Source organism: Urtica dioica, chromosome 9, assembly GCF_054948205.1.
Source record: "Urtica dioica subsp. dioica isolate 48M chromosome 9, U.dioica_male_clone48M_v1_H2, whole genome shotgun sequence".
Classification (NCBI taxonomy): Eukaryota; Viridiplantae; Streptophyta; class Magnoliopsida; order Rosales; family Urticaceae; genus Urtica; species Urtica dioica.
In genome coordinates this window covers 14,425,215-14,496,598 of record NC_142764.1, presented here as the reverse complement: position 1 = coordinate 14,496,598, position 71,384 = coordinate 14,425,215, and the positions used below count along the sequence as shown (strand labels likewise).

The window sequence follows — 71,384 nt, the reverse complement described above, 5'->3', positions numbered from 1 at the left end:
GAGGCAGGAATGAATGAAACGATATTGTACTGTGTGAATAATTCAAAAATACTGACTGACACATACACATGTCGTTTTGTTATTGGACTATACTTTAGACAACACTTATATATAAGCGTTGTCTAAAGTCTCTGACTGACACATACACGTGTGGTGTTGTTATTGGACCAAACTTTAGACGGCAGCTATATATAAAGAAAAAATTTCGGTTAAAAAAAGAATTTTGATTTAAATTTTAATCGAAATTGTTCAGTTAAAATTAACCGTACGGTTAATTTTAATTGAATTTTCGGTTAAAATTAACCGTACGGTTAATTTTAACCGAATAAAAACCAATTAACCTAGGTTAATAGACACACACAGTGACACACACAACCACACACACACTGACACACACACACACAGCCACACTCCACACACGCTGACACACACAGCCACAGCTACCACACACAATTGCCCACTTTTCGGTTAAAACAATTAATTGCAATTAATTGTCCACTTTTCTATTTCGGTTAACAATTAACCGTGAGAAACAAAAATCGGTTAAAGGTTAATTGAAGTTAACCGAATTTTCAACTTTAGCTATATATAAGCCCCGTCTAAAGTCTCTGATACGCCCACGTGGTTGTTTCTGGTTGGGCGAAAAGTAATGACTGCGTTTGCAATGAAACGCCTTCTTTTATTTACCACGATGCTTCTCATCGAGCTCCACCTGGATTGTTTCTATTCGTCGGTTTGAAAAAAACACTTTTAACTATGCTTTTTTCATCAAACGCCGTTAAAAATAGTGTCGTTTAAAGCACATTTTGTAGTAGTGAAACCATCATGAGAGATTGTAGGGAATATATTATTTTCTTTATTTAATAGTGAGAGAATATCTCAATCATATTATTCTCTCTCATCATTATAATCATAGATTTTCTTCACAAATCTAGGAATCAATAAAAGAGAAAAGATCTGGGAATAAATCCCAAAGTAGGTACCCAACATACAATATATATAAGCCTAAGAATTTCGAATTTTACGGTGTCCAAAGTGCCCTACTTAAAATTTATTTTAATTAATTAATTAATTACTTGATTTAATAACAACTAATTTTACAGGGAATTGATTAATTGTTATTAGATCAAGTAATTAATTCCACGATAAATAATTGATTCGGCAAAAAATAATTTTTGAATATATGTTGCTAGACAATTTACAACTATGAGATAGTAATCAATAAATCTAATTATTACTAGAGAGTTCTTATTCAACTTAATTAGAGCCGACTCGGGGACTATGGACCTAGTAACATAAGGTCTCACAAATCCGAATAAATAGACGAAAAATATTTTCTCTTATTTAAACGATTCGTCAATCTCGGCGTCGCTCCACAATATGAGCTGAGATTGCACTCTTCTTATTACTAAAAATATGATTTACTCGTCAGTGTCCATTGATATAATCAGTTCATGAGCTTAATCCTCCAGGTTCAACTCGTATCGAGAAAAGTCAATTATTTCATTATACCTGTCTTGATATATGTGAGCCCTTATCATCGTTGTTTCCCCAACAAAAGATTCTTTAGTACGCACTTACTACGAAAATACGCGCAATCAATTGGTTCTACAATCAACTCTTAGGTGAGTTAGCATTAGCATTCTTTCAGGAAGGTTAGATTATGTATATGTGAGTCACTTTCCGCCTAGATCATATCCCAAGCTCACAAGACATAAGTATTTAGGGGTCTGAGTAGCTAGTAACGAATGAGTCAAAGAACCCAGTCATGCAACCTAGAAGTCCGTGACCACTTCAGGATTTAGATAAAGTCTAACTGTGACCATCATAGCGATCATAATTTGTGTGCCGTTACGTTGCTTAAACGACACATTAACAACTAAAGTCTCTCCAGGCCGTACACAGACAAACTGTGTAGAATGCTCCCCCCAAGTGATCAACCTTCACTTACGTTTCACATTTGTGATTTTAGATCCAACTATCCAAACTTGGATTAATCACCGACCAAATTTTAGCTCACCACCCGAACTTAGATACCTAGCATGTAACTCAGTTTAATACGAAGGTGGCTAAAGATAAGACTAACGTCGATAAATCTATAATAGAAATAAATCTTTCGATTAACATAGATAAAAATGTCATAACTCAATTTCATTGATAATTTTAGCGTCTCAAAGATTACAAATAAATCTTCTCGTGAGCAATAATCTCTAACAGATTGCAGGGTCCTTTTGATGGATTTGCTGAACCGGTAGATACTCTGGAGGGTAATGGTAGGAAGATGTTAACACGGCCCTTTTATATGGTCACACCATTGACGACTTTCATTTTTGCAACTCGTGGAGGTGCAATTGGGCCTTGATTGGGCCTTTCATGGGGACAACGAAATTACCTTCCACTAAAACAATCATTAAAAATTGATAATTTTTTAAATTTTCCCTAATAACAAAGAGTAGAAGTACAAAAACCTAGTGAGTTGTCTATATACACGATGTTTCATTGTCATGGTCTATGTCGTCTTGTCAATGTGGGAGAAAATGAACAAAGGGGTCTCCAATAATACACTGCGGGGTCGTTGAAGACAAAGAAGAAATCAAGCTCAGTTGGCCCGAAATCATCACATAAGCCAAGCTAAATGCGATGCTGTACATCCCCTAAATCTCAATACCAATATCCATATTTAATTTTTTTCGCAAAATAACATAAATAATAAACCGCAAGATATGCACAAAAAGTAATACAATATCCCGTTTCAACATAGAAGATTGTTGGTCTAGTAAGCATTTGTATATTCAACATAAACAGAGGTGTCTACGAACTCTCCATTGAACAACAAACGCTACACTACACTTTACACCAACTAATACCACTTTTCGCTAGCGCACTCTTTGAGTCTTGACCAAAATCAATCAATCTTGTTTTGAGGATGTTTCCGACGATGAGACATGATGTCGATCGTCATCATCGTCATCGTCGGGGATACAGGACGACCAATAAAGCGGCAAAAGCGTGAGAACCGCCTGAACGAGAAGCCCTTTCGGCAACCCAGAGAAGTCATCGCCAGAGTCAACTCCGATGGCCGCTGCGAGCGCCACACCGAGGTAGCCGCTCACGATGAGCGAAAGCGCCACCGCAGAGTTCACCACAGCCATCACAGAGCCCTCGCAGCCCGGCGGGCAAAGCCTGGCCATGGCCACGCTGAACGGCAATATCTTCGCGGAGAAGAGAACCTCCGACAGACCCGACACCACCACCACATAAGCCGAGTCGGGAACCCCAAACTTCCGGTAAAAACCCTTCACGAACAGCGCGTCCGACACCATCAGCGCCGACATCACCGCCTGAACTCCGACGATCACTCTCCTCGACGGGACCCGCCTCAGCCACCGATCGTACCCCACGCTCCACGCCACCATCGCCACCTGTCCCACCACCTTCGAAACCCCCAGCGCCGAGCAGCCGATCCCGAGGAACCGCGTCTGGTAGAAGAACACGGTCCCCGTCAGCGCCGGGATCACGGCCGTCGACGCGGCGAACCAAACGATGGAGCGAGAAACGGACGGCTGTCTCAGCGCCAGCTGGAGCTTCGAGAGCCGTTTCGGGAACCCCTCGACCCTCGAGGAGGAGCTCGTCCTCCCGCGGAGCGCCGTTGCTGCGGCAATCGAGGATTGGAGCGACGCGAGGATCGAGAAGAGGAGGAAGATTTTCTGCGGAGAGACGCGGTTGATAATGAGTCCCCCGAGGAGGTTTCCGAGGACCCCGCCGGCCGAGGAAGCCGTCCACACGAAGGACTGAAGCTCTCCTTTGCTTGCCTCCGCGACGATGGCGTCGTTGGCTACCTCGGCTATCGATGCGCCGACGTTGCTGACGAGGAGACACGTGGCTATGGTGGCCAGTGAGAGGCTCGAATACTCGGGGATCGCTATCGCCGACCATGACACTGCCTGTAACAAAGCTGCATCATTTATTTGGATCAAACAATTTAGTCTGCAAATTTTTATGCTATTGAAGTTGGTTAAAATCGATTTTTCATTGGCCTATGTTTCCATTTTACGGAAATTTAGATTGCCGAGGGATATATTATTTACAGATGAAAGAGTAAATTACCGACTAAAATGTCGACAGCAATTGATATAAAAAATATTAAATAATGATTTATTCAATGTAGTTGATTAATGCACACGCCAAAATACTTAACTACTCGATCATGATTGAATTTAATTTATTATTGAAAAATTTACCAGAATTTTCACATCCATGATGATCATACTTCAAATTATATTTGTAAAAATATGTTTGGACCAAGTATTATATCCGGTAACTAAACATAATATATAGTTTGATTAAAAGAAAAGAAAAAATTCTATACCATAAATCAGAAATTATTTTCTAACGATGTCGACTCCCAATGAAAAAGTTGAGTCCTAAATTTTGACAACCCGAATTCACTTCAAATCAAAATAAATCTTTAAGATGCCTAATTTTCGATCATCAATTATTCCTTCCATTTTTTTTTCTCTCTGCATTCAGGAGATTAACTAATATAATGCATACTACATGATAACTACTGTGTCGCGTCACAAAGAAAATCAACAGAAAGGTTAGAAAGATGGTAGAGAAAGTGAGGACAGACGTACGAAGAAAAAAAGAAAGATTCCAAGTGCGCGCTTTCTTTACAAAAAGTTAAAGAATATGTTAGAACTACTTTTGCAAACTAGAGTAATATAGAAGCATAATTGGGCGACGAGTCCAAATGAGAATATCGCGTAGCTAGGTAAAGTAAAAGATTAAGCTAAGAAAATGAAGATACATAAGGAGAGTGATTGAATTACGTACCGGCGAAAGAGATGAAGAGGAGACGAGAATTGAGATTGGAAGCCGAGAGAAGAGCAAAGAGAGGCTTAGCGAGCATTGGAAGGTTGGCTGAGTTGAGAAGAAGCTGGAGAGTTGAGGGGTCCACTGCCAGCGTGTCTTTCAGGAAGAAACTCACTCCCATCCATGGAAGACACCTCATTCCTTGAACCCAATAACCCATCCCCAACATCCACTTCTCTCTCTCACTCTTCCCCATTCTTGCTTCTTCTAATCAACTACGATATTAATTCTGTCTCTGTGTTTTTGTTTATACTTTTATTATAGTATATATATATAGCGATCGTCGACACGCGTTTTTGTCTTCTTTTTTTTAACCTCCCTCTCTCCCTGCCACGTGTCTTCTTTATGACGATGTTCAACATTGCTAATACAAAACAGATTATGTCGTTTTCACGACATTAATTAAATTTTAAACCTCATTATTTTAACCCAACTGAGCTCAATAATCATGAGTCCCAAGTTCATAAACACGCTTTGACCTTTGATTCGCGCGCGCTATAAATATCTTATTAATTCTGTGCAAAAGAAAAAATCTTATTAAAATATCGCCATTTCATTTTTCCTCTGTTAGCTTTCCTTCGATTTATTCTTTAAAAAAAAAAAACACTCGGAAATTACTTAGTTTTGGTAATGAGAGTGACCTTCAAACAAACAATACATTAGTAATGGATAAAAGCTGCAGAAAATTGTCGTTGGCAATGGCAAAAGCATTCATCATAACATCTCAAATCTCATGGCAACAAACACTAGGTAAAATAAAAAGTATATCTATATAACAGCTTGAAAAAAGATGTGCGCCTGAGGAGTTAAATGTGACGTCTCTTGACCTTGCCCTTGCCTTTTCCCTTCCCACGCTTCCTCTTGCCCACCTTGAACTGCCTTTTAGACTGTTTTCCAACACCACCGAGAGCGCTCTTGTCTCCACCAACTGCCTCAACATCTATCACAACAAGTCATTCAAGCACCATAAGTTTATCAAGTTGTCAATCAACCCAAGTACAAGAAAATTGCACAGAAAAAAGCTACAAACACTTGGGATCCTGTACTAACAACAATGAACTCCACAGGAGAAACAAACGTGTGATATATTTTCTGGCCGTAGCAGTAGAAACAAACAGCTGTATAGGAATATATATTTTGCCTTAAAATCTTATACCCCACGGGAATCTGAAAGAACCTGACGTGTTACTTCTATCAAACTTACCACACATTCACTTCAAAGCGGTTCTATGAAAAGAACAATTTTTTTTTTCAAGCCAGGTGATGAAAAAGGTTTACTAACCGGCTTCTCGCTACTATATGTTTTTCAAAGGAACGTAAATTTGCATTCTAAACATCTTAGTTCTAGGCAAGCTAGTGGGCTATTTCAAGACCAATAGCCTACTGCAATGTTGTGGTTATAACGTCCAAACAAAAGAGCGTTTGTAAAGGGCAGCTAGTTCTATCATAGAAAACCTTGGTTTCTTTCCTTTACGCAACAATCTAAGGGCAAGTATAAGACCTGAGCCTATTGCTCATTCACCACACTGAGTGGTAGACATTTTGTGAAAAGGAAAAAAAAAATCCCACTGTAGCTAGTTTCTGTTGTAACATTGATGACAAGATATACTATATACAGATATATACACAAAGACTGGATTCAGAATATGAGCTAGACAGCAATGTGAAAACTCCAAAGGGTTGAACTCAAAACAGAACATTGCCCAAGCCAAGGTAATTAAAAAAAAAAATCAAGGGGCAACGGGACAACCCATGTCGATGGTATCAATCAAAGCTAAGTTTAGTTATAGGAGAAATTGATTATTTTCTAACTCAATATTAGTTTACAAAAAAAAATTATTCAAGGGACGAAAATACATTCCAAGATTATCAGCAGTGCCAAATGCATAGCTAGCCTATGTTAAAGTACGGAAAAAATAATTATCTATAAAAGATAAGAGCAAATACCACCAAATTATTTTCACTTGAAACAAAACGCCCAAATTCTAGTATAATTTTCTCTAGTTTTTCGAATCAAGTCGTATCATTTTTTTTATCTACTTTGGAAAACCTGTTATAGCTTCAGAAATCTATACACATAACAACGTCAGCTGTAACTCGAGCACTGATTTGCTACTTAACTCAGAAATCTTCCTATAGAATCTTAAAAACCTAAAAAACTAGCACCGATAGTTAGAGATAAACATATGTAAAATCAGAATCAGAACAACAACAAAAAACAGAAAACAAAACTTAAGAATTCGAGTTAAACAATACCCATAGCACTCGCGTTCGCTACCGGAATGGTGACGTCCATAGCGGAGTCAGGCGAAGGCTTGACGGCAAGCTTAGGTGCGTTCATGGCGGCTTCCTGGGCAACGAGCTTGGCGGCATCTTTATTCTCGTAATAAGGCTCAATCATCTCTCTCCTAATAGCTCTCAGCCGTTTCAATTTCTTCGATCTCATTGATTTCGCCATTTTTCCTTTGACGAGCTCGAGTTTCCGTGGAGGTTTTGGCGGTTGCGAGGAATTAGGGTTTTTCTACGAGATAAAGAAAAGAGGGGTCTCGAAGGTTTAAAATTATGTATTTATATTAATAAAATAAAATAAAATAAAATAAATTAAATTAAATTAAAATATGAAGTTTACGACTAGTATCGGTCTCTTCGTTATAATCAAGAAATCAAATGCCGGGGAATTTCCACGATTTTCACCAAAAAATTCGTTTCCGGTGAGTCAAACGGCCGTCGAAAGCTGAATATGTCGTTTCGTCGTCGTTTTTCGCCGATTTTTGTTTTTGTCGTTTTTTGTCGTTTTCACTGTCGTTTTTTTTGTTGTCATTTTTAATGTGTCTTTTTTTTTTTTTTTTAAGAAACAAATTATAAAAAATATTATATACAATGTATCAAGTATTACATACAAAATATTATTATATATTTTAGTCTTCAAATATTTTGTGAAATATTTTGTGAAGATTCTATTTTATTTGAAAATATTACATACAAAATATTATATAAAAAACATTACATACAAAATAGGACAAATTTATAAAATATTTATAAAATATTATATATATATATACAATTTTCTATTAAAAAAATTATATACATAATGTATTTAAAAATTGAAAAATATATGTAATTACATGTATATATTTTAAATATATTTTGCCACATTTTTTCCGTTCAGTTTTCCATCGGCTAGTCGGTTTTCCATGCAAAACGGCAAATCAAATGCCCTTTTTTCACAATTTTTTCCGTTCGGTTTTCCATCGGCTTGTCGATTTTCCGTAAATCAGAAGGCTCGAAACGGCAACGAAAACGGCATTTTTTTCCTTGGTTATAATTAAACTAGATTTGTAAATAAATTAAATATTTCCAGCAATACTCCAACTTTTTTTTTAGGGAAAAACCGAGAATTCCATTAGAAAGAAGTGATTACAATCACTAATGCAGATTTTGAAAGTCCCAATACAGAGATACACATGATCTCGGACTGAATCGAACCCATCGATATGAACATATGAAAGCGATCATGGGGTTTAAATGTGGCTTGGAATCCAACAATGGAAAACCAACAATGCACACAACTAATCGAGCACAACATCAGCTCTTTGACAAAAACCTCTATGGTTGATAGGCAAACCCGAACAAACAAGAGCAAAAGACCTCGAAAGAGAGTCTCATAACACACCAAAATTAAACACATAACACACCACCCAATGAACCAATCGTAACCAAGACCCTAACAACCTGTTACTCGGCAAGCTTCAACGGCTCGAACCCACGGCGCGGAGCACCTCCAGTAAGCGACGACGATGGAAACGCGGGGAGCCGGGAAGATGTGGGGATGAAGCAGAGGATCTTGACGGACGAGTAGACGCAGCCAAGGAACCAAGGCGACGGCGTATCTGGATGCAGATCTAATGGCGGGAGAGCTGCGAGACCACATCGGAGGCCGGCGTGAGAGAAAGAAACCAACGCGAAGGAAATGAGATAAGGAGAGGGTCGCTGGGGGAAAGGTCCACGACGGAGACGATGACGACGCCGACCGAAGAGAATGGGAGACACCGAAAGAGCGGAGGCACGCAGAGAGTGTATCGTCCTCCCCTCCGGGTCGGAGCCGAGCCGCAAGATTGCTCCAGCGCCGACAACCGAAGTCCAAAGGGGCGGCGGCAAAAAAAACTTTAGGGTTCTCTGGGAGAGAGCGTTTTGCTAGAGAGGATCTCTTAATACTCCAACTTATTAATTTGGATAAATTTTATTTTTGTCCCTGAACTATAGCACATGTAACAAACTCTATTTTACTTTTTTTTCCCTTACAATCGTTCTCTTCGAATTATACAAATATTTTAACTTTACTCTTTCTGTCTATTATTTTAACAGAGTTATATACGTGTCAGCATATAAATGAGTTTGAAATAAAATATACCAATATACTCTTAATATATGTTATTAATACCTTTTTGTTAATCAAAATACTATAATATATATCTATATATATTAATAAAAATTTAAAACATCATCTCTCTCTTTTGAACATGCAAAGAAAAATTTATTAATAAGTAGCCACTTAACATGGAAGCAATTAAAATAATAGCCAAAGTATCATTTTTGTTAAGAAAATAGCCCAAAATATTTTAGGTTCCAAAATTACCCTTCTATTAAAAATAAATAGTTCAACATCAATCGCCATTCTTTTCTCTCCGATTCTTCGTCGTCGTTGAACGCCGCCAGAGAAAATCTCGCCGATCTGATTTTCCTTCCCACCTCTAGACCGTCTATCTCTTCTCCATCAACTCCTCATACGAGAGCGCGGTTAGGTCCACAATGGCGCGTCTCGCGGCGTGTTCTGAAATCAGCCTCTCGTTGCTTGTTCTCAGAAAGCTTTCGTCGATCGCCTCGAAGTAAACCCTAAATCACCTTACACACACTCGTAATCCAGTGACAAAGGACTCTCTGTCGCCGGAGAAGTCCAGATCCCCTCTTCCTCGGCGATAGTGACGATCCTCGTCCCTAGACTCCAGATCGAGCGAAGAAAATTGCTTCTCCGGTCGCCGACGTCAGAGATGGAGTGAAGCGAGTTGATCAGGTTGATCGTGAGGGCTTCATCTTCCAGGAAAGGGAGATCGGCCGGATCTAAATCAGATAGGTCGCTGGAGTGGGTGAATCTCCGCGAGGACACGGATGAGGGAGAGAGGGATGACCTAGCATCGTCTCCGATCGTGCTCGATGTCGATGGAGAGCGTCCAGGCGGAGCCGCCATGGATGGATCTATTGGGAAATAATGTGGTATCAGACACGAACAATCTCTTTAATACCAATTGTTGGGGAGCCTAAGGTTGTTAGTATCGGACACGAACGATCGCTCCATTGCCATTTGATGGGTAAATTACTTCTCTAGGTTATTTGCGGTTCCCATGTATTGAACACGATCAATCGTTTCAATACTTCTTATCGGGTAACCAATCTCTTAACCCTAACAATATGTTTACTGGTGCGGAATAGAAGAATACATGAACAATCGCTAATCTTTAACGTAAACATTAATTACCAGGATACTCAAAATTATTCAATGACAATAGATGTAATGTTGAAGCAACATAATCAACAAAAACCATAAGAGGATTTAGTTATATACATTACGGCTCAGCTACAGATCCTCTACGCTCCTAGCTTTTGGATCTCCTTGTTTCTTGTGTAAAGCTTCCAGGGATCTTCAGATCTCGGATGCTCCTTGCTCCTTTGATCTTTAGATCTCCAAGCCTTTGGATTCCTTGGCAGCTCCTTGGATCTTCGGATCTTCAAGCATTCGGATTCCTCAGTGACTCATTGCTCCTTGGATCTTCGGGTCTTCAATCTTGTGTTGATCGATACCGTAGTGTCACGACCCGCGAGCGACAGCTCGCCCACGAACCGCGACTGATCAACTCAAATCTATACATAACTCATAATATAAACACATTAATTAAGCATAATATCTCATAAGATTATATAATAAAATAGTTTGCGAAAATTCGGGGAAATTTTTCGCTTTTATAACTTAGAGTCTTATAGCGACTCCTATACAAATATGTTTCGGAACGTTTCAACAGAAGACAATAACCCCCGATTAAGAAACCCCATAGCCCATAGGTCAAGGCAATACGCGCTCGGTCTCGGTCTTCAATCTCGTGTCCCGCTTACCAGCTTTTCCCTTATCTACATTACCAAGGGTCATAAAACTATGAGTCGATTGACTCAGTAAGTGGGAGTCTATCTATAAAGTAAAACGACTAATGCCATGTGACGTGCAAACAAATATACAAGAATGCAGAATGCAGATACATATGATTCAAGAGCATGCCTAACGCGGGGCCTCGCTCTACGCTATCACTTGCCATTCCACAAGGTTATAAAACATCCCCTGCTACAACCCTTGGAATGACAAGAAGCCAACCTCAGACTTCGAGCAGTAGTCATCAGTAGCTTAAGTGTTTTAAGACTGTCTGGGATCCACTAGTGGTACCATCTTCATTTGGGCGCCGGCGCTACGTGTCGTCATGACACAGCAAATGGGCTCGCCGGGGCGACCTTTCCCATTGCTAGAACGGGGTGCTCTCAGCAGCTCCCGTGGAGTACTCAGCGCCATCAGGACCGTCTTAGTCCTCAACACGAGTCGGAACTCATGGGTACCACCGACAACATTATTTATTGTTTGGATACTCTAGCTTATAGAGTATACAACTAATTACAAACATGAGAGCGTCTCGGGATAAATCCCGAAAGAATTATGGTTTCCCTTTCATGCTCGTTAAGTGTTTTAGATTGAAGACTCAGGACGTGACTCCCGGTACTTCTACCCTCGGCTCGAATCCGAGAGTCTAACATGCTCTCCTGTCACCTCCGATCTAGCCAAACTCTATGGTTAGCAGAGGGATCTATCAACAACAAAGCAACAACAAAGCTGGTTCAAGTTAGCATTTGAACCTAACGGGCGTACCCGAACTAAGTTTTCAAGCAAGAGTGGCCGAAGCCTTAACTTTTAAGTTTATTCATTTTAGGGCTTTCACCTACTCTTGTTTACTAGCAAACAAATGCACAAACAAACAGGGTTATTCCCTTGGTAAGTAGTTGACTTAGGTCTCCTCACTTACCTGGAAAAGATCGTCTGAAAATTGGTTGACTTCTGGAGTTTCCTCGCTTTTCACGCTTCCTGAGACTCTACACATCCTGGAGCGTTATCACGTTCTGAGGCGTCGAGAAACTAAAACCCAAAGTTGAAAACTCATTAGTCAATGATCCGAAAGGTGATGACAAGCTTAAGGTTCGTTATCGAGATTCACTGCGAGTCGGTTCAGGGGTTCGAGAATTTAATTCACTTATTTCCCGGCTTTTCGGAATTTAAACTTATTCAAAACTCGTACGAATTCGTACCAGAGAATGAGTACGAAATAAAATCCAAATCATTATTTAACGAGTCTTAAATAAATTAAATGAATAATCCGAAAATAGTACAAACCGAGAATTCTAAATGAATTAACCAAAAATTAAATTCTCGAACATCTCTTAATAAATAATTAATAATCCTTGAGTACAAATCTCAAATCCAAAATTAAGACTCGAGTCTAACGCTATAAAGCGATAAACGACTCACGAGTGAGATCGAGCTTTAAAAATCTGTTCTGAATTCACTACTTTTCCGGCTTCAACGTGTTCAATTCCGCCGGCTCTCGCTCGATTCTCTCTGATCTGTAACTGAGCTGTGAAATAAAAACGAATATCGAGTCAATTTACAAACCCAAACTCCCGACTCGACTTAGAATCCGAAATCAAACCACTAATAACATCACTTGTCACAAAACCCAAACTTGTCAATAAATTCACATTTCAATCTCACAACGAGCTAACCAAACTCGAAACGAACCAACTCATCTCAAAACACAAACGACGATTTCAAATTCACATAACTTCACAACCCGAGAACTAACTCAACCAACAATCAAACCGAGCATTAACCACAAAATAAATCCCCGAGACTCAGATTTTATCTTCACAAAGAATCAAAAGGACTCACAACTGAAACAAGTCCCTCGGCCAAGTAAACTCACGGCCACAACAAAGAACCACACGGCTAAAATCAAATAACCCAGCCAAGACTCGTTTAAATTCATACCAAATCCTTAATCACTTGATAAATTCAAGTCTTAATCATCAAAACACGAGCTCAAAAAAACAACCATCTTCAATCAATTCCTCTAAACACCCCCGGAATTACAAAATCCCCAAATCAATCTCATGAAACCCTAATCTTGAATTTCAATTTGGGTAAAAGGAATTTCACCTCGTTTCTGGAGGAATTGAACCCTCCGGTGACCACCCTCTCACTCTCTGGCGTCTCCTCGTGGCCGGCGTAATCGGCGACTCGCGGCGGTCGCGCGCGGCGATGCTCGGTCTCGGCTGGATGGTGCGCGCGCGGCTCGGAGCTTCTCGGTGAGGACGCGCGATGAAGGAGAAGGTAGAAGGAGAGGGAGAGAAGATGGCGGTGAGGTAGCGCTCGGTGGCGACGATGCTTTGGAGCTAACGAATTTTTTTTTTCTCGTTGTTATCCTCTGCAGGTCACGCGGGTGAAGAGAAGAAGAAAGAAAAAGAAGAAGGTCACGTGAAGAAGGGAAGAAGAAGAGTAGAAGATAGAAGAAGATAAGAGAAGAAAAAAGAATCCCTTATTTGCTCATAGATCCCTCCCATATCCTCCTCTCTAAACCGACCCCAAACTCAAAAATTCTTATAAATGGGTCCCGAACTTTCATTACAATCACGTCCGTTGTAATGTAATTATTTAATTAAATCCGTGACTGATCGGATTTTAATTAAATAACTAAACCGAGAATTTCCTCGTTCGTTCTCGATTAATTTAAATATATTTAAGGTTTCTCGGAAATAATTCTCGTCCTTGATAATTTATTTTCTTAAATTAGCTTCCGGAATATTTCCTCGGAAAATAATTTATTATTCCAGACGAACTCGATAAATCCTTTATTTATTCCGAGATTTTCCATTACCTTAAAATAATTTAAATTAACTCTCTAAACTTCAACGTCCATAATTCATTCAAGAACTTACTTGTAACACACGAAAGCTCATTTATTAATCGTAAATTACAAACGGCGAGATTCAAAAGTTTATCCTTTACACGTAGTCTTCCAAGATGTAATCTCCGGAAAGAAAGAGACCAGAGTGTGGCCAACTCTTTTCTCACTAATTACTCCAATAAGGTGTCGAAATAATTCTTTCTTTCTTTGAGAGATGGTATGAACGAATTTTCCAACTCGGAGAGAGAGGAAAAACGTCCAAGCCAATAGGTGAGGGGCTGCCGAAAATTCCAAGTAAGGAACAAGGTTGTTGGGCGAATTTTCCTCTACCTCAAGCCCTCTATTTATAGATTTCTAGCTTATCCAAAATAGAATATGCACTTACTTGATTTCATTTGATCTTATTCTAATTAATGTGAGAGATTTATTCTATGCATAGAACAAATCAAATATCTTTAAGATACTTTAATAAATAAAATATCCAGTTTAAATCTGATATTTATTTACTTCTCACTTTAGAATATATTGATCAGTTAACTGATTAATATGGAATATCTCCATGATATTATCAATAAATAACGTCATTAATATTTATTTATTTCTCACAATAAAAGATACTATTCTATAAATAAGATAGTAGAGAATATATCCATGATACTCTCAATAAATAACATAATTAATATATTATTTGTTTCTCACAGTAGGATATACTATTCCATAAAAGGAAAAGTAAAGAATATCTCTATGATACTCTCATAAATAATTTACTACATTAAATAATCACCAAATCGGATAATATTTAATATATAATATTTATTTCCTATTTGAGAAGAGCTTCATTCCTATTGGGCTTTGATCAAACAAATTCAAGCCCCATGTACATCTATGTACACACCTACCACAATTCTTATTGAGCTTTGTGGGCTGATTTAAATTGATCTTTTATAAGCTCATATTCCGAAGTTACGTAAACAATTAATAACTTATTCGTAAAATACTTTATTACGAATGCGAAAGATATTGCAACCAAGTTGCAGTAGTGGGAGTGTAGTCAATTATCTAATTATTACGAGCATCTCTATCCATCTTATCAGAGCCACTTTAGGGACTATGGACCTAGTAACTGAAGCTCCTACGAATCCGAACAAAATAAACGAAATCTATGTTTTCTCTTATTCATTCGATTTGTCAATCTCGGCGTCACTCCACAAGATGAGCCGAGACTGCACTCTTCTTTATTACTAGAATTATATTTTACTCGATGTATATGAGCTCCATTAATATAGTCAGTACATTAGCTCAATCCTCCAAGTTCAACTCGTATCGAGAAATGTCAATTATTCCGTTATATCTTTTTTGATATATATGGGCCCCTAAGCATCGTTGCTTCCTTAGCGACATATTCTTTCGTACGTACTAACTATGAAAGAACGCGCAATTAATCGGTTTTGGAATCAATCCTTAGGTGAGTGAACAGTGATCTTCTTTCCGGATGGCTGGATTCCGTAACTGTGATTCACTTTCTGCTCAGATCTTATCCCGAATTCTCAACACATAAGTATTTAGGCATCTATCTGTAGCCATTAACAAATAAGTCAAAGAACCTGGTAATATGACCTAGAAGTCTGTTACCACTTCAGGATTTAGATTAAGTCTCACTATGACTATCATAGCGACCCCGATTAGTGTGTCGTAACGGTGCTTAAACGACACATTAAAAACCAAAGTCTTCCGGGTCGTACACATACCAAATGTGCAAAATGTTCCCCCCCAATTGATCAACATTTCACTTGTGTTCCACATATGTAATATTAGATCAAGCTATCCAGGCATGGATCAATCATCGACCATGTATTAGCTCATCGCCCAAACTTAGATGCACATCATGTAATTCAGTTAAATATGGAGGCTATGGATGATAGTTGTTATTGATTCTAACTAGAAAACAACCCACTAATCAATAATGCTATTAAAGTAAACATTCTATTATATTAATTAATCATTCACGTTTATTTTATTATCTTCAGTGGCAATATTCCTAACAGGATCTATGTTTTCTGACTCTTCACTTCTGCAAGTCCAGTTTGGCGATATTTAATCCGATTAACTGTCACAGTTAATACGATTAACTATTACAAACCTTTTCTGAAAATGATCTCGAACAGCGACGAGTTTTGTGGTTGCGCCGATCCGACTGTTCGAATGTCGCAAGTCCAGTTTTGCATATTAATTGTGATAGTTAATCGTATTAACTGTGACGATCCTCTTCCGGAAATGATCTCGAACATCGGCGAGTCCCGCGATTGCGCCGATCCAACCGTTCGAAAGTTACAAGTCTAGTTCTGAGTGTAAATGTGGCAGTTAATTCGATTAACCGTGAATGGTAATCGGATTAACTGTGTGTGGTTACTCTGATCGTTGCTCTGTCTCGGTGACAAAAAAAGGACTCATCTTTGCTCTAGCGAGTTAGATCAAGCTCGGCGTGGGTTCGGAGTAAGATGTTCATGAAGCTTAGGGTTTCGAGCTTCCGTACAATGGTGAAACCAAATCCGACGGCGTCAGAGTCAATCTTGATGTCGTTCAAGTCTTCGAAGGCCAAGAGAGACAATGATGAAACTTTGGAGTCGCAGATTTCTATTTGACGGAATTTTTAGGGTTGATGACGATGAAGACGTTGTTGTAGAAGAGTATAATTGGTATATTGTATTGTTGTTTGAGTTTGGACTATTTATCCAATTAAACTCATAATTTTACTATTATTTTAAAAGAGAGGCTTAATATGGGCTAGATAGCTAGCCAAACTTGTATAAGAAAAAAAAAATCAAACGCCCTAACACTTCGAATTAATGACTCTATTTTTTTTCTTCTTTTTATTTGTTCAATTATCTTTAAAAAAAATTATAATATCGTCTTTTTTTTTAAAGAGAGAGTAAATTATGTTAAATATTTATTTTTAATATAAAAATTATTTAAAAAATAATAAAATATGATTTAAATATTAATAATGATTAAAAAATGAAAATATGATTTTACCTTTAAATTCTATTAAATATTTGACGGAGTACTTGTTTTGAAAGAAACAAAAATGTTCCAAGAGAACGGTTGTAAAAAAAAGGTAGGATATATGTTGTTACATGTGCTATAGTTCAGGAGGCAACTATGAAATTTATCCAGTGCACGAAAATTATAATAGAAATATGATATAATACTATTTGATACAAGAGAGAAACATATAACCAGAGCCGGCTCAAGGAATTTGAGGGCCTTGGGCGAGAGGTAAAACATTTATTTAAATTAATTTTAAAAAATTATATAATATAAATTTATCATTAAACAAAAATATTAAATATGAAATAAAAAACATGTCGAATTAATAATAATAAAAAATATTACAAAATAGAAAGCAAGAATTTGCTTGAATTTACTTGATCATCTTTATTACATAAAACAAAATTTTTGCTCCTTCATGTGATTTGACAAAGTTTTCTAATTTCCTTTTTTCCCCAAAACTTGTTGGATATTTCTAAGTCAACATATCTAACACTTGCTAATTTGTTGACAAAAATTTGAAGAGAAAAAACTGCACAAATAAAAATTATTTGACACTAATTACCAATATTTTAACAAGAAAAAAAAAACACATACACACAAAAACTAAAACTAACAATACAAATAGAAAGTAAAGAAAATTAAGTATTTATATCTTTCTTTTAACTTTAATCACTTTTTTTTGCTATTTGAATATTATAAAATAAATATAATCAAGAATGTATAAATAGGAGAACAAAATAAAACTTTAATGTTGTAAAAAACGTTTTGGTTTCTTAGTATTTTGTTAACGTTAAAAAGCTATTGTGCTAGTTTGGTATTGTTGTGCTTTTAAAAAAAAAGTGATTTTATATTCAAATAATTGGCTGCGTAAGCCACTCAATGTCTAGCAATTTAAAATTGGCCAACGTTTTGTTAATAATCCGTAAATAGCCTAGATGATGACGTGGCAGCTCATTTAATAAGGTTTTTTTTTTACTTATTTGCCCTTGTTTGACCGATTTTGGAAGTTTTTTTTTAGGCAGTTTTTTTGTTTGAATTTTGAAAAAAATTTCGGCAAGTTTTAATTATTCAATATTCAAAATGGCAAGTTTTAATTTCAGCAAGGTTTAATTATTCAATATTCAAAATTTCGGCAAGTTTTTAGGAAGTTTTTTTGTTTGAATTTTGAAAAAAATTTCGGCAAGTTTTAATTATTCAATATTCAAAAATGGCGAAATTATTGAAGAAGTGGATGCAGTTCAATATTCATATTTTCCAGAATTTTCGTGCTCAAAATATTTCCAGAATTTTTATTTCAGTTCAAATATACTGTAAATATACTGTAAATAAGCTTCTTATTTACAATGAATATACTGTAAATATGCTTTGTTTTTACAATGAATATACTGTAAATATGCTTCTTATTTACACGAATATACTGTAAATATGTTTTCTATGAACAGCAACCACAAAAAAAAAATGTTCTTCTTATTTAATCATGTCTGTCTCTTCCTACGCGGACCTCGGAGGTCACCGGCAGCGATGGTGACGTGACCGCCATCAAAATGGACCGGCGTTGGTGACTTGCTCGCGGCTTGGATCTTGGATCGGCTCGTGGTCGCTCAACAACGCTCGTGGACGCTCGGATCTGCGCTTCACAGCCATCGCCGGCGCGCGTCGCTCGCGGCTTGGATCTTGGATCGGCTCGTGGTTGCTCAACAACGCTCCTGGACGCTCGGATCTGCGCTTCCCAGCCATCGTCGGTCGCGATCTCCTTCGCGCGCGCTCTCCGACGGTCCGACGCGACTCGATCTCCGCCGTCGTCGGTCGCGGCGTCCCTCGCGTGCGTCGCCAGCCACTGCAGCTTGACCCGGTTGAGAGGATATTATCGTTTGGCCTCGTTTTTCTTCTTTTTTTTATGGAAATTAATGTGGGCGGTTGTGTGTGAACGCATATATACGGTTTTAATTACTTACTAGATTTTCGCCAGCATTAATAACGAATTTTTGTGCTGATTAGTAACGAAACTGGGCGGGAAAATGAAAAGGGTAATCTAGTCAAATTTTGGCTGTTAATAAATCATCCGGGCTATTTACCACTTATTTACAGAACGTTGGCTAAAAATAAATTGGCTATTTTCAGGAGGCTACTTAGCTTAATTACCCTTTTATATTTTGTTTTAAGAAAAAAATTATTGTTGCGAAAAGCAGTAAAGTGTTTGGTAAATTGTTTTTAAAATAGTTGTTGATGTAAGCAGAAGCAGATTTAGTGTTTAGTAAAAGTGGTATGATTATAGAAAATTACTAATATGGACATGTTATTTTATAATTAATTATATATATAATTGATTTATATATTTATAAATAAAATATCTAATAATTGTTAAACAAAATATGACAATTATTATAGAAAACTTCATGATATGATCACAAATATAATACTAAATTATAACGTGGAAAAAATAATTATATTAATTTAAATGAATGATGTGAAAATTAACTATTCATTTATCATCTCTACTAAACTTGAGACAATATCATCCCTCAAGTTATCCATTATTTGAGATGTACTACTCGTAGAAGTTTGAAACTCTTCTTCTTGATCTTCACTTATGTTGTCTTCACCATTTTGCTCATCGTCCGTCTCTTCAAACATCTCATCATATATCGCATGACTCCTAATGTAGTTATGTAGTGTCATAGTTACGATAACTATTTTAACTTATTTTTTTAATGGATAAGTTGGCATGTCTTTAAGAATTCTCCATCTCTTCTTTCATACTCCAAAACTGTATTGATGATACTTCTAAGGGAAGAACGTGCGCAATTGAAAATTTCCTTGGGACTAGTTGGTTGTGTTATTCTCACGCAGAATTGTTCAAGATGGTACATTTGCCCCTTATACAGCCTAAGTTACAATTATACAATTTATTTTAAAATTAAATGACACACATACTTTAATACCTTATGGGGGGCTTTGGAAAATGAAGGGTAGTATCACGAAGAGTAGCGTAAAATACTCGTGTATCATGTGAACTGTCTTTCCAATCAGCATATGCATACGTGAACTGCATATTGAAATCACAGACTGCTATTATGTTTTGAGTCAGAATCTTTTTCCGACCAAGAAATGATACTTAGATGTTCTGGCGGCAACGAAGCTGGAAGATGAACACCATCTGTAGCACCAATGCAATCCTTAAGAAAATAAAAATAGGTCAATTTTCTTATATATATCTAATTAAAAACTATTATGAAAACAATGAACACAAAATTTAATAATAATATACCTTAAAATGTGTCATATATCTTAAATCTCTTGTTATTTTTTCTGGTATATCTTTAAATTCCGGATAAGATGGTTTGATAACATCTACCACCATGAGACATAATGCTAGCGTCGATGTAAAATATCGACTGATGGTCTCGCCTGAATGTTGAAACATCTCTTACACTAATCGATTCACCGATCCAAGTCCTAGAATGCTCAGAGTCATTCCTAAAATCTACAACGCACATATTCTTCTTGATCCTTTAAATCCATAACTTTTTTCCAAGTCGTTGCATAAATTTAAGAGTACATGTTTCTCCATTCGAAATACGCTTTGACACCGACTTTCATTTCCTCTTAATATTTCTTGCAACCTTATGTGTCCCGCGTGATTAGAATCCATACAAGGAACTTAGTGTATATTTAATTTGTAATATCGTTCAATCATATGAACAGTGCTGCATACGATGTCATTGAAGTCATCGTCATTCTTTTTTACAATGACTTCCAACTCTTCGTCTTCAATCACATCCATATATTCGTGGAAATAAATATTATTATTAATAAATAAAACTTATTACATCATTTACTTCATTGATTATTTGACATATAAAACAAAGCAATTTATAAAAAAAAAAAAAAAAAAATTAGTACCCTCCGGGCCTATGTTTATACTTATAATTAAGCCAACAAAATCTAAGTCTATCTTCTTTTATGGTCGCAAACATTTCCCTCTTCTCTTTATTTAGAAACAGTAGAGTAGCATAGTGCCACAGCTCATCTCCAACTTCTATTTTGGGTAACGATTCAACAATTTCCATCACTTCAACAATACTAGTAACATGCATCTCTATGCGCACTACATATGTCTTGTCACTTATCGCTGCAATTGTACTTAAGACGATCAATTTGAGTTGATAATTTGGCTGCACTACCAACTTTGTTCCTTCCGTCGACTTTTTTGAATTTCCGACTCTTGGTAGTGTTCATGATATTTTTGTTTTTGCCGTTTGTAGTATTTCTGAGATTTGGCTTAGGTGAAGACTCGTATGCTTCGTCGCTACTTTCGTGGAGGGTTTGAACATTAACAAATGTATCAGCTGTCTTGTACTGAATATGGTCTGATGCTGGTGAGAAAACATGTACTCCAATTGAACATTATATCCAATTTATCTTCCATTTCAAGAAAAATACCCTCTTTGCGAAATTTTATAGATTTGGGTATGCCTACAAGGAAATTAGTATTAATGTACTACTAATTGGCTTTATATAAGTTTTATTTATTTGTTATGGTGAGACAAACCTGTATTTAACTTTTCCACCACTTATCAGATGCATCAACCGTATTTTTATACTCACTCCAACCGAGACCGATTTCCTTTCCGATAAGTTGCTTCTTTTTTCCAATAAACTTTTAGGGAATCCCATTTGTTCTTCGGCTGGGCCTTTATGTATACTTTTTTAGTTTTATGATTAAATTTTGTCACCAAATTCTCCCATGCTTTGGAAAAGTGTGTTCCCGGACAATTTCCAGCTTCTACCTCTTCAATATAGATGTCCCAGAATAGATGAAGAATGCCTTGATGTCATATCTCTTTTAGTCGCGACCTGCTATTACTACTTTCCGTCATCTATATGTATGAAATACGTGTACGTCATTTCGTTAAGTAAAATGCGTGTATATAATATTGCGTAGGAAATTTAAAAATATATCTGAATGGTTAAGGAAATAGTATGAAAAAAGAGACCAATGCATGTATAAATTTTAATATTAAAGAATGAATAATATTTTAATATTAAAGAATGAATAATATACTAGATGTACACATTTATGTAGGAAGTGGGTATATTAAATATATTATTAGTAACTTCAAGAAAAAAGAATATAATATTATTAGCTACCACGACTTTTTTTTTTGTCAAAAATTTTCTAACCACTATTAGTATAGGACCTACATTAGGCGATCGGGAAGAGGAAAAAATTTGGGAATCAACCAAAAGTAGCTACCGTAGGCAATTATATTTATATCTGACATGTTGATAATATTGTAATGAATATTCTAGAGGTACATTGGATATATTATTATGAATTAATAATATAGGACTTTTGATATTTTTTAGGGTGGAGAAAGATGAACCTAGAGAGCAAATGGGAAGCAAAAGATAATAAGTATTGAATTGAGAATTGTCAAAAAAATAAGTACTTGCTGTAGAGGTATCTGACATTTCGGTAACTTAAACATTTGATAATATTATTATTACATAATATTATTATGTAATAATTATGATAGAATATTACATAGTTATTAGGAGATCATTACGTAGTTATTAGACATAATTATAGAATATTTTGTAAACAATTATGTTACTATATATGTGTATAAATACCCATAATCGTAAATGAGAAATCTTAACTTTTCTTCTCCAAAACTTTTCTGATAACATGGTATCAGAGCAAATAGAAATCCGAAATTAGCCACCCCTTTTTAGGGTTCAAAACCTTCAGAAATTTGCCTCTTTTTCCATAAATTCGAAATTCCTTTTACCAAATTTCTAGGGTTCCAAAATCCACTTCAAAACTCATTGTTCTCAAGCATTTAAGTCTCACCACCCATCCAGAAACATCGAAAACAAATTTTTGACCAAGTCTGTGTCGCTTCCCGACCCATACCTCCAGCCACGCGCCGACGCCTTTCGCCGCGCGTGCAGGCCACGCGCCACCTTCCGCTCTCCATTTTTCGGTTCTTTGCCTCCAACTCCTTCGTCATCCTCTGCCCGTCCATTTCAGTCTGGTCCGAGCATCGTTGGTCAGAAGTTTGATATGTGTTTGCCTTGCTTCCAATCTCTTTGAAGTTTCATATATTCTCTGTGTATTCTCTTAAATTTTCGTGCTCTTTGACGTGTTTGTATTGTTACTGAATTTTAAAAAAAAGCTCTCTATTACTACTTTGCTAAAAAAAAAATGGCTGAACCAAAAGCCATCGCTGTATCGGAGGTGGTGCCGGTACTCTCGAAGATTACGGACCACAAGCTAAATGGCTCGAATTACCTCGATTGGAGCAGGACCATTCGCTTGTTCCTCCGAAGCATCGACAAGGATAATCACTTGACTGACACTACTTCGAGTGACGATATGCGACAAACATGGCTTCGTGAGGACGCTTGTCTTTTTCTGCAAATCCGAAACTCAATCGGTGATGAGGTAATTGGTCTAGTCAACTACTGTGAGTTTGTCAAAGAATGAATGGATTACTTGGACTTCCTGTACTCTAGAAAAGGAAATCCATCTCGCATGTTCAATGTGTGCAAGGCCTTTTATAGGGCTGAGAAGTAGGACCAATCACTCACCACCTAGTTCATGGAGTTCAAGAAAACATATGAAGAGCTCAACATACTTTTACCTTTCAGCGCCGATGTGAAAGTTCAACAACAACAACGAGAGCAAATGACCATTATGAGTTTTTTTGCGGGACTGCCTTCGACCTTTGACATTGGGTCCCAGATCATCTCTGGCTCCGACATTTCCTCTCTCCAAGAGTTGTTCAATCGCGTCCTTCGCACGGAGGGAACCCCGTCTAATCCTGTCAGCAGAGCCCTACTATCGCGAAACACATATGGCTCAAGTCATCCTGCTACCTATAAACCTAGAGGCCCAAGAAATCCTGAATCTCGTCCTAAAGATATTTCCGCAATCACTTGTAACTATTGCAAGAAACCGGGTCACACCATACAAGAGTGCATAAAACTTCAGTACAAAAGTTAGAAGAACCAGTCGGCTCATGTTGCATCCTCTTCTGACACCTCAGTTCGTATCCCTGCTGATGAGTATGCCAAATTTTTCGAGTACTAGGAATCACTAAAGACTTCAAAACCATCTGTCACTGCCATTACTGAATCAGGTAATCCGAATGCGTGTCTTCTTTCCTCATCCTCCAAATGGGTCATTGATTCTGGTGCCACAGATCATATGACGGGTAATTCAAAACTCTTATCTACCCTTACACATCATGCTCCTGGTTCTACGGTTACTTTAGCCAATGGATCTCCTTCCAATGTTATTGGTTCTGGCACTATCACACATACTCCTTCTTTGTGATTATCCCATGTCTTGCATTTACCTGACTTATCTTTTAACCTCTTGTCTGTTAGCCCACTCAAAAAAACATTAAATTGCTCAATCTCATTTTTTCCCGACTCTTGTATTTTTCAGGATCTCATGACGAAATAGACTATTGGTAAAGAACACAAATATGGAGGTCTCTACATCCTCGACACATCCAAATCCATTGCTTGCCCGAGCGTCACATCTGCCCTTGAAGAACATTGTCATTTCGGCCACCCTTCGCTTCCTCTATCTCATATAATCTTTTGTCATCATCTTCATATGCCTTTGTTTCATCCCTCGACTTTATCACCATTCCTATAACTATTCAAGAGGCATTAGATCATCCAGATTGGCAGAAAGCAATGACAGAGGAAATGAATGCCTTAGATGACAATGGTACTTGGGAGTTGGTTACTCTTCCTTCAGGGAAACGAGCAATTGGATGTTAATTGAATTGATCATCAAGCTTAAGTCAAAGTCATTTTTTTAAAATTATTACGATTGAATATTTTGGGTCAAAACAGTGTAGGTTTTGTGAACGCCCTCTAGCCTCAATTATAACACTTTATTTAACATGACAATATTTTCGGTTTACGTGTTGGGAAATGGTCTCAAGTAGCAGTGGCTTTAATATTTTGGAAAAAAATAAACCAAACTATGTTTTTGGACACTTTTAGTAGTATGTCTAGTGTGCAATGTCTATTTTACCCTTAAATTTAATTTTTTTTTTTACATTTTTTTTCCTTTTTCTTTATTTCCCTCTATTTTTTTTTTCTTGTTTCTATTTTTTTATTTTTTCTCTATGTCCTCTTTCCCTTTCTCTCCAATCAAATGAGAGAGAGAGAGAGAGACCTTGGGAAAGAGAGCGAGAGAATGGACGAGCATGATGTAGAGCGAGGACAGAGTTAAGTCGGCGGCGACGGAAATTGATGTTATCGCCGTTGCGGCGGAAATCACGATGTGCTCACTACCTACTAGAGACAAGGCGTCGCTCCCTGTCAGCCTCTCCGTGTTGACGTGCGGTGGGTCTGAAAGCGCCCCGCCGTGAGCCCCGGCGCCGCCCTCTAGCTCCAAGTCCACCACCGCCTCCTCTTTCTACGCCGCGTTCTTCAGATCCACGTTGCTCGTGAACAATTTTGTCAGCAGGTCGTTCATCTTTGTAGAGCATCATATTTTCTTCTCTTCATCGTTGAAAAGATTTCATCGCTATAAATAAAAGAACCACCAAAACAGATTGTTATGCTTAAACTATTGATAATCAATTGAGTAATCTTCAAAAACCATTTTTAAAATTCAAGCTATCAATGAAAACTCGTAGGAGAGGTAGAGAAAATCACAAGCGATGAACTCTTTTCAACGCTATAAATAAAAGAACCACCAAAACAGATTGTTATGCTTAAACTATTGATAATTAATTGAGTAATCTTCAAAAACCATTTTTAAAATTTAAGAACCACCAAAGAATCGCTCTCTAAGAATTGCTCGCTCGCTAGGGCTTAGATCGCTCACTCGCTAGGGCTTAGAATCGCTCTCTCTCTCTCTCTCTCTCTAAAAAATGTCGATGATGATAAGTCCACCGAGTCACAGACCCACTGAATGAAGCAAAGGGTATATCCTTATTTTTTTTTATTGGGAGAGTGAGAATACTAGCCCAATCAACCCATCAATATTAGAATAATAGCCTAAGTTTGAATAAATTAAGTGAATAGCTCAATTAATATTTCACTACCTGAATTACCCTCATATATAAGAGCAAAACTCAATTTTCCCAAAACCTAAACCTAAACTCGTTCTCATCTTCGTCCATTTCACGACACCGATCCACTTCACGCCGTTGATCGCCGCCGATCCATTTCACGCCGCCGCGTCGTCACCAATCGTCGTCCATCCTCGTTGCTGATCCCTAACGTCGCCGGCGAGATCCGCCATAGACGCCATCAAGATCCGCCATAGACGGCGTCGATTCCGTCGAGCTCCGGCGGCGGCGATTCTCGGAGAATTGACGGCTCAGATTGACTCGAAAATCGGTGGGGGAGAGGAATCGGCGGCGGAGAGGAAATCGGCGGCGATGGAGGGGATTGAGGAGAGGCACTTTGTAAATTCGCGAATCGGTTAATTTAATTAACCTACTGGAGTGAGTTAGGTTAATTAATTAACTGATTCGTGAAGGATTTGAAATTCACAAAAAATTTACAAAAATCATAACTTAAGTCAATTGATATTCAAAGCATTCAATTAATTAACCTAATTCCGAATTCAATCATTTAGTAAATTAACTTTACTCACAAAAAATCAAAACCTAAACTAATATTCAAGCAATAAGTTAATTAATTAACCTAACTCACTCCAGTAGGTTAATTAAATTAACCTATTCGCGAATTTACCAAGGCCGTTATGGTCTGAGCCGAAAATATGAGCTATTTGCTTAATAAAATGAAACTTGGGCTATTCCCCCAATAAAAATGACAAACTTGGCTAGTTACAACAAATTTCACAATTCAAGCAAAATAAATGTATATCCTTATAATTATCAGAATAGGTATGGACAACTTTTGATAAAACATTTAAATGAAACTTATTTTCAAATACGTATTGATTTTTATTGAGCTTTTGATAGTTTTCTCAACGCTTTTTTTTTTTAAATAAAATATTATAAAAATTGAAACTCTCTTAATTAAATATTTACTATATTTATATGTTATATAGTAAAAATAATTCATTTTTAAATATTATTTTATTATTATAGTAAAAATTTATATAAATTAAATGTATACTTGTAGATGCCTGAAAATCAAGAACCACGTCCTCGAACAAAAGCAGTCTGGTATAATGATGCGGTTGAAATTTTATGCGACGTATGTATTGCGGAGATTGAAGCTGGAAATCGACCGGGAACAAGCTTCACCAAAATAGGATGGGAGAATATGGTGTAAAATATTTCCGAGAAAACACAAAGAGGATACGATAAAGCTCAGTTGAAAAATAAGCTGGAGTTATTGAAAGGTGAATGGAAACTTTGGAAGCAATTAATCGGAAAAGAAACTAGCCTTGGATGGAATGGTAACAATAATACCGTTGACGCAAGTGAAGAGTCGTGGCGTAGTAAAATAAAGGTTTGAATTGAAAATCAAATAAATTTACAAACTTAAAATTTAAATTATAACTAAGATAACCATTTTTTTTTGTAGGAGAATAAAAAATTCGGGAAATTTCACAAAGAAGACATTTCTCCTAATTTCGAAGATAAACTAGATACGATGTTCAAGGATATAGTTGCAACTGGAGTATATGCATTTTCATCTACAACTAACCCTTGTCATTACGATGGTACTGAGACATTTCCTAGTGCTGACATCTCAGAAGAAAGAAGTGATGAATCAGAGGATCCTGTATCTCAGCCAAATACTCAAAAGAATGTGAATAGCAACAACAAAAATCCCCTAGACCTCAATAATTTTCCAAAGTTCAAAAAGACTGGTGGAAGGAGCAAAGTTAGTGGAACGGCTAAATTATCTTCTCAAATCGAACGTCTTGTGAAGGCGACGAAAGAGCGAAGCGACACCATATACGTAGTACGTAAAGACTTGCCTGGTTCTAGTATCGCTGAACTAATGGAAGTTGTTTTGTCACTGCCTGGTATTGATGTCGGACATCCAATGTGGCTTTTTGTGACCGGACTATTTCAGAGTCGCGAGAAGAGAAAGATGTTTGCAATGATGACAGATCCACATACTAAAAAATATTGGCTCACTTACGAGTATAATCCAGTTTATGGCTCTATTCTAGGAGGAGATCCAAATGTCTCGAGATTTTGAATTTTTAATCCATTGTATTTAATAAGCGTTCCTATATGAGAACTACATTCATTGTTTTGCATTTGTTGTTTATTTTGTTTTACTATAATAATCAAACAGTACTAGAACGCTAGTCTCGTTTATTCCTTGGTTGCTTATTTTTTTTTACACATTAAGTTACGTGTTTAGTACTAATAATGATTCCATCGAATGTTACTTAGTCTTACGATATTATATATTTGTTTTCAGGAACAAATGGATATCACATCAGATGATGAGTTCGAAATAATTGCCAAAAAAGAAAATAACGAACGAATTGTTCTTATATGGAAAACTGCTCATTTGATGCAAATTTATTATGATACATACATACATAAAGTTCCTTGTATGGATTAAAAAAAACGGGGTATATTTTCCTTCAAGAGCTGTTGAGGGGAAACAGAATTCGGTGCCAAAGAATGTTCAGAATGGAAAAAGAGGTTTTCATAAGTTTGTGCAATAACTTGGAAACAAGTTACGGATTCAAAGGTTCAAGACATATGACTGCTTTGGAGATTTTAGGAATGACTCTACTGATTTTAGGACATGATCTAGGAAACCGGTTAGTGCAAGAGATGTTTCCACATTCTGGTGAGACGATAAGTCGATATTTTTCGGAGACGTTGGATATATTATGTCTCATGGGAGTCGATGTCATAAAACCTGCTGATCCAGAATTTAAGAGTACTCCCAAAGAAATAGCAAACGATCCAAGATATATGCCACATTTTAAGATATTATAATCATATTTTTTATTTATTTATTTTCATCAATACTTTGTATAAATTAATTGATAAATTTGTTTTTTTAAAGGATTGCATTGGTGCTATAGATGGTGTTCACGTTCCAGCTTCATTACCTCAAGCAGATCAAGTACCGTTTATCGGTAGAAAGAAGATTGCTACTCAAAATGTTATGTCTGTATGTGATTTCAATATGAAATTCACTTTTGTGTATGCTGGTTGGGAAGGTAGCGCGCATGATTCAAGGGTATTCTCTGCCGCTCTTCGTGATACTGAGATTAACTTTCCAAAACCTTCAGAAGGTATGACTTTAATTTTTTTGTAGCTTTGTCTTGTATGACTTCAACTTGATATGTCACAGGAAAGTATTATCTGGTTGACGCTGGTTATCCTAATTTGCCTGGATATCTTGGTCCGTATAAAGGTCAAATATACTATCTTGAGCATTTTTCGTGTTAGAAGAACTCAACCTACTACAAGCAAAGAAATCTTCAATCGCACGCATTCTTCTCTAAGAAGTGTCATCGAGCGGAGCTTTGGAGTATGGAAAAAAAGATGGAGAATCCTGAATGTCATGCCGAGTTATCCATTCAAAAATAAAGTAAAAATAGTTATCGCAACTATGACACTGCATAACTATATTCGAATGCATGCAAGACAAGAGATGGATTTTAAAATATTCGGCGAGACGGAGGGCGATGGCAAGGGGGATGAAAACGACACAACTGAAGATCACGATGAAGATTGTCAGACTTCTTCGAGTAGTATGGAGAAGTTAAGAGATGAGATTGCTGCAAGTTTAGTAGAAACGATAAATTTGTAGTTTAAATTTTTTTCAATAATTAAAAAACTTTATATTAAAAATAAAATAAATTTTTGTTGTCCATATTTTTCTAGTTTGTAATTATAATTCATATATATGCATATAAATAAACATATTAATAATTATTATTTAATTTTTAAGAACATATCTATTTTAGTCTTTTGACCATAATATATTTATTTTACCAAACGATAAATCAGCTTTTGTTACTAGCAACAACTGTTTTATAAACAGTTTATCAAACACCTGTCAGTTTAAAAAAAAAAAAAAAAAACTTAAATTAAAAGCATTTTTAAAAAAAACAAAGCTATGCCAAACGGACCCATTATCTCTATACCTTATTCATGTACATAGTAATGGATTTTAGCGTACAAATCTTTTTTTTTTAAATTTTTTTTTTATAATTATTATGATTGAATATTTTGAGTCAAAATAGTGTAGATTTTGTGAATGGCCTCTACCCCCAAAACACTCTATTTAACGTGACAACATTTTCGGATTATGTCTTAGTCCTATACGAAAGTTGGTTAACTCCAAATTAATATTACCCGCCAACCAAATTTACCAGGAAATGTTCAAAGAAACCGGCAGACTAACACATTTCAACAATTTTATTTGTATTTCCTCTCTTGCTTCCATCGGCATTTTCAATTTCCAGCTCACAGAGTAATCATCTTTGAAGCATCAACAAACCAATCCAACGACGAAGCTAACAAATGTCAACCAATTTTGTCATCGACAGAGTGAGAAACTGAGCTCTGAAAGTTGTCTTTATTGTTTCAGGTCACGCAAGTCGAGCACACACCGTCCACACAAAGTAAACAGCTTATTCTCTGTCGACGGTGATGAGAGGTTAACTCCGAGCTCGAAAGCCGCCCCTTTGTTTCTGAAGAGTCTCACAAACTGTCCACACAAACAAGTTATTGTGATTCTCTTTTTTTTCTTTGTTAAAAGATGGAGAGATTTGTTTCTTGGTTAGGTGCCATTACCAGTTCTAACGTTCAGATTGGAATCTTATACTACAATCAATCTCGTATCTCTGTTTTGAAATCCATTTAATTTTGGCCTTCAGATTCTTATCTAGCGTCTGAATAAAGCAGTTGCAGTTAATATTACGAATAAACCAGTACACCAAAAAAAAAAAAAAAAAATTAAACCTTCCATTCATATTACATTGCATGGTAAGCTTAGGAACAAAGTTTGACATTTGTACTGCTAAGTGATGACATCATCGGTCTTATTTAGTTACCATTTATGCTGAATCTGGAAGCCTTACAGGGTCTTGCATTTGGTTGCAAGAGGAGCTCCGCAAAGCAGCGGATTCCCCTCGAAAATCGAAGCATCGTTGAAGCGTGGCAGAGCAGGGATTTTTCCTCGAAGACTGTTGTACGATAAGTTCAAGTGCTTCAAGAGAGCCATGCCAGACAAGCTCGCGGGGATCGATCCGGACAGTTTGTTATGCGACAAGTCGAGCGTTTCCAGGCTCATATTCCCGATCTTGCTCGGAATCTCTCCGCCGATTTGGTTCCTCGACAAGTCGAGCCTGGACAGACCGGACAGAGCCGCGATTTGCTCCGGGATTTTTCCCGCCAAGTTGTTCCCTGAAAGGTCGATGCTCTCGGCCTCCGCGACCATGTCGCTGTACTCGGGCTCTCTTCCTCGCAGCACGACGTAGAGCTGCCCTAGAAACCTCGTGCTGCTTCTGGTCGACACCAACGCCGAGAGATTGTTCAAGCACTCGGGGATGGCTCCCGAGAGATGGTTTCCGGAGAGATCGAGCGAGTGGAGATTCGAGAGACTGCACAGCTCCGAGGGAATGTGGCCCGAGAACTCGTCGGAGTCGAGTTTCAGCCTGAAGAGTGAGGCTAGCGATCCTCCGTTGATCCACCGTGGTATGCTTCCCGTGAGATTGTTTTTGCCCAGATCGAGGGTGGTCAGACCGGAGCAGCTCTGCAGCGAAGAAGGAATTTCTCCGCTGAGATTGTTGTTGCTCAACATCAAGACGGCGAGTGTGCGGAGCGAGCTCATCGCGCTTGGAATAGCGCCCGATAGATTGTTGTCTGAGAAGTCAAAGCCCCAAAGGGTGTACTTGTTCTTCCAACAGGAAGGGATTGACCCAGAGAGTTTGTTGCCTCTCAGGGAAAGAATGTTTACACTCTCGAGATTGCACAAGGACGACGGTATTTTTCCGTTCAGACGGTTCCGAGCCAAGTACAGCTTCTGCAATCTGGGCATGAGTCGATCGAGATCTTCAGGGACGGGCCCGGAAAGCGAATTATCCTCGAGAAACAGCTCGGTCGCGTTGGTGGTCCAGAGTGGGAAAGCGCCGTTGAAGCGATTAGAGCTCAGGTCAATGCTCGACAATTTCGGAAACGTCAGTCTGCTCGGAAGCTTCCCTTTAATCTGGTTCTTTGAGAGGTCGAGACGTCGAATCCGAGACGATAGAGAGGGAATCCAATTCTCCGGGATGCGGCCGGAGATGCCGACGTTCTTCAGAGTCGTGGAGGTGAGTTTAGTCTGGACTTGAAGCCACATCGGAAAAGAAGGACCGAGCTTGATGTTCTCGAACTGGATTTCATCGAGCCTGAAAGGCGGAACCCACTTGTCTGCAACGTCGAGAACGAGCGACCTTGTCGGCTCCGTTGTGAGTCTAAGAGTCTGTAAGCTCTTGAGATTCGTCAGCTGGGATTCCGTGAGCGAACCCTCCCACGAATTCATTACCAAGTTTGCGTCAACTAGCTCAGAGAGCTGACCAAAACTCTTGGGAATCGTCCCGTTCATGCTGTTATAAGACACATCTAGAACTTTCAGAGATGATAGATTACCGATAGACGATGGAAGCGAACCTGAAAAGGAATTTCCGGAGAGACTAAGGCGTTGCAAACTTTTGAGCCTTCCCAACGACTCGGGCAACGAACCGGAAAGGGAATTGGAGAACAGAATCAAGGACTCGAGTTTGCTTGTTGAGTCCCCGGAGATGCCATCCAAAAATTTGTCAATCCCTCCGGTGAAAACGTTCCCGGAGAGATCTAGCCGCTTCAGCATAGCCAGGCTTCCCAAAACCCCCGGGATCGGACCTTCCAAAGACAAATTGGAAGATAAGTCGAGGTCTTCCAGAAGCTTCAAGTTTGTGATTTCCTTGGGAATCAGACCATGGAAAAAGTTCCAAGTCAGGTGGAGAACCCGAAGTTTGGTGAGGCTGAACAGCCATAGAGGAATTTCTGAATTGAACGAGTTCTCGGACAAATCAAGGACTCTGAGCGAAGTGAATTTTATGGCGGGAACTGAACTCGGCAAGCCTTGGAGCTCACACCAGTTGAGATTCAACTCCAATAACGAAGGAAGCAAATTGACTTTCTCGAGCCATGCCTCTCCGACCTTCTGGAGTTTCACATGCCCCAAGTTGAGGTGTGTCAGCGAAGAAGAGAGACCCGAGAGCCAATCCAGACTCTCGGCTCTCAGTTCTCCGCTGGAAATGCCGAGATATGAATCTGCAAACAAATCAAGAATCTGCAACCTCGCTAACTTCCCAAGACTGATCGGAACCACTCCAGAGAAGGACGAAAACGAAAGGTTGAGATACCTCAAACTCGCGAGCCCGCCGAGGAAATCGGGAATCGAGTTTCCATCGAAATTGTTCATGCTCAGGTCGAGGTAGCTCAACTCCTTCAGCGAGAGCAGAGAAGGGCTCAATGAACCGCCGAGGCAAGACTTTTTATAAGCCACGGTCTGGTCGGTAAACTCGTCGCCATCGTTGGCACGCCTGAATGGGTTTCTGAGATCGACCTTTGACACGTGTCCGCTCCGATTGTCGCACCCGATTCCTTCCCAGCTGCAACACTCTTCTCCGGCCCATGAAGAGAGTCTCCCAGAAGGGTCGGTGAGAGACTTTTTGACGGCAAGAAGTGCCTCCCTCTCATCTGAATTACACCTCCCAGTAGTGCCTGAACAGAGTTCAAGGAAAGGAAACAGCAGCGAAACGAAGATGATACTTTTCGTGAGTTTCATGGTGAATGGCTTTTAGTGTGTGTGATGAGAATGGAAAATGTGGTTTCTCCACTTTCATATTAATACAAGCTTGATTCCTATGAGTTCCGAAGTTTGTTTTGTGTTGCGATTGCGAGTGTGAAAGGAACGAACGCACTCGCAAGTCGCATACAAAATATAAACGGTAGTGGGGTTTAAGATTGCTCAACTAAATTCTCCACTAACTGAAAAATCTGCATTTGAAAAACTAATAGGTTTAGTGTTGTGAGCTGTGTCTTAAAATATCACCGACCGAGATATTAATTTGGCATAAGATATTTTAAAATATACGCACATGGAAGGTATGAAATTGCATAGGCAGCTTGTATGCCAACGCACAAATAAAAAAATGCGGAAAAATGTATGGCCAACGGAAATCAGTGGTCGGTGAAAATATTCTGAAAGAAAAACGTTGCAAATTTATTTTAAAAAAAACGTTGCAAATAATTTTATTAAAAAAAACGTTTTACATTTTTTTTATATGTCTATCTTCATTCCTACATTCACACTAGGCATACAATATAATTATTTATATTGGATATTTAAATATTTAACGGTTTTTGTCTAATCTTGTCCGATCCGATTTTTTAGATCGGTCAAAAATGGTCCGGTTCGGCTTGAAAATTTTAGACCGCGGTTTAGATCGGACCGGACCATCTTAATTTGTAAAGTTTTTTTTTAATAATGCTAAAACATTTGAATGAACTAATTTGAGTTGGACATTTAAAAAAAAATACGTAAAACGGGTTAAAACGGTATAAATCGGACCGGACCGGTCTATAACGATTTGATATGGTTTTATTTATTTCTTAAACGGTCTCGTCCGGTCTAAAAAACTTTAAATCGTTTAAAATTGTTCAATCTAGTTTGGAGGTCGATTTTAGATGGGACCGGACTGTGTACACCTTAATTTTTATAACAATTGAAACTTCCGTGTCTAGCGGTTTAAAGTCTCGAAAAAAATTGGATTCATCAGTGCCTAGGTCACAAAAATGACCATCTCCTGTGAAATGAGATTTAATAGCTTTCAAAAGTATTTTTTTTCCCAAAATATACCAAAAATCCAATATTGCAACTATAAAACTATCAAGTCTAACAATTTTTTATAGCTAAAATGAAATTTCTCTTTAAAAAAAAGTTAGTAGTCCTTTCTCGTGCCTATTCCCCATTTTCATCCGAAATTCGAAGTTAGGTCTAATTTTGTAATCCAATATAGGTGTAATTATGGACTTCAGGCTTTAGAAGTGCTAAACATTTGTCGTACCCATTTCCTCAATTTCCCGCCAAATTATTTACAGGAGAAGAGAAGAAAAAATGGCATCCAAGTCGAAAACCCTAACAGACTTCTTCAGGCCGCTCCAACCACCATCGGCGAAGCGCTTCAAGCAGACGATCTCTTCTCTCGGTGCCACCAACAGCGGCGAGGCCAACAGGGTCCCCAGCTGCGACGCCGACGGTCTCTCGGACAACGACAAGTCGCGAATCGAGTTCCGAAAATCGCTCGCCAAAGCCAAGCGCAACCTCCAAATCTGCGCTAAAAAAGTCTCCGGTTCCAAAAGTAGATAAACTTCATTTCTTCACTTGCGACAAGCAGATAATTTTGAAGGAGAGAAAATATCGAACTAATAGATTGGTATGGTCGGTCATCGATGTTAATGGCAGGTGAAGGAGGTAGTGGAAACGTGAAATTGGAGGAGCTTTTGGTGGAGGAGACATGGATGGAAGTGATTCGAGGGGAATTCGAGAAGCCATATGCGAAAAGCCTTGGCAAGTTTGTGGAGACGGAGATATGTGGCGGAGCAGTTCCAGTGTACCCTCCGCAACATTTGATCTTCAATGCACTGAATTCGACTCCTTTCGATGGGGTCAAGGCCGTAATTCTGGGTCAGGTGTGTTTTGTTTGTTCTAAGCTACATAATTTTTTTTTATATGATGATTTAGGAATACAAAATAATCAAAGAGTTTATTTGCTTGTTATGTTTATGCGCTTACATTTTGGGTATGAAGAATACAAGAGTCAACTTTAGCTTCTTTATACTGATGTAAACGAATGCAAAATAATCCAAGGAATTGCTTCTTGCTTGTTGGTTCATGCTTTTAGAATTTTGTAATCAATAATAAATGATTGAACTTTATTTTAAATTTGTATCCCTTGTTAGGAGCTATGCTTGTTTTTTTGGTCTCTTGCACTTTATTTTTTTATAATGCTTTTGGCTTTATTAGGGAGAAACACATGAATGATGTTGAGGAATGGCGAGGTTTCGTATATTGAACCATGGGACATTCATTGATATCGAAATCATAGATAATAATACGGAAGAGTTACAATGTCTGGGAGTGCTTGTTCTCTCTCAAATCAATCATCCCGATTCTCACTCAATATTTGTTTTGACTCATTTTCTTAATATATCCCTCGTGAATCATCCGGAGGTTCCTAATGCAAGGCTGATATGTGTAAGAGCTTAATGCAAATCGCATTCCTACTGTCTCATCTCATGTTAACAGAATTAAGATGTTGCTTTTTGAATTTTTTTATTTTTTTATTTATTTTTTTATTTTTTCATAATGTAGGCAGTGTAATGTGAAGAAAAATTTAGTTTATTGTATTTTTCTTAAAAATGATACATGTATTGTGAAAAAAAAATCATTTTTATCTTTCGATATTGTAATTTGATCGTTTTTACTCATTTTTCCGGATTATGTTTACTGTTAGGATCCATATCATGGTCCGGGTCAAGCAATGGGTCTATCTTTCTCTGTGCCTGAGGGGGTTAAGGTACCTTCAAGTCTCGTCAATGTTTACAAGGAACTCAATAAAGACCTTGGCTGTTCTATTCCTTCTCATGGGAACCTTGAAAAGTGGGCTGTGCAGGTACGTCAATAGAGGTATTTGAGAGACTCCCCTCTATGCAAGATTGATTTAGAAAAGCAAAAAGATCTAATCATGCTAAATTTCATTGAACCTTCGGATCCTATTATGTGTGAAAGGATCAAAGATGGACCAAGTCGTTACATTAACTTTTTTTTTTTTTTTTTTTGCTAAGTCAGTTTTATCTTTGCTTTGTAGGGTGTTCTCCTGCTCAATGCTGTTCTGACTGGTAATTCTGAAATATATTGTTACGTGATTTAATTTTTTTTTTTTTTTATAACAGTGGGCCTATTGATACGTCCTAACTCTCGGCCTTACCACTAGACCAACCCTTGTGTTTATCTTACATGATTCATTGATAAATTATTCATTGTTCTAACTAGTTGCTCTGCTTTTAGTTATTTCTAAAACTCAAGAGGACACTATGTAGTTGTATTTGACGTTTAATAGTGGTTTTGTAAGCCATGATTAATTGTTTGATGTTTTCAATCTTCTATTAAAGCAATAACTTCTGTTGATTGTCTGGAAAACTTTTCAATACTAGGCATGGTAGTGAATGCCTGTTATATCATTTTTAAGGAAACTTTTTTTCTCTCCTTTACTATTATAAATGCTTTTTCTATTATTTGTAAAATCAAATTTAGTTTGCTGCTTACTCTCATGTTCAGTAAGGGCACACCAGGCAAATTCTCATGCTAAGAAAGGATGGGAGCAATTTACTGATGCTATTATTAAAACCATTTCACAAAGGAAGGAAGGGGTGGTTTTTATTCTATGGGGAAACTCGGCCCGAGAGAAATCCGGGTACTGTTATTTTATTGTTCTAGTTTTATAAGTTTTATAATAAATATTTTGGTAGAATGCATGCAAAAAACAGCAGGTTGAGTGAGTAATTGAATGATATGAAATTGCAATAAGATGAAATTGCATAACACGTTTTCATCATATTTCTGATGACTTGTGAAGTAATGAGGGATTTTCTAAGCAGTATATTGAGATTACGTTTTTTCATGGCTCTGAGTCTGAACCCCCTCGTAATTTTTTTTTCCAGATTGATTGATGAGTCAAAGCATCATATCTTGAAATCAGCACATCCTTCTGGTTTATCTGCTCATAGAGGCTTCTTTGGATGCAGGTTGGTACTTTAATTATTATTATTTATTTGAAATACAGTAGCTAGACCACTAGTAGCTTTAGTGACCCGTTGATTTAAGCATCTCCCCTTGTTAGGATTTTGTGAAGAAAAAGAAAATTATGATCCAACTAGAAATCTGTTCAGAGCACCTAACAATAATGTAACTTAAAAAGTATTATAATAATTGTTACAGGGAGCACTAAATAGATTCCAGGTTTGTTGACTTGAATTTGCAACTTAGAAAAGGTAGGAGATTTATTCAGTGAGCTGAACTATCTTAATTGTCACTTGAAACTCGGAGCTGGGTCTCATTAGATTTGTGATAAAAAAAAAACCCTATAATTCTTCTAAGGTCTTTTAGCACAAATAGTTTCAGCAAGTGGTATATTGAAGTTAGCAAATATGTTTGAAGTTTCTGAGGTGATAGATTTCATGAAAAAATTAAATATTTTACGAAAAAGACTAATCTACTGCGAAATCAATAGTTTGAGAGGACCATTATGGTGGTCATTAAATTAATTTATGGACAAGATTGTCATTCACATGACAATTTGAGCTATTTAATTTTGAACAGGCATTTTTCTCAAACTAACGAGCTTCTGGAGAAAATGGGCATCACCCCAATAGATTGGCAGATTTGATAGTGAAGAAACCAACTTGTGCCCAACTCTTCTAACCCATTTTATTTTATTCTGAAGTATATGCAATATGCATTGAAACCTTACTTATTTAAAAAGCCCCGGCTCTGTTTTAAACAAAAGAGCCTCTATATATAACATGCTTCTTATTCCCAGTTTCTTTGTACTTTGACCCTCTTAAGAAACATCAACAGCAACCTAAGTATGTCCAGTTCGAGTTGAATACTTATTAATCATCTCGAGTGCAACTTAGAATTTGTCCAAAAGCAAGATCTGTGTTATACGTCTCCCACGAAATAGGATTTTGTCACGAGCGGTGAGACCAACGTTGAAGGTTCGATTCATAAACAAAAATCTATTGAAATATATAGATGTCCACAAATCCTATTGTGACATACAACTGTAAAGATTTGTTGATGCCAATTTGTTCGTGCATATAACCAAACACAAACAAATTTGACCGAAATCGGGTAGCATGTAACTAAGATCCTAATATAATTTCTATAATAATGGTCGACGTTTGCAGTCAATTTTTTTTATGTGGTAAAACTTAGTATGAGTAAGCAACAAAGCCATGGCTAAATTACTTGTGGATCCACTCCCTGGCTCGGCCTCCAGACTCGTCCATGTCTATGAAAATGCTCACTGCCTGCAACATTTATTAAATTTAAAATTTATTCACGTCGAAATGTTGTCCCGTCTTTGAAGAAACGTTACCTTTCCAATTCGAGGCCTCTCCTTGGAGTTTTCAAGGCTGTTTCGAATGTGGGACACAGCTCCCCAGCATTTCAAGCTGTTTGCCACATTGTCAAGCCTCAGTATGTACTCTTCTTCAGTCAATGGAAATGATCTCTGGTGAATAATATAGTATATACGTCAAAAGACTTGGACATCCTTTAAGAGAATATAATATCTGAGTTGTTTTAGGATTTTGCGTACCTGTTCCATGTACTTCCACATGACATTCATGGCCAGCAGGTTTCTTCCCATGAACTCCTAAATTTAAGTCATTTATGAACTAAATTAAATTCTCAAGTTAATTTTTATTTTCACCCTAGGCTCACGGTATATCAACTCCAGGATAATAGGTAAACGAGGAAAGCCAAAAATAAAAGAGAAATTAAACTTGAATGCTGCAGCCTGTATGCGTGCAAAGAATTTCTATGTGCATTGACTAATTTTAATATTGTATCATCAACCATTTTATACATGTATGTATATTCCATTAAAACACAAGGGTATGTTTGATCTTCCCACATTTTTCTTACATGCATATAAATAAGTATGTCCTTGATGTTTTGATGAAATATACCCTTGTATATACTCTATCATCATAATTTCCAACAATACAATGTATACTCTATCATAATCCCGTCCCTTGTGTTACCAACATATTCCTTAATTAACCCTTATCTTTGAATATTATCAATTTTTCGGTTTTCAAAAGACTATAATATCCTTATATATTGCGTGTAAAATACCCTAATTCATTATGAAATTCCACATTATATCCGGTTGTTGCAAGTCCTCGGCAGCAAGAAGAAATCGCTAGTCGAAAGTAATCCACTTCATTTGTCTCCGTTCAATATTTTAATCTAATTCACTTTTGGTATATAAGCCCAACTCTCGTACTAATAGTAAGAAAACACAAATAAACAATTTACTTTACATGGTGTATATGTACATTTCCATTTGAGCATGGGAACGAGCTTTTATGCATTTCCCCAAAGAATATAAATACAGGAAAAAGAGAATAATCCATAATACCTTCTTTATGAGCTGAACATCGTAGGACTTGCCGTACTTTTTCCTAATAAGAGTGGCTAAATCTATCCCACTAAAGCTTGAATCATCTTTCCCAACCATTTTCTCCAGATTATCTCTGATACTTTCCTGAACCAGAATTAACCTAATAAATAACACTACTACAATACTGCTTGACCACTCACCACTACTATACACACACACACACACACACACACACACACACACACACACACACACACACACACACATATATACATACCTGGCTATAATCTCCACGCTTGGATGCAGATTCCGATTCCTTAGGATCAACAGATTCATCTTCTTCGGGATTATCTGGGCCAATGGCGTCGCTCATAGCGCGTGGTATCGTACATTTCTGTGGCCATGTCCGACCACTTTGATGTAAGAAGTTCAGTCCTGGTTTCGAATGCCTACAGAAATACGAAACCTTGTTCGTTCGGTTTGTGTTCGATCTTCCATTGAAACTGTGAATTGACAGATTACAATTGCAGTGCTGGCTTGCTGCGTTGATATTGCTCATATCCTGCGTAGATGGTTTTATTTTTATTTTTTGTTTTTTCCTTCTTCCTATGGAATGATATGAATATTAACACATTATTGATGGGAAAAGAATTCAGTAGCATTATAAGGAGGAGAAATAAACCTGGGAATTTATGGAGTATCAATATCAAACGAACCAAAAAGAAAAAATAGTGAACGGTGTTGTTTAGCCTATATCTGGATCTTGTGGCTGTGGAGCTGTGTTAATTATTTATTTAATTGAGCAGTGCTTTAAAGAATAATCAAACAGCTGCTGTGAGATTTATCTTGCTAGAGAATAATTAATTGGATACGCATACACAAATAAAATGGTGTTATCAAATGCGACTACTGGCCAATGACAGCCAGTTACGTGGAGCCACACACTCCCGTGTAGATATTTTCTTTGGATATAAAACATATCAATTGAAGGTCTAAGACATGTAAATATTGGTCGTATTTATTTATGTCTTGACCTTCAATTGATATGTTTGTTCTATTGGTGCTCTTGACCTTCAAAAGATGAAATATAGAATTGTGAAAGTCTACCATTGAAAGCGTATACGCAATTTGAAAATGTAAAACCCAAATGCAATTGAGAAATTTCATTTGGTAGATTTTAAAAGTTCAGAAATATCAAGATTAGACCCACTAATTAAAAATATTCAAAATTGGACTTTCGACTCAAATTCGGACCAAAATATCCCTCAACTATTTTCACTCTCTTTTCTTCTCACATCTCTTTCACTCTTCATCTCTCTTTCTCTCTCACACCAAGTCTGCCCAAATCCGACGAATTTCGACGTGCTCCGACGAAATCCGACACAATTCGAGTGATTCCGATGAGCTCCGACAATGTTCTTTCGGGGTTCAACGTTCTTCGCGTGAGTGATTCCGATGAGCTCCGACAATGTTCTTCCGGCATTCAACGTTCTTCGCTCTCTTCTTTCGAGTTAAAGCTTCCGCGCTCAAAAGGACCAAAAAGTAAAATTTTCATCTTTATTTCGTGTTTTGATTATTGTAGGATAGTTTTAATAGTGATTATAGTTATTATAATTATTTGATTATTTGGATTGATTTGGGTTTTTTTCGATGATTTCCGATGAATTCAAATGAAATTGATAGGATATTTTGACCTCACCGGAATTCAAATGAATTCCGATGTGTTCATATGAATTCTAATGAATTTAGATGAACCGATGTGTACAGATGAATTTAGATGAATTCTGATGAATTCAGATGAATTCAGATGAATTCGGATGTGTTCAGATGAATTTCGACGAGTTCAGATGAATTATGATGAATTTCGGTTCAAATAAATTTCGATGAGTTCATATGAAATTGATGAATTCAGATGAATTCGGAGGAATTCATATGAAATTGATAGGATATTGATGAATTCAGATGAAATTGATAGAATATTGATGAATTCAGATGAAATTGATAGGATATTGATGAATTTAGATGAAATTGATAGGATATATTGATGAATTCATATGAAATTGATAGGATATTGATGAATTCATGTGAAATTGATAGAAAAATCGATTTAAGAGGATTAAATAAGTGAACTTACCCATTTTTCAGCGAATTTCACTAAATGGAGAGATGATTAGATGACAGAGATAGAGAGAGAATAGAGGAAATGAGAAAATTATAGAGAAATTGAGAGAAATAAGGTTAAATTGGCTTAAAGATAATTTTTGTCCAAATTTGGATCAAAAGTTTAATTTTAAATATTTTTCAACTAGTGAGTCTTGCTTTGATATTTATTCACTTTGAGGTCTATAAAATGAAATTTCTCGTTTTTGTACTCTTGAGGTGGTTCAAATACAAACCGACGTGTAATCTCCGCAATGGCAACTACCCTTTTTTCAAATTGAAAAAAATATATATATATTAACTCGTCGGCTTTTTTGTTTAACTTTTACATTAGTATACTTATCTCATTCATCAACCATAATTTTTTTTTAATCAAGTCGGTCTTTGTTACATTTATCGTGACCAAACTCATGAATGATCTCATATGCCACCATTGATTGCATGACTCATATCAGGATGTGCATGTGTGCATCATAATTAACTTGATCCAAAATGAAGTTATTATGCAACGATTTCCTAGTACGGAACTCGGCAAGACCAAAAATAACCTCAGTTCGGCCACAAACTAAAACACAATTTTTTTATTTATCTATGTGTGTGAAAAAACATTTAAAATTACAAATTCCCATTAAAACCAAATATGTTCAAATGACATATGAGAAGTGCGCTCATGAAATATTTTGTGTTGCAACCCATCAATGAGCAGATCTTAAAACCATAGAGTTTGTACCAATGCGTTCTATGAATCGATATAATTTTCCTAGAAAAACTTGCCTCGTGCACTGAGTCAAAATATCACTAAACCCCGCACCATAAAAGATACGATGTTGGGCGTGTTCGACACATTCCATTCTCAAGAGAAAAATAGCAGAGGGAAGAGAGAGCAAATAAGAAAAATACAACAACTTTATTGCCCTCAATAGCCATCCCACAGGAACTTTTTCTTTATTTGTATTGGTATTTTTTGTTTCCTTATGTTACTGTAAGAAAGGATATGTTTGTAAGTTCTTGGGGACGATGCAGTTGCAGACAAAGCAAAACATAACAATGGAGAGAATAGAATATAATAAATTTATTAAAACCAAGCAGCAGAAAATGGATAGAAAGCAGAGTCCCATTACACTTCCCAAATACTATTTAGTAGGATTGTGAAACATCCATAAACTCGAGTATATTTCCTATTTTTTCCCGTTTAAAAAAACCGGGATCAGCTCGACTTCTCTCACCAATAGGCTATATATATCAAACCCAATATCCCATATGACTATACACAAGGACCAATCCTCTCTTAAGAAACTACTAATAGAAAAGAAACAAAGAAAGAAAAAGCCGAAATATATAAAAGCCGCCTTTAGGAAATGCAAAAAAACCACGCCAGTAAGAAAGAAACAGAAAGCCACAAACTAGAGTCGACTAGTGAACCCCGTTGCAAATGGTATAAATACCATCTAGAGCACCGTTTGCAGCGCTTCCGTTCGGGTATATTTTGCTTGTCGGGTTATCGATATTACCCGCTGACATAGGGATGATTCTTTTGTTCTCCGAGCTTTTAGCGAGCAGACAATCCAGCTCGCCGCACGCTGCTGCTATAAGCCCTGTTTTATAGGCACAAATATCAATATCTACATGTGATACAGCCTGACAGTGAGAAATCTAAACTCAAGGCGCAGAAATTTGACACTCATAACTAAAGGCACTAAGTGTAAAAAAATTTAAACAGCAGCCCTGTTTTACAGACAACCTTCAGTGAAAAAACTTTACGGCCAAAGAATCAACCATGATAGCTAACGTGACAGACATGTCGGTGTAAAGGGTACCTGAGAATAAAGCAGAAGGTTTTCCCGGTCGTGATTTATACTCGGGATGGAATTGAGCGCCGACATAGTATGGATGACTCCTTAACTCTACAATCTGCATATAAATACATACAAGAGCTTGGAATTAAATCTCCGTTTAAACAAAAATATACATCAATGGAAAGGAACCGTGGGTGTTAAAGTTCGGACCTCCATGCGTCGACCGGTTATATCTTTCCCCGTGAAAGAGAGACCAGCTTTCTCAAGACGCCCCACCATTTCGGGATTAACCTGCATTAAAAATAATTTCTTATCTATCTTCCTGTTTACCCTGAAATTAGAGTCCAGAGTAAGAGATACTAATGCATCCCATAACATACCTCATATCTGTGTCGATGTCTCTCGTCAACAAAGCTTTTGTTTCCATATCTGACCACAATGAACAATTCAAAAAGTGTGATGAAATTATACATAATACCCTTATATCTGAAAATAGAAACTTCCTAGTTTAAAATACATCTTTTCCCTCAAAAAATCTTTCAAATGATATTGATGACGACTTGGACATACGACCACGAAATAAAATAAATATGAAGTTAATGCTTACAGCTTAGCTGATTTGCACTCCATTGTTTGAAAAAACGTTCTCCTTGATCCAAGACGCATAGTCCCTCCCATATGTGTTTTTGAGCCCTGCTTGCGGTATAAAATATGAGATATACATGAAAAAAAAAAAAAAAGTCTACTGGTAAAAAAAGTATCAACAACGCTTAAAACCCTGTACCTCTGGCATGAATATAACACATGGATGCTTGGTATTAGGATCCATTTCCGTGCTATTTGCATCTTGCAGACCAAGAAGAGACCGCGCAAATTCAATCACCGCGATTTGCATTCCTAGGCAAATCCCGAGGTATGGGATCCGATTTACTCGTGCATACTTTGCAGCAAGAATTTTTCCTCGCACTCCTCTATCCCCAAAACCTCCCGGAACAAGGACCCCATCTGCGCCCTGAAGACAGCAAACCAGTCAGAAAAAGCTGCTGATATAAAAATAACTCTAAAGTCAAACCAAACGCAAACCACAGACCTTCAGCAACTTCCATGCAGCCTTGTGAGCATCAGGATTCTGCAGCAACGAGAATTACTAAGCCAGGTTGCAGAAAAAAAACAACAAAGAGCGTGAAACACCGTGACAACTGAATATTATCTAACCTTCTCTGCGGTATCTTCTTCAAGGTCAGTAGCTGCGACCCAATCGATGGACAACTTCTTGTGTTGGGCAACAGATGCATGCAAAAGCGCCTGATAAAAAACACGTGACATTATATATTTGCTGCTATCTTACTTTTTTAATATTCTCTTCTCTGTTTATGGTAACGCGTTCGAATACTGCGCCACATGCACACTTTAGTTTCTTTTTCGGAAACTATACAGCCTTTGTAAGCTATTCATGACAAGCGATGGTGAACCAAGTGAATCGCTATCATTCAGTGAGAAACGGGAATATAAACTTGCTGAGAATCACTATCACACTTGTACCATGTAGACTCAAAGACATGGGACAAAACTACTATGACATCAAAACATGTAGGAAAGAAATTTATCTTTACAATAACATTTTATGGAAACCAAACCCCAAGGATATTTTAGTTGGTAGAACATGGAAATGGATTTAAGGACTTTGTGTGAAAGATACTGTGCATACCCTCTTGGGAACAGGTACTGATAAAATTCAACTGAAATTCTATAAAACTAGTTTTAAAAAAAAAAAACAGGGCACATGAGTTATTTGGTTGTAAGTTTAACTTTGGGTGAAGAAGTGATTAGAACACCTTTGAAACGGAAAGGTAGGCGTCTGATAAGTCGGTATACTTTCCTACCATGGCAATTCGAACCTGTAAATTTATTAAGATAGATTAATTTCTCAGGTAATCTTTAGGTATTTATAGGATCTTCTAAGGAAGATGAGACCTACCGGCTCATGTAGAACATCAGAAAGTTTTGCCCTAGAAGTCCATTCCTCCAATTCTGGCTCCCTAGCAATGCTGCAGTTATCAATACATTGTGTGAGGATGCTAGAAATAAAAATTTGGTTTTAAGTTGTCGATTAACTAACACCGACTGCAGTGAATTCGGAGACTAACTAAATCTATATAAATAAATAAATAAAACCTTTGAAGGCCTAAGACTTTGAATATAGCCTCATGTGCCTTCTGATCCTGGTTGAGAAGACAAAAATAAAAGGATCCATATTAACTTTTAATGATGGTAAAAAATATTAACATTTAATTATGATAAATTGATGAAACTATGATTGCAATATGCATCAGTAGAAGAGATTTACTTTCAAAAGCAAAGGGATGTGCCAAATGTTGGGAACATCATAGAGAGTGATGATGTTGTCGTTCTGAAAATAAAAAATGAAATGTATCATTAAGGTGAAGTGAAGTCGAAAATCATATTTCATGATTCATTCTAGAAATTTACACAAAGACTACTTACAGGGACGTGACAAAACTGAGATAACTTCTGCTTTACATTCTCATCTAGTGCCTGCAAGCACGAAATTTTAAGCCAACATGACAGAGTAAAATCGATTGATATGAGAGAAAGAGAGAAGAAAACCGTTGTGCTTCGGCAAGCTAGGAGATGTGGAGTCAAACCCAGTGCTCTGAGTCCTCGCACGCTATGCTGGGTTGGTTTCGATTTCTGTAAATGGCAACCAAGAACATTTAGCAACAAGCAACCAAGGAAGTGTAGTGACAAACAACACAAATTCCTTAGAAAATACCTGTTCGCCAACAACACTCAAAACAGGCACCAGACTGACGTGAACCAAGCAGAAGTTGCCAGTTCCTGAAGGAAAAGAGAAAAGCGCATTTAACCACACTATTTGACACCTAGACAGTCTTCAAAGTTGACATATAAAAAAAAATTATAAAAAAAAAATCTATTACCAACACGGTATGAGAACTGCCCCAACGCCTCGATGAATGGCATGGATTCAATATCTCCTGCACTTAGGAAAGGTATTAGAAATATGAAAGAAACGGGGACTATGACGTTTCCATGAGAAATAGATGAGTTTTTTTTTGCTCGTACCGATGGTTCCGCCCAATTCAATGACACAGACATCAGGTGGACCCAGTTTTCCATCAACTGGAATCTGTGCTGCACGTTCGATCCACTCTTGAATCCCATCCGTTATGTGAGGGACAACCTAGTTATCAGGAGAAAAAGAGGCGCAAATTGAACAACAATGAATAGGGAAACAAACTCACGCATGAATGTTGCTTTGACGGCTTTTTAAAAAGAAAGAATAGAGGAAGACCTGAACAGTTTTTCCCAGATAGTCACCCCTTCTCTCCCTATCGAGAACAGACTGCATCGCAAAGAGTAAATAGCTCAACACATATGGGCATGATTGAACTCAGTGTCAAGACAAAGAGCTGTAAAAAACGCAAATTTAAGCCACTTGCCTGGTAAATCTTTCCAGTAGTAATATTATTGTCACGGGTCAGTTTGATATCTAGAAATCGCTCATAATTTCCGAGGTCCAGGTCCACCTACGAACATGAACGCAAATATTTCAGAGAGAGAGACAGTCTTCTTTCAAACATTATTTACTCATTTCTTTGAAGATCCCATCTTTTTTTTTTCACAATATTAAGATAATGAAGGTCCCATCTTTGTCGATTACTGAGCCAAGTTTTTTTTTTTTTTTTTTTTCACGTAATAGACAAACAAGTTCAAGTGCTGTTTTTTTTTTTTTTTTTTTTTTTTTTTTTTTTTTTTTTTTTTAAGGAAACAAACAAGTTTATGTAATCCCTGAGTATATTATATCAAAATAAAAAAATAAAAGTAAGCCCTCACAATTACAACCGTTGCTCACAAAACAATCGCTGTCCCCAAATTATATTTCTGACGGAGAGAAGAAATTTGTTTTAACTTTAGTCTTTTACCTCACCGCCATCATCTAACACATACACTTCACCATGCTCAAAAGGGGACATAGTTCCAGCGTCCGTGTTCAAGTAAGGATCTGCAAAATAATAAAAAAATAAAAAAAAAAGTTGATACTAAGCTTGAAAACAAAAATTACAGTAAAGAGATTATAAAATAAATAAATAAAACGAACAGCCAAACCAGGAATGCATTTAAAATGGCCAGAGTTCAGATTTAATAACTTAACATTACAGGTAGAGTGAAAATCTCACGGAACTAATATTAATTTTTCAAAATTGTTTTTAAAAAAATAAAAAATTACATCCAAATCCTTGAACATAAAACAATATTAACAAAAAGGGCGTTCTTACGTTTGACTAAATTTTTAACAAAAAAAAAGGATTTGTTTCGGCTATACATTGCATAAGAAAAGAAGCATTTTTTTAATCTTATTTAACTTCAGTGCTAGGTCTTCCCACTAAAACGACCTCATAACTTCGTCAAATTCTCAGTGAGGGGGGAGAGAGAGAGAGAGAGAGAGAGAGAGAGAGAGAGAGAGAGAGACCGATTTTAATGGAAGTGACACGAAGACCACAAGCCTTGAGAAGAACGCCAATGCTACTGGCCGTGACTCCCTTACCAAGACCGCTCACAACTCCACCAGTCACCAATACGTACTTCATTCTCTCTCTCTCTCCTTTCTAAGCATCCACACACAATTACAAACACCCATTCAAAATAAAAATCACATTATCATTCTTCCAATTTCCAGTCCACAACAACAGAGAACAAGTAATTAACCTTGTTTCGGAGGCACTAATTTGCAAAGCTGCAGTGCTTGTGTTCTCTCTCTCTCTCTCTCTCTCTCTCTCTCTCTCTCTCTCTCTCTCTCTCTCTAAATGTCAGTGAAAAAGCGCAAAGATCGTGAGAAAGTTAAGAGCGAGTCAGTTCGTGTCTGTTTTTCGTCTTTCGATGTTTTCGCAGCGAATAGAGACACGAAAGTGAAATGAAGCCGCTGAGAGTTACGATAACACAAAAAAGAAAAAAAAGGAAGATAAGAAGGGATTGAGAAGTGCAACGGAAGAGAAAATATCAGAAGATAAGCAAAATTCAAAATACGCACCGAAGCGAGGAAAGGAGAAAATGAAAAGATTTGGATGAAGTGAGAATTGCGAGGGATTGGCGGCTTTTTATATAAAAAAAAAATTGGTGAATTGGTCGTTGAGACCTATTTCTACCAAACCCCTAAATAAATATTTTATATTTTATATTTTACTATATAAGGGTATTATATTTTTCTTACACAAAAAAATAGAAAGAGAAATTACTACTTCAAAAATATCTTAAATTAGATTTTTGTATTTATTTCGGACAAAAATACCATTTTGACCTATTTATCTTCCTCTCTTATTTTCTCTATTCTCATTCATTATAACTCTTAAATCTTATATCTAACTTTCAAGTCCTCTAAAATATTATCTACTTAACTGAATTTCGTGAAATCATGTATAAATTTACTTACTTGATTGTTTTAAATAAGTTTTTTTTAATAGTATAGCACGTAGAGTAACATAGACGTTCAGATTTGAATTACATTGGTGAAAAATCTAGATTTTAGCATTTTCTACGATGAAATACGAGATTATCTGATAGGATATGATGCGATTTAACTTGTTTGTACGATGAAATTAAAAAAATTAAGAAATTATATGATAATTTACGATAGTATACGATATTATACAATAGTATACGATATTATACGTTAGGATATAATAGTGTACGATGATGTATAATATTGTACGATGCTGAAGTATACCGGATGCTAATTTTGCTTAATTTTGGTTGTTTTTGTAGTTTATATCTTGGTTAACGGCAATTGGGAGAAAAATGGACACTTATGGATGTTCAAGAATGTTATTACATTTGGTTTTGAAGTTTCGAAAGAAGTAACATACATAGAGTTAGTGGATAAGATATATGAGTCGATCAAAGTAGACAGATTCACGTTCGACTATAAACTTGAAGTCCCATACACAATGGGTACTATTCTGATGGCTTCTGCGGTTTTGAAGAACGATGCACTCGTTTTTTTTTTACTATAAGCTTGGTAACGAAAGAGATCATAATGCCAAGTGCATATCGAGAAGTACTAAAGGGAAAAATGTGATGGTTGGAGTATCGTCTCGCTTTGAATCAAACAAGAGACGGAATAATATTATCATCAATGACCGACACAATGATCCTATCATCGACCGACACAATGATCATATCATCAACGAACGACGCAATGACCCTATTATTAACAACCGATACAATGATCTTATCATCAACAACCGACACAATGTTCTTATCATCAATCGACACAATGTTCCTATCATCGACCAACACAATGATCCTATCATTAACAACAGACACAATGGTGGCGAAGATGACTTGTATAAAGTTGATGAAGACGAAGTGTACAAGCGTGACAGAGATGATTACCACAACACTGACATAGATGATGAACTAAAAATTGACAGAGATGATGGACACAACAGTGACGAAGATCATGGACACAATGATGACGAAGACGATGAATACAACAATAACAAAGCTGAAGAATTTGAAGAATAATATGAAGAATTTTTGGCAAAGTTTTAAGTACCCTCAGGACCCCGTCAACCGTCATTTGAGCTTTCTATCATATAGTCACCAATGGAGTGTGTGCCTTATTCATGGAAAGCGCATGAATTCACCCGCGATGATGTAGTGAAGAAAGAACCAAGTCATTGTTCACCTTCTTCTACACGTAATATAAATTAATTGTACTTAAATTCGCAAATTAAATATGTTACATTATTAAATGTTTAACCATTGAAAAAATAGGTAGCTCAGAAGAATTATATATTGGGCAGCAGTTTGAGACCAATAAGAAATTTAAGAAACATATCCACCTATACGCCCTGAAACATAATTTCGAATTTAGAGTGAAATCTTATTCGAAAAAGAGATATGAAAAATGAGAAATGCACGTGAAAGCTGGTGGGTGTTTGTGCAGTGGTAAGAAATGTGAAAGATTACGTCTTACGATAGTATACACTCTTGTTCATGTGTGGTTCGAACAGATGGTCATCAAGGAGCTTTACCATGGGTCATTGGTCACGTGTTTAAAGAAAAGTTTACTGTTAACTCTTTCGCTGAGTATTCAGCGCATAATGTAAGAGAGGAAGTGAAGACAAGATTGGGTGTTAACATATCGTATATGAAGACTTGGAGGTCTAGAGAGCAAGTTATCGAGTACGTAAAGGTACGCCGGAAGACTCTTATCATAAGTTACCATTTTAGATATACATGTTGGAGCAAAAGAATCCTGAGACTTTGGGACTGACTTCATGAAAGATGGTGACGAATTCAAGTACGTGTTCTTTTCTATTGGGGCGTGTCGATTCAACTCATGTCGTCCGATCATATCATTGGATGATTCATTTTTTAGGACAAAATATGGTGGACAGTTGCTCTGCGCTATTGCTAAGGATGTGAATTCACAGTTATATCCATTTGCATTTGGGGTTGTAGACACCGAGTGTCATGCTTCGTGGATTTGGTTTTTGAAGACTGATCATTGTAGCATTGAACTCAACGCCGCCGCTTATGCCTTCAATAAGAGAGCATTCGTAGCTCATTTAAGGCAGTTTAGACGGAAAGATGTCGAGATGACAAAGTATCTCCAGGAAGTCGGTGTTGATCGGCGGGCCAGAGCATTTTTTCCTGGAAAACGGTAAAACTCTACCTTTGTTATTGTGATTTTTACAGTTTATAGTTTATTATTATAACTTTGTTAATATGTTATTGTTTTGTACGTACTAGGTACGACATAATGACAAGCAATAATGCAAAAAGCTTCAACAATAATGCGGAAAATGCTAGAACGTTTCCCATCACAACCTTGCTTGAGTTCATTCAATTCACACTCCAAACCTTGTTTTTCGATCGAGAAGAGCTCACGAACAAGTTGGATACAAAATTGACAGAAAAATTTCAAGATGATCTCGGCCATCTGAATGCCAAGGCATAGTACGTCACAACGTATGGACTTGGTCTATACGAGTGTCATGTCAAAGACCTACGTGTAGATTTGTTGGCGAAGACATGCACTTGCGGACTACCACAACTATTGAGAATCCTGTGCGAGAATGTCATCGCATCAGCTCAACATCAAAGTGTCGACATCTACACATTGTGTAGTCCTTTTTACTGTAAGGAGGCTAGGATGGAGAATTACAAGGAATTCATATATCTTGTTGGGAATGAAGACCAATGGAACGTTGCGGATGAGATAAAAAAAATATGACGGTTGGAGTACCTATTGAAAAGAAACAAACCGGTTGGCCGAAGAAAAGTAAACAAGGAAGGCAAAATGTCAATCGATACCCATCTCAAGGCGAAAAAGGTTGTGCTTCATAAAAAAAAGTGAGAAATATGATGGTATGGGCCATAACATGACTACAAGCACTTGGAGGGGTTGAGAATTTTGTTAAGAACTTTGTATCTTGTTTTTAATATGTTAAGAACTTTGTATTTTGTTTTTTTTTTAATGATTAGAACTTTTTCAAATCGATGATGACATATCAAACCGATTATATGATATTAAGAACATTCATACATACCAAAATGATGATCACATATCATATCCATACAAAAAAAAATCACAACAAAGTTCTTTACAAAATAAGATTTCACGGAACGTCATTCTGATAAAATAAGTCGCAGCACCATTTTTTCCTGACCTTCCTCATATGAACACTTTGAAACATCTCAAACGATTCGCCGACAAGTATTTGCTCCACATACTTGACTACAAACATCCCGCAAAAAATTTTGAAACATGTTATAAAAGTAAGAAAATTATATTCAAGTCAATTTTTTTTTGTCATAATCTTTACCAGTCGAAACATTGTGAGATTATCTGATCGACTAGCCATATAAAAAGATAGTTGCATTTGACCGTTGGCTAGCTTTCGATATGCCATTGGATGCTCGCTAAACAAACCACTCTTGACCATAACCTTAGGTAGAGCTCGAGTTCAATTATACACGATTACAAAAAAGTAAGAAACTAATTAATTACAGTGAGTTAATAAAGTGAAGTTATACTTTTACGCACCTCCATAAACTCCTTAAAGGCGTCTTGATGCATGAGATTCTCAACGAGGTCCTTCTGGCAGTCTAGGACAGTAATGATCCACTCTTCTAAGTCGACCTTGAAGGTGAACCAATGAAGGTTCTTGAAGTTAACTACGAACAATATCGGTTGCGCCCACGTCCATGGAAATTCTTTAGCGTCTCTGTACTAATCATCGGGGTCAGGCTTGGTGCTTAGATTGATGGATTTTTTTTATTTGCCTCTTCGTTGTTCTATCGACCGTATACGTTTTGGACCCATCGAGAATCCATGATTCAGACGTCTTGACGATACCTGTCGATTTGTCTCTAGCGAGTTCGAAGCATGTGTATACTAACATCAATATGTGGCGAACGTGTATGAAATAACAAACATATTAATTTAATTTAAATTAAAATGAGTATTAAAAATACAAGTATTCAATTCAACGTACCAAATCTGTGAGCCATTTGCCATTCTCCAACAGTAACTTGAAGAAATCAAGAGTAGCGTCACGAGTCTTGATGTGAACCGTACCCATGAATCTCTTTTGAAATTTTTCCGGGCTTCATCCATACAACAAAGGGATCAAACTCCTTATTGCTTGGTTCCTTCAAAAGCTTGAACACAAGACCCGCTCTTCTCTGTACTTGTGTTTCGTCAAGTCAGCGAATTTGTCCTATTATGTCGTTCTTTGTTTCTGATGGCGGATTTTGGGAGCTCAAAATTTTGGGGCTCCACCACCGCCGGAAGTCGAGCGCAGAGCTTCCTACACCATCGTCGGCCCTTGTACAATATCCTATGGCGTCGTATGGCTTCATATTTCGTCGTACGTGGTCAGAATTTTTTTAGGTGTGAGAGAGAAAAATCGAGTGAAGGGAGGAGAGAATGAATGAGAGAAAATTTGAAAAAATGAGTTTATTTTTTTGTTCAGAATGGCATTTTTGTCCATTTTTGAGACAAAAGTCCATTTTCAAATATTTTTTAAGTAGGATGTCTAATCTTGATATTTTTGTTAACTTTGAGGCCCACTTAATGAAATTTCTCATTAGAAAGTAGAGCCATTATAAATTAGAATAATCAAATGGACTAAGCCACTTGAAACGTTAAAATTGCAATCTAGCCAACGTTTCAAATATGTTTAAAATGTAACCATATTTGATGATGTGACTTAATTATTCATATTGCAATTTACGTGATTGTCTTCTGTTAAAAAAAATGGTACAACATGAGGGAATTAGACAACGTTTCAGCACAACAATATAGCCAACGTTTAATCTACATTACTCATTTATTCGGCAAAATTCTATTTCCTAATTTATAGTCCATTTATTTTCTTTGAATGTTAATTTTAAATTAATGTTGACTTTCTATTTAAATTTATACGTGTATTAGTGACTTTCTATTTCCTAATTCAGAATCATTTACGTATATTGTAAGCAGTTATTCTTTTAAAATGGGAACTGTCTTATTTAGTTAGCATAATGAATAACCATATTTTTAGGGGTCCATTATGTATATAGCCAAATTAACAATTTCACAATGCTATATAGCCAACGTTTCGTAAATCTTAGGTAAATAACCACGTCCATGTATTTACACGTGTAAATTGACGTAAATACCCCACCATTTTATTTCAATGAAAGGGAAAAATCAGTAATGCCACGTCATTTTTATGGCTATTTATCTAAGATTTATGAAACGTTGATTATGTACCACATTTGAGACAATATATGTATCTCGAGTCTTTAGGGTGCCTTTATTAGTTGCTAGATTGATCGTTTAGGAGAGAGATGACCTTCAACAGACTAGAACACCTCTTACCATTTATCGAGGCGAAATTGAATACACGTTGATCTAGGAGGGATGATATAGGCACTTGGATGAGCCATTTCTAGCCAGAGAGCTGACTCGAAATGAATTATTCACTAGATCTCGTGCACAAAAATCCAAATACATTACGTTCTCGACCTTAGCCACGTAACAAAAATCCAGTCCACAAAGACATTCTCACAAAGAACCCATTGCTCTAGTAAGGACGTCATCGCAAGTCATTTCCAAGAATTTTTTACTAATGTTTTGAGTTGGTCTCCAAGTTAAAAAAAATATATTGTGAAAAAAATCGTTGAACACCGTAGCGGTTTTGTTATTTGTTTTTATTTATGTATATAGCTGCAAAGAAAAGAAAAGAAAAAAGAGAAAAAAAAAACCCGAAAAAGAGAAAAAGAAAAAAAAAAAAAAAGATGTGTTTTAGGTTGATGCTTCTCAAGCATCTAGTTTTTTATTTTATTTTTTATAATTACGGTGTTTAAGCGAATATAAAAATGACTTGGAGGTATACTTTGTTGTTATATTTATGGCATAGTTTATTTGGCAAAACAAATTGTAATAGAGTTGTTGAAGCCGGAGCGTCAACAAGTTGTTCAAGCAACTTATGCAACTTGCAGTCAGGGCGGTTGCGTCTTTTTCCTTATGCGAAAATCATGTAACTGCCACGTTGGTTAGTTACTTGATTTACTTGGAGATGTAATCTCATATCTTTAGGGATTCGATTGATTTTTTTTCCGAGTAGAATTTCAGAACCTAACCATATATAAATCCACCTAGGGTTTATATCTTTGGTTAACGAGGTTCTTCGACTGTTTAGCTATTCACGAACCCATATTTACTTTGCCTGTCTTCTCATTCCAGAAAACATCAAAAATAGGCATTGATTAACTCAGAGCTTTTGTATTGTCATACTAAGCTTGAGATCGTGTGTCGCATAGGTGTGCTATTGATCTTCGGTGAAAGATCGGAGTAATACATGGAGATGAGTCTCTGGTTCAACGCGGGCTTGAATCCATACCCACTGGAGATAAGCATTGAAGAGAGGTGTTAGCAAGGAGGAGTTTTGTCTAACTTAATATTCCTATAATCGTGGTTGATTGAGATAGTGGATTGCTTATACCCGGACGTCACAGTCCCCCTGAGTTGGTTGTTATACTGAACATGGTTACCAATTTTTCTGTGTTCTGTACTGCTTTCTGAGTGATTGTGTGTCTCCATAGCAATGCATCTAATCTGCTTTAAACAATCAGTTGTTCTACAAGTTGCTTAACGTAAAACTTGAGCAACCATCTTAATAGCGTTAGTTAATTTCATATTTATTGAGTCGAGAGTCTTGGAGTGACGATTTTGAGAGTTAGATTTGGGAGAGGTTGAGTGGTAGAACGAGTTGAGTGTGAGGTTAGAGTGCTTGGTGAGAAATGATTCGTGACCGTTGCTAGATTGATTTATAGCCACTATATTTCCATATCTACTGTGACCCTAGCCTAAATATTACAAACCGCAAAAAATCTATGGACCGACTAGAGATGTAGCGTATACATTAGTAAAGACAAAGGGAGAAGAGTAGGCTTAGGGGTATGCAGAGTTGAAATTCGCTGAAATTCGACATTAGAAAATCTCTTGATGGTGGTTAAGAAGGTTGCAAAGCTTGGTACCCGAGAGTTCGCGAGACATGAGAAACGCTGTAAATGGTCAAGGTAACACTAGTTTGTATTTCATTTTTTGTCACACTTGGTAGTTTAATTCAAATCAAAATAATGAATATATTTTGCATTGTAACTCTATAAATTCGTAGTAGTTGAGGCGAGCATAAATTTGACAAGGCAAATCGATCACCAAAGTTTTACCGTTCTTTTTATTTAGCTCCTTTGGTGTTTTTTTTTTATTTTTATCACTTGAGGACAAGTGACTGTTCAAGTTTGGCAGCATTCGATAAGCGCGTTTTATACATGTTAAACATCTAATCCCGGGCTTGGATTTCACAAGTTCTCAAGTGCTATTGATTTTTTTGGTGTGTTTTATATTATTTCTCTTAGCTTTTTAAAACACATTAATCGGACATCGAAGCAGTAAGTTATGGTCATTTCAAGCACGACCGCGTACTACGTAATAGTTGCGCGCGCCGTGCACTGGGATCCGTACGCCGCGACATGCCCAGATCAACAAAATTGAATTTCATGATTTCAGCCCGTTTTGAGTCTAAGGGCTCATATAGCTCCGAAAACACCTTGAAAACCTACATATACGAATTAGAGTCCCCAAAAATCGAAGTTTGGTTTCTATTTTAGGTTTTAGTTTTCTTGTTTGGGAAGTTGGGAGAGAAGGAGAAACAGAGAAGAAGACCCGTTTCACCACCGTTTATTGTCGTCATCGCCATTGATTCAACGTTTTATGTCATTCTGTTTAGTTCTGGAACTCCCGTTTTTATGCTTTATTGTTTGGTTATGGATTTCATTTATTTATTCTCTTCTATTACTCGCCATGAACTAATCTCTTTATGGGCGATGGCTTAGCGTGCTTGATTATGGTTGCAGATTCATATATATTAGACTGAAGTATTTTTCGTGTTCATCTTCTCTTTTTCTTTAATGCTTGTATGCGATTAGCTACCTCATTCATGAATTCTTGGATTGTTTATTGCTCGAGAGAGGATAAATAACCGTGCAAGTGAATTAGGTAACCGTCGTACATATAGACTATAGATAGCTAGGCTGCTACAGAGTCGTGTGTACGCTCTTGATTGTAATTCTTTTCATATTTTTTAGGAATAGAGATAATTTTCAGGATATTGGCATAGGTTGTTAGATGCTCGAGAGATATTTATCAATATTATTGATTAGTTAAGAGAGACAACTGAAAAATCGTACGTAGTTCTAGGAATCTCGACCATAGGAGAGTTTTGTGAAGCTGATGCCCTTGATTTCTACATACCTGTTCACTCGCATTTATTTTTGTGTTTTAGTTTAATTTGTTGTTTTAGTTAATAATCACCTTTGTTATTTTGTTTTTATAATTTGTCGCTAGTTGGTTAAATTTATCAGTTAAACATAGTTCTCGTGGGATCGACTCATACTTTGAAATATATTACTTGAGCTACGTATGTCTTGAAAGAGTTAGAGTGGCTTTATGCCAATTTTATATAGAATAGTCAAGATGACAAAATATAACATTAGGTCTCGTGGCATAAGTTCATTTGCCTTAGGATTATGGTGGTTTGAACATTAGGCATGCTGATTACATGGTCGAGTCTCGCATTGCAAAAATGACATGGAAATTCTTATCCGAGGACAGCCTATGGACTAATTTGGTGGAAAAAAAATTAAGAGGTTTCTCCCTAAATTGCTTGAAAATTCTCGTTGGTGTATTGGTCAAGGTCGTGTTTTTCTCTGGATGGATAATTGGTGTGGCATCAATCTCGAGTCTTATGCCCCTAGCACTTATGATCCACATCCTACAGTGGTGAATGGAATTCAAGATTCAACTATGGCGATCTAGGTATGTAGTCAAATCTCAAACTTAGCTTTAAGGAAGTAGCAAACGTTTGGTTTATTTTGTAATCTAGCTATTTATCGATATAAACAAATATTAAAGATAAAAATACCATTCATTACATAAACAATTACCAAATATAAATTAATTAACAAAAATGAAAGAAATAAAAGGAAAAAATAATAAAACACAACAAAAATAACTCACCTCCTGTTGTAGATTATAAGTATCCCAACAAATCTAGAAATATATATTGAGATCTTCATTGTTGATCTAACCAATCAAGAGAGCTTTAACGTAGTACTCAAATTCTGCTCCATAGTCTCACATATATATTCAGCCTGTATTTCTATAACTAATTTACTAACATTAACAGAAATAAACCGACATTAATACAAATATACAAAAATTAACACAAATTTACAAAGACATTAACACAAATAAACACAATCTTATTCTTAACATTTTGATGCAACGACAATAGAGACAGAGTGAGAGATAGAAGGAGCTGGTGAGAGTTAGAGAGAGAAACACCTTCGTCTTTGACACCTTCTGAATTCTTTGCAACCTAAGCTCCTTTTAGGGCTGAGACTCCTCACGTTCACCCCATCTTCTCTCAAAGCTTGACAAGTACGTCAATGAAAAAACATGCTCTCATACACTTAGTATGACGATACAAAAGTTGCAAGGATTCTTGAGTTTGTTGTCCATGATGATCTCCAGTGTAGAGAGACGAACACAAGAATATAGTTTCATGAGTATAACCAAACAAGAAAAAGTAAAGTCGCTTAAACAAACCCTGGTGGATTTTATATGATTGACTACACAATATCTCGCGAAATCTAAAGTCATGTCCATGAATATCGCAACTAAACATACATGTTTGGTTTGTTCTTTCGCGCGGGAGGAAAACACTCAAGTACCCCGATGCTTTAAGTAGTTTGAACAATTCCTTGAAGCTTTGACTTGAACAACTGTTAGAATTTGTTTTTCCAAACATAAACCTATGCCCCAAAGGATCCAACAATCTCCCACTTGGAATTTTTGGCAAAACAAACACAAGACACTTCGCAGAGTGTTTCAAGTAAAAGTTGCAGCATGTCTAATCGGTTCAAACTTAAAGGAAGTAAAGAAATTTTTTAACTTGCTATTACAGCCCCAAACAAAATAATAAAAGAATTAAACCAAAATACTCCCACTTTTTTCCATAAAAAGAAAAGCCAATAGGATATATCTAAGTCTAGGTTAAGAGGAAAACATGATTAATAGACTGAAAAAGAAAAGAAAAAAAAATTACATTCTTTTTGGACGCAGCGGTGTCAATGTTGGTCTTCTTCTTCAACTTTATCTTGAACTTCTTCAATAGGGTACTTAATTTATCATAGGAGGTTGTTGAGCAGACTTCTGAAGTTGGTGATCCTCATGGTCTTTGCTGTCTTGAACTTGATTTCAACCTCAAGTTGCATGATGATCTTCTTTCTCATGGATGAGGAGATAAAGGATGTGTTGTCAATGGTGCCCACAAGAAGAGTAGAAGTGTCTATTTATGTACATTTGATGTCATATAGTCTCACGAAGACTCTTGCTTGTAATTGCTTATTCATTAATAAAAGTTGAAACGTTCATTCATTCTTCCTTGTCTGTTTGAAGCTTTATGATAAAACCTTAGTCTTTAGTCCATAAACAAACTTAACAACTTACGAAGAGACAAATGTAGATTTGCATGAACAAACTCTTCGTAGTTTGCTTAAAACGATATATTCGCAATCTAAGGGTCAAAGGACTATTGACCTCAGTAAGATTGTTAGGAGAATCTATGATGTCTGGTTATGAGGCATTGAGAGTTGGAGACTCTATAGTTCTTCTAGGTATCTTCCGAAGGTACTGAATTGACTAGTGAACTTCTAGAGACAAGATAAGAACAAACCATTTAACCTCTTATGTCTCGAAGTCACTACGTATGAATTGCATCACGCTTACCTTAATCCTGAAATGAGACATGCCATTTCACAGCTTACGTATTCTCATTTGAGAAAGTCAGAGTTCGGACTCACTATGTGATTCTGAACAGGACCTATTGGTGAAGTACTAAGTTGTGAAGATGTCATGAGTAACTTTGTGAAGTTCTCATAGATATGGAATTCATGTACAAGATTGCTGAAATGCAATGTATATCACCTCATGCTTTGTTCCTTGGAATGTGAATAAATGAACTGGCCAGTGTCCAAATTGAGTCTTGACTCTTTTGCATGAAACAATGTGACTTGTTAGCTCCTCGTCAATACATTGTTTCTAACTTATTCACAAGCGACAAAGGAGTTGAGGAAATAACAGCTAGAAGGGTAAAATGGTAATTTTGTAAATCCCGACTAGCTGATGATATTCATGAAGGGTAAACATAGATAATATTCAGTGGATCCACTCATTACAATTAGGTTGAATTCTTGAGTAGAAAATAAATTCATTTGAACCGAGAGATTTTCAGTGTCTACTCTTTAGTGGAGTCAGTTGACATTACTTGGAAAAGGTTCGTGAACTTTTGAGTCCAGGTATTTAGCTCAAGCTTTGTTCATTTGGATCCATGAGGTCACTGTCACAAATCATATCGAGTAGGAATAGTTAAACTAGAAGCTAAGTCAAAACAAGAACGAGACAAGTTTTACAAAAATTGTCTAAAGGGTATTTTTCTCTTTTAGGACATAGGACGAAATGAATGTCTATAAATTTGTTGACATTGTCATATGATGACAAATAATTTAAAAACCACTCGGCCATATTAAAGAATTTTACTATGGAAATTCTTAATGGGATTTTCTTATGTTGTCATGAACAAATGAAGAAAAATCTAGAAGCCCCTTCTAGAAGGTGTGCACGCCCAACCCAAGATAAAGAGATCCAATTTTGTGCATTAATGTATGTAGATACTTGCCAAAAGAAAAAGAGGAAACAAATTTCCTCTAGGAGGAAACAAAGTGGGCGGCTAAACAAGCAAGGAGAGAGCAAAGAATAAAAGAGGAAAGAAATCCAAGGAGTCATGAAAGCCCTTGATGGCCGTGTGACTTGGATAGAAAAAAGGGAAATATTTGCTCATGATTATGTGATATTCTATAGAAGAGTAAACTACCTTATTGAAGGTAAAACCTCTTCTATAAATAGAGCCCTCATTCATTTCATTTTATTCATTCCACATAAGTTAGAGATTGAGAGCTTCTCTCTTTAGACCTTGTGGTGGCCGACTTCTCCTCTCTCTCTCTCTAGTTTTCTTTCATTTTTGTTTTGGCACCTAGGTCCACATTTGACCTAGTGTTTTAGCTCTTCGACTTTGAGAGTTGTTCTCGAGTCGTCGTGTTTAAAAGTGCCCACACACTAATTCCTTTATTTCTCGAGTGATTCTTGTGATAGAAACTTTCGTGGTAGCTCGAGTTCCCGAGGAAAGAAGAGAGACGTGCTGCGAGGGGAGACGAATATTTCAACCTTCCAAAGGCTTCTCAACGTTCAAGCTTCTCAAAGGTTAGTAAATTTATAATGCTCATTAATGTTTTAAATTATATGTATTTGCTCTTTGTCTAGGTTAGTAAAATCGTTTTACTCGTTTTAAAGAAAATTTTTAAATTCCGCCGCTTGCTCGAAACGTTAAACTTTTTCTTAACCCTAGATCAATTCCAACAGGATGTACCTACAAATAGAAAAGATGTTTGAACATCTTCTTGAATATCTAGAGCTTGTTTCTCCCCTTTGTCATTCTTGTGTTTCCCCGTGAACAACGTCGGATCCATATAGATGAGCTTGGCATCTGTGGAAAGATCCCTCCGACTTGTCTCTAGCCATGAGCACTGCTTCTTCACCAGCTCATATATTAGAGATGGAAACTCAATAGTGTGGTTTACCTTATCAAAAGTACCATGAACAGTAATCTAGTTGAAGATGATTTGGCACATGTCAACAAACTCATTGTTTCCACTAGCATATAATAGTTGTACCATAGCTTTAGATAGTGTGCCTCTGTGAAGTGATGGATACCAGTTCTTGATAGTTATTCCATAAAGCAAGGAATAATTTGTGGTCAAATCACTAGATGACATTCCCTGCTCAACCTATTTGGCTTTCTCACCACTGAGACACCTAGCTATCTTATTAAAATCCACATGTTGTTCCACTAGTTGTTCAACCACAGAGCCATAAACTCATTGATCGAGTCAAGGGTGATAAATAGCTCCTTACCCATTATCCTAACCAGTCCAAAGTATGGGCTCGAGGAATTCCCAAAATCCTCAGTCAAGTTTGCTATAACTTCTCTAACAATCTGATACGCAAACTTCTTAGATGAGGTGACAGTGGAGAACAACTTTACATATTTCAGTAGAGACACAATCACTGGGACAGTGTACTTAGCTTCATCAATATTCTTTTCATGGATCACAGAACGTTTCAGCACCAGTTCCTACTTGTTGGAATGAGCTTGGGATGCAAACCACACTCATATCTTCCAGACTTCAAGTACAGTAGAGACTTTCTTCTTGGCTGGATTCTTCTTCTTCTTTGTTGGTTCTGGTCCAGGTGTAGAACCTTCACCAACTTCTGGAACAACAACTTCTAGAACAACGGCTTATGGTTGAACATCTTCTTATTCCTGATCTTGAACAACTTCAGGGACTGTTGTTGTTGAAGATTGCTTCAACCAGTCTTCTTTTTCATAGAGGGATATTCCTCTTTCTTTTGTGAGGCTTCTCCTCACTCTTAGATGCATCTTCATCTTCAGAGACCATAGCCGTCTCTTCAATCTGTTTCCCAGCTTTCCTTTTTCTTGCACTTCTTCTTTGGCTGAGCCGTAATAGACACTGGTTCATCACTTGTGTCCATGGGCCTAGCTTCTTCTTTTTTAGGTGCTTCCTTGGATTGAGCGTCTCATTCAAGAATCTGAGAGTCTTTTTCTTCACCTCTATCACCATCATTCTGATCTTCAGTGGCAGGAGGGTTGATGGTGGCTTTTCTCTCAGGAGTAGGAACCTCTTCTTCTTCTTCTTCTTCAGGTTCTTGTTCAACCTTCTTCCTTGAATATTTGGAAACTGGAATTGTCTTCTTCCTTAGTTTATTCATCATTGCTCCTATTGTTGGTTCCTTTACTTCAATAGGACTAGGGATTTTGGATTTCTATCCCCCTGAGTTTCATATACCTGGATCGGTACCTCGAAAGTGCTTTGAGAACCCATTAGAAGTTTTAAGAACTCACCAACAGTAGATAAAGCAAGGATGGGTCTAACGTGTGGAATGTTTTCACTAGACCTCTCTCTTGGGTTTGGGTAATTCTGAAGCTCCTTCTCGATGTTCGCCTAGGTTGCGACACCGGCGATGAGGCTAATGGAAGTAGGAATAGCGTCCGGGCTGAGCTTAGACTCAATCGGAGTGGGGGCTTGAGTAGGAACATCTCATCTTGTGCATGTGGTCACCGTCTTAGCTTGAATCGGAGAAGGAAATTTGGAGATTTCTCGTCGAATTTTTCAGAGGCAAGAGGAACGAGGGTTTTCTTGTATAATCTCTTGAATAAGTGAGATCAAAATAGGTATCAATTCTAAGAAATAATCGAGTACCACTTGGATACAGGAGCGGTCGTAAACCGTAATCACCACTTCTGCAACATGTAAATCACACGGTACCCATTTCTAATCACCATTTAAGCCTATTTTTTCACTAACCAACCTAAATTATCTCCGAATAACATTGTGAGCTTCCATGCTGTCACTCCCTCTGTAATACATGTCAATCATTTTTATGCTAATTTCTGTAAATGCTAGATTGACAGACATTTTTTTTTTATAGAAAATTAATTCTCAATAACACAAAGACCCAATGAGGATCTAAGTGTATCAAATTGTACACTGTCAATGGGTTTAGTGAAGATATCTGCTAGCTGCTTCTCTGTGGATACATGCTTCAACTCGATGACCTTTTTCTTCACTAATTCCCTGATGAAGTGATGTCATATATCAATGTGCTTTGTTTTGGAATGTTGCAGTTGATTTTTTGAGATGCTTATTGCACCCATGTTTTCGTAGTAAAGAGGCATAACATCTTGTTCTACAACATACTCGCACAACATCTGCTTCATCCAAATCATCTGAGCACAGTTAATCCCTGCATATTTGTATTCTGCTTCAGTTGTAGATAGAGAGATGTTGTTATGCTTCTTGCTAAACCATGACACAAGGTTGCTACAAGAAAAAACGGCCTCCATATGTACTTTTCCGATCCTCTGCACTGCCTACCCAATCAGTATCACAATAACCCACTAGACAAGAACTAGTGTCTTTAGTATACCAAATGTCATAATCAATTGTGATGCACACATACTTGATTATTCTTTTCACATTGGACATATGGCTTTCTTTTGGATTAGCCTGATATCTTGCGCATATTCCAAATGAATAAGAAATGTCTGGTCTGTTTGCAGTCAAGTACAACAGACTCTACCAATTAACTACTGTAGAAAGACTGATCAACCAAAACACCATCATCATCCTTGGTCATCTTGATATGAGTAGCTGTCGGAGTTCTCTTATGTGTAGCTTTTTCTAATTCAAACTTCTTCACCAAGTTCCTTGCATACTTGCTCTGAGAGATGAAGATTCCTTCTGGTTTTTGCTTGACTAGAAGTCCAAGAAAGTAGGACATTTCACCCACCATACTCATCTTGAACTCTCGTTCCATTTGTTCAACAAACTGTTCAACCAATTTCTACGAACTAGAACCAAATAAAATTTCATCAACATAGATTTGAGCAATAATGAAGTATGACCTAGTGTGTTTGACAAAAAAAAATTGTCTACACCCCCTCGAGCATAGCTATGATCCACTAAAAACACTATCAATCTCTAATACCATGCCCTTAGTGTCTGTTTCAATGCATACAAGGCCTTTTTTAGCTTGTAGACATAGCTTGGATGTTGAGGGTCTTCAAAGCCCTTGGGTTGAGTAACATAGACTTCTTCTGAAAGTAGTCCATATAAGAAGGCGTTCTTCACATCCATTTGATGTAGCTTGAAGTTCAAATGGCATGCAAGTGACAAGCAGCAATCGGATAGCCTCCAGATGGGCAGCTGGAGCAAATGTTTCTTCAAAGTATACGTATTCAATATGTGAGTATCCATGAGCAACTAGGCGATCTTTATTTCTAGTGATGTTCCCTTTTTCATCAGGTTTATTCTTGAAAATCCATTTAGTGCCAATGACGTTGACATGGAACTAGATCTCACACATCATTCCTTTCAAACTCTCCGAGTTATTCCTGCATCGCAACTACCCAATATTCATCAATGATAGCTTCTTTGATGTTTTTTGGTTCAATACTAGAGATAAAACATGGATTATTAACAATATCACGATAGTTATAGTACGTTTATCTCTGGATCTTTTTCCTTCAAGAGGATTGCCAATGATGGACGAGATAGGATGATTCTTCTGAATTCTGGAAAAAGGTTGAAGTAAAGGAATGTGTTAAGAAGCTTCATTCAAGTCCTAAACGGATTCATCATTGGATGAGCCAGGAAATTTATCTTGAATATCCTCCAAGGAGTCTTGTTGACCAACTTCTTGAACAACTTAGGAAGATCTGGTTGTCTCAATGGTTTCTTCATCTCTAGTGTCTCTTCTTCATTTGACATCTTTGACAGTGGTATTTATGGACTCCATGACTGTGTTGGTCCGCTTGGTGTACACTCTGTAAGCTCTTCTTGTAGTAGAGTAGCAAAGGAATATTTCTTCATCGCTCTTCGAATCTAACTTCTGCCTATAGTCTATGTCATTCAAGATGTAGCATATACTCCCAAACACATGGAAGTACTTGATGTAGCATGTACACTCTGTTTTGGGGTGATGGGAGATGAGACCTAATGTGCAATGCCTTGGGTTTCACAGAAGTCAATGAACCCTTTATTCTCGAATTCTCTTCCATGGTCACTTCAGAGAGCCATGATGTGTTCACCATTATCAGCTGCCTTCTTGTACCTCTGTAGAAAAACTGCAGGCTACGAAGTACTAATGCTGCTTTACTCTCCATTCTTGTTTAACTGAAATTGGCTTTCTAACGCTGTGAATTTTGAGATCTGCAAGATACTTTAAACAACAAGGTTTAATATGACCAACTTTGTTGTAGTAGTGACATACCCACTTTTTCTTCTGTCTGCTAGTTGTTGAAGTAGCTTGAACATCTTCTTAGGCACTTCATTCTTCATATGCTCTCCAGTTGTAAGTTGTCTGACTTTGTGATGATTCACCATGAAAACCAAGTCCTCTATTGCTTTCATTGAGAGGCAACTATTGTGTCAAAGTTGCTAGACCCTGAGTTAAGGATCTTCACATTTTTTATTCAATTTGCTCAACTCATCAGAGGCCCTCCATGTAAGCTTGTCTTGCACTTTTTACCTGCTTCTCCAATATAGCAATAGAATTAGTGAGCTTAGTTTTGTAAAAGTTTAGATCAGCTACCATCATCTCAAGAGCATTCTCAATCTTCAGATCAGCAACATTCTAACTCAATTTTTTTTTTCTGTCGATGACCATGGCCTACTTGTCATATAAGAGCGACAAGTTCTTGATGATGTCTTCTTCCGTTACTTCAGCTTCTTCATCACTGCTCGAGTCTCCAAGGAGTTGTTCAACCAACTTCTAGATTGTTTCTGTAACAACATTAAATGCAAGATAGTTAGAAATTTCGTCATTCTGGTTGCTACTATCAAAATTTTCATAACTCCAGTTGGCCACAAGAGACTTGTTCTTCTTCAATGTATTGGCACATTCAGCTTGGATATGCCCAAATCCTTCGCATTCTCTGCATTGGATCCCTTTGGGCTTATCTCCATGATTCTCCACATTGTTGTCACCAAATCTATTCTTCTTTTGAAAGTTGTTGTCGCTTCTATTTTATGGATTATAAATTGAATTTTGACCATGATCTTCACTCCTTCGATTGAAATTTCTCATGAATTTTCCAAAATTCTTGGCAATTAAAGATGCTCCGTGAAGTCTTGGTCATCTTATGCTTTTGTGAGAGCTTCTACTTTCAATGCTATACCATTGGTCTTTTATTATGGCTCATTTTATTTTAGATTCATCTTATAGGTTCTGAGAGACCCCATCAATTCATCAAGCTTCATCTACTTCAAATTGTGAGTTTCTTCTACAGCTACGACCTTCATAGAAAATCTTTCTGGGAGAGTCCTCAGCACCTTGCTTACAAGCGTTGCATTATCAATAAGTTCTCCCAAAGAAAACAATTCATTAGTTATATCATGAATTCTGACACTGTATTAAAAAATAGTTTCTTCTTTTTTCATCATAATGTGCTTAAATATGGTAGTTAGCATTCGAAGTCGCTGCTCTTTGACCCTCTGTGGGCCCTCGTGAGTAACAAGCAAGATGTCTCATGCTTCTTTTGCTATCTCACAATTTGAGATGAGCTTGATTATATTCTCATCCACAGTCGAGAATATGACATTCATGACTTAGAAATTTTCATTATAAGTACCTTTGACCACTTATCTTGTGCAAGATCAACTATTTTTTCCTTTGCATCAGTAACTGTAAGAGGCGTCCATCCTTGCTCAACTGCCTGCCAGGCTTTCTCATCAATCGCTTTCAGAAAAGCTTTCATCCGAGACTTCCAATATGCATGGTTCGTACCTTCCAAGACATGAGGCAACCTATGTTGTGTCCCTCTTTCATGTTTATCTTAACACAAGAAAAAAGTAATCAAACAGGATCACACTCGATGAGTCGAGTGACCTGCTCTGATACCAATTGAAATTACTTAACATGATGTTAGATGGTTGTTCAACTAAGTTGTTGTAACTACTTGCTGAATAACTGATTGATTTTAACAGGATTGCTAAGTTCAATGATCAATCATACAAATAATCTGAAAGCAATAAACGACACACAAGATTGGTAACCATATTCGGTTAAACCACCTATTCAGTGGGACTGATTCGTCCGGGTGAAAAATAATCCACTAACAATAGTCAAAGGTACATGAATATTAAGTTTAACAAAACTCCTATTCGCAAACACCTTCGTCTTTGACACCTTATGGATTCTTTGCAACCTAAGCTCCGCTTAGGTCTGAGACTACTTCTGACTTTCACCGAATCTTGACAAGCACGCCAATGCGGAAACACGCTCTCACACACTTAATACGACGGTACAGAAGTTGCAAGTTTTCTTGAGTTTGTTGTCGATGATGATCTCCAGTGTAGAAAAACAACACAAAAATATGGTTGCGTGAGTTTAACCAAACAGGAAAAAGTAAAGTCGCTCAAACAAATCCTAGGTGGATTTTAAATGATTGACTTCACAATCTCTAGCGAAATCTAAAGTCGGTTTTGTAAAAACAAATCCGATTTTATGTTTATGAATATTATAACTAAACAGACATGTTTAGTTTGTTCTTTCGCGCGGGAGGGAAAAAAATCAAGTACCCCGATTCTTTAAGTAGTTTGAACAACTCCTTAAAATTTTAACTGAAACAACTTTATAATTTGTTTTGTCAAACATTAACTTACGTCTTAGAAGATCCAACAATATATATATATATATTGGGGTCTTTAAGCGGCTCAGCACATGTACTCGCACATGCTTTCACCAAGCCGTTGTCAACACTCGTGCTAAAAAGTTGATGTCCAAGTAAGATATTTTTCTTAAGAGTATGGATATTATGATTTAATAAGTTGGGTAAGTTAGATATTTTCCTTTTCTTTAGTGTACTACGTTGACTGAGCACAATTCATTTGGCGTAGGTTAATTAGCTAACTAGAGTTACTTCTTGACTTTTATTGTTGTTTTACTTTTGTTTTGTACGTTGTAACCGATATCGATTAGATATAATAACAGAATGCTCTTTTGATTGCAATTCCAATTTCTCTTTACGTCTTCTCTGTATCCTCTCAATCTCACATCACATGGACTCTTGATCATAATCTATACCTTATACAAACAATTTGGGACATTGCTCTACCAGTTGCTCTATTCTAAAACTATTGCACTCAACATTTGTATTTCACTAAATATATATATATATATATATATATATATGCGTGTGTATATTATATTCATATTTCATAATAATACACCATATTAATCAATCATATAAACGAACATGAAAATGATGAAACATGATGACGGAGTATATATTATATAATACATCATTATTGAATCCCTCCCAATGCAGCATGAATGTTTTATGAAATCATAAAAAAAAATGTAGACTCATTCCTATATATTAAAAATTAATATCTAAGTAATTGAATAAATTAGAATTAAAACTATAAAAAATGTTGCACAAGTTCAGTTTATAATTAAATTCATTTATTTTTTGTTATACATAAATGTTTGTATGAAATCATGTGAGATTTTCAAAAAAAATTCATCGAGTTCATCATTTTATTTTTATTTCATAATAAATGATCGAATTTTCATTATCAATGAGGATATGTCTTGTTAAACACCATTAGTATCCTATTTTTGGAAAATATTAGGTAAATAGCCATAAATGATAACGTGACTTAATATGGCAGTTGCTATTTACTTAATATTTACGTTTGTAAATATATAAAATTGGCTATTTACCTAATATTTACCAAACCTTGGCTATTTAGTAATTTCCAAAGTTTAAATTGGCTATTTTGCTAAATTACCCTTTTTTTCTTGTCATTTAAAATATTTTTAGTTGTCATTTAGACATGAACATGTAGTATCCTACTTTTTTTGTTGTAAATTTATAATATTCTACTTGATTTGTAACTATATTAGGTAAAATCCCGTTTTTTTTTTCTAAGTACATTTTTATATTTCAAAACAAAAAAATACAGATTATACTCTTTACCTAATTGTATTTTCGTTACTTTCTTATTTATAAAGGATATGATTGCAATCGACAAATTTTAAATACTTATTTGATCACGTTCTTTATCAATTTAATCAATTTTGTATTTTAAATTCATTATCATTTATTTTTATCACTTAATATAGACTAATTTTAAGTTATTCAAATGTATAATTCTGTCTTTTTCTCAATATTATTTTTTTTAGCATTTCAAATTCTATTTCTTATCATATTTCATTAATATTAATTATAAATTCTACTTAGAAATACAAACATGGCCATACAAGGGCATGGCCTAAAAAACTAGTATACATTAAAATCACGTGTATTTGTGTTAAATATTTTACTTTAAGATTTACTTTATCAATATTGAGAAAAAAGAATAACGATAACACAAGAAAATCAACCTATATACTTTATATTTACTTTTATTTTCTATTACCTAAACTTGCGGTCTTCGAATGATATTATGATGGGGCAATTAGGTCAGTAGCCTAATAATCCATATTATTTTTAAAAAATAACCAACGTTTCATTATATTTAAAAAATAGTCCATCAGACCGAAATAAATTAATTAACTGGTTAGATTAATTTAATTTACTTCGAAAAGTAATCCATCAGGACGAAGTTAATTAAATTAACTTAATCAGTTAATTAATTTACTTCGGACTAGTGAGCTATTTTCTTAATAAAATGAAATTTTGCGTAGAATTTTAAATGAAGCTATATAATTGGTTAGTTGTAACAAAATTTTCTATTATGATTGCATACTAATATTAATATATATATATATATATATATATATTAAATATAATTGATAGTAAGGGGTTTTCTTGGATTACAAGTATACTAGGTCTACTTTTTCTACTATGATTTTGGCTTTTTAAATTTATTTTAAAATTTTATTTTCAAGTACTTTTCTACTCTCATTTTGGTTGTTTAATTCTTTTTATTCGGCGATATAAGTTTTCCCACTTTTTTTTTCATCCATATAGATAA

At 36.6% G+C, this 71,384-nt stretch overlaps 6 protein-coding genes and 1 pseudogene across 9 annotated transcripts; 2 read left to right on the top strand and 5 right to left on the bottom strand.

The window, feature by feature from the left end:
- Positions 1-2,722: 2,722 nt before the first annotated feature.
- Positions 2,723-5,143, bottom strand: LOC149385165 (Major facilitator superfamily protein). The gene is made up of 2 exons (XM_089625926.1): positions 4,837-5,143; positions 2,723-3,955 (listed from the first exon to the last, which is right to left on the bottom strand). Exons 1-2 carry the CDS (start codon positions 5,069-5,071, stop codon positions 2,910-2,912), a joined length of 1,281 nt encoding a protein of 426 aa, XP_089482052.1. The 5' UTR covers positions 5,072-5,143; the 3' UTR covers positions 2,723-2,909.
- A 369-nt stretch (positions 5,144-5,512) lies between these two features.
- Positions 5,513-7,418, bottom strand: LOC149385164 (uncharacterized). Its single transcript, XM_089625927.1, has 2 exons — positions 7,132-7,418; positions 5,513-5,815 (listed from the first exon to the last, which is right to left on the bottom strand). Exons 1-2 carry the CDS (start codon positions 7,331-7,333, stop codon positions 5,682-5,684), a joined length of 336 nt encoding a protein of 111 aa, XP_089482053.1. The 5' UTR covers positions 7,334-7,418; the 3' UTR covers positions 5,513-5,681.
- Positions 7,419-23,187: 15,769 nt separating this feature from the next.
- On the top strand, positions 23,188-24,464 carry LOC149385163 (uncharacterized; annotated as a pseudogene).
- A 6,402-nt stretch (positions 24,465-30,866) lies between these two features.
- On the bottom strand, positions 30,867-33,844 carry LOC149385162 (disease resistance family protein / LRR family protein). Its single transcript, XM_089627523.1, has one exon. The coding sequence runs from the start codon at positions 33,735-33,737 to the stop codon at positions 31,002-31,004; it is 2,736 nt and encodes a 911-aa protein (XP_089483649.1). The 5' UTR covers positions 33,738-33,844; the 3' UTR covers positions 30,867-31,001.
- Positions 33,845-34,944: 1,100 nt separating this feature from the next.
- UNG (uracil dna glycosylase) lies at positions 34,945-38,652 on the top strand. Its single transcript, XM_089626139.1, has 7 exons — positions 34,945-35,313; positions 35,418-35,644; positions 36,469-36,627; positions 36,823-36,853; positions 37,293-37,428; positions 37,676-37,759; positions 38,334-38,652. Exons 1-7 carry the CDS (start codon positions 35,070-35,072, stop codon positions 38,398-38,400), a joined length of 948 nt encoding a protein of 315 aa, XP_089482265.1. The 5' UTR covers positions 34,945-35,069; the 3' UTR covers positions 38,401-38,652.
- An 80-nt stretch (positions 38,653-38,732) lies between these two features.
- Positions 38,733-40,998, bottom strand: LOC149385160 (uncharacterized). Of its 3 annotated transcripts, none has more exons than XM_089626141.1 (6): positions 40,829-40,998; positions 40,424-40,752; positions 40,165-40,290; positions 39,337-39,393; positions 39,115-39,249; positions 38,733-39,046 (listed from the first exon to the last, which is right to left on the bottom strand). In XM_089626141.1, exons 2-6 carry the CDS (start codon positions 40,703-40,705, stop codon positions 38,981-38,983), a joined length of 666 nt encoding a protein of 221 aa, XP_089482267.1. In that variant the 5' UTR covers positions 40,706-40,752; positions 40,829-40,998; the 3' UTR covers positions 38,733-38,980. The 3 variants fall into 3 exon arrangements, with proteins under 3 accessions (XP_089482267.1, XP_089482268.1, XP_089482266.1); XM_089626142.1 differs by having other exon boundaries at positions 40,424-40,708; XM_089626140.1 differs by lacking the exon at positions 40,829-40,998 and having other exon boundaries at positions 40,424-40,810.
- A 2,362-nt stretch (positions 40,999-43,360) lies between these two features.
- Positions 43,361-49,230, bottom strand: LOC149385159 (uncharacterized). 2 transcript variants are annotated; one of them, XM_089625185.1, is made up of 23 exons: positions 49,174-49,201; positions 48,852-49,065; positions 48,616-48,751; positions 48,068-48,147; positions 47,585-47,671; positions 47,437-47,487; positions 47,208-47,325; positions 47,063-47,119; positions 46,897-46,961; positions 46,731-46,814; positions 46,608-46,658; positions 46,450-46,512; positions 46,278-46,324; positions 46,081-46,150; positions 45,938-46,000; positions 45,318-45,407; positions 45,193-45,231; positions 44,887-45,114; positions 44,710-44,795; positions 44,483-44,531; positions 44,313-44,393; positions 44,124-44,217; positions 43,361-43,901 (listed from the first exon to the last, which is right to left on the bottom strand). In XM_089625185.1, exons 3-23 carry the CDS (start codon positions 48,731-48,733, stop codon positions 43,720-43,722), a joined length of 1,803 nt encoding a protein of 600 aa, XP_089481311.1. In that variant the 5' UTR covers positions 48,734-48,751; positions 48,852-49,065; positions 49,174-49,201; the 3' UTR covers positions 43,361-43,719. The 2 variants fall into 2 exon arrangements, with proteins under 2 accessions (XP_089481311.1, XP_089481312.1); XM_089625186.1 differs by lacking the exon at positions 48,616-48,751 and having other exon boundaries at positions 48,852-49,230.
- Positions 49,231-71,384: the final 22,154 nt, after the last annotated feature.

Bases quoted from the DNA above. Each gene is read 5' to 3' on its own strand.
- LOC149385162 (XM_089627523.1), bottom strand. From the start codon at position 33,737: ATGAAACTCACGAAAAGTATCATCTTCGTTTCGCTGCTGTTTCCTTTC.
- LOC149385165 (XM_089625926.1), bottom strand. From the start codon at position 5,071: ATGGGGAAGAGTGAGAGAGAGAAGTGGATGTTGGGGATGGGTTATTGG. The intron at 3,956-4,836 runs GTACGTAATTCA...TAAATGATGCAG, and splicing joins CCTCTTCATCTCTTTCGCCG to CTTTGTTACAGGCAGTGTCA.
- UNG (XM_089626139.1), top strand. From the start codon at position 35,070: ATGGCATCCAAGTCGAAAACCCTAACAGACTTCTTCAGGCCGCTCCAA. The intron at 35,645-36,468 runs GTGTGTTTTGTT...GTTTACTGTTAG, and splicing joins AGGCCGTAATTCTGGGTCAG to GATCCATATCATGGTCCGGG. The intron at 37,429-37,675 runs GTACTGTTATTT...TTTTTTTTCCAG, and splicing joins TCGGCCCGAGAGAAATCCGG to ATTGATTGATGAGTCAAAGC.
- LOC149385160 (XM_089626141.1), bottom strand. From the start codon at position 40,705: ATGAGCAATATCAACGCAGCAAGCCAGCACTGCAATTGTAATCTGTCA. The intron at 40,291-40,423 runs GTATGTATATAT...ATTCTGGTTCAG, and splicing joins AGCGTGGAGATTATAGCCAG to GAAAGTATCAGAGATAATCT. The intron at 39,250-39,336 runs GTACGCAAAATC...ATTATTCACCAG, and splicing joins TGTGGAAGTACATGGAACAG to AGATCATTTCCATTGACTGA.
- LOC149385164 (XM_089625927.1), bottom strand. From the start codon at position 7,333: ATGGCGAAATCAATGAGATCGAAGAAATTGAAACGGCTGAGAGCTATT. The intron at 5,816-7,131 runs GTATTGTTTAAC...TTGTTGTGATAG, and splicing joins AGCGAACGCGAGTGCTATGG to ATGTTGAGGCAGTTGGTGGA.
- LOC149385159 (XM_089625185.1), bottom strand. From the start codon at position 48,733: ATGAAGTACGTATTGGTGACTGGTGGAGTTGTGAGCGGTCTTGGTAAG. The intron at 46,659-46,730 runs GTTTTCTTCTCT...TCGTGCTTGCAG, and splicing joins TAGCTTGCCGAAGCACAACG to GCACTAGATGAGAATGTAAA. The intron at 45,408-45,937 runs GTGTTCTAATCA...GTTTTTTATCAG, and splicing joins CCTACCTTTCCGTTTCAAAG to GCGCTTTTGCATGCATCTGT.